We start from the raw sequence: 72,089 nt of genomic DNA, 5'->3' as shown, positions 1-72,089 counted from the left end.
CGAGGCAGCACTAGACCCTTGGAGACAAGTCGGCTGGAGGACGATGTATTGAATCGCGACGCGATTTGTGTGTTCCTTCGTCATTAACAGGCTCTGAACGTTACAATTAACTGTCAGTTTTGCGTCGGATTCGAAAATCTAGACTCACAGGAGAACGACCATAAGGTGCCCGAGGGAGCAATAGACCCTTGGAGACAGGTCGGCCGGAGGACGACGTATTGAATCGCGACGGGATTTGTGTGTTCCATCGTCATTAAGAGGCTCTGAACGTTACAATTAACTGTCAGTTTTGTGTCGGATTCGAAAATCTAGAGTCAGAGGAGATCGACCATAAGGTGCCCGAGGCAGCAAAAGACTCTTGGAGACAGGTCGGCCGGAGGACGATGTATTGAATCGCGACGCAATTTGTGTGTTCCATCGTCATTAACAGGCTCTGAACCTTACAATTAACTGTCAGTTTTGCGTCGGGTTCGAAAATCTAGACTCACAGGAGATCGACCATAAGGTGCCCGAGGCAGCAATAGACCCTTGGAGACAGGTCGGCCGGAGGACGATGTATTGAATCGCGACGGGATTTGTGTGTTCCATCGTCATTAACAGGCTCTGAACGTTACAATTAACTGTCAGTTTTGCGTCGGATTCGAAAATCTAGACTCACAGGAGATCGACCATAAGGTGCCCGAGGCAGCAATAGACCCTTGGAGATAGGTCGGCCGGAGGACGATGTATTGAATTGGCTGTGAACGTTACAATTAACTGTCAGTTTTGCGTCGGATTCGAAAATCTAGACTCACAGGAGAACGACCATAAGGTGTCCGAGGCAGCACTAGACCCTTGGAGACAAGTCGGCTGGAGGACGATGTATTGAATCGCGACGAAATTTGTGTGTTCCATCGTCATTAACAGGCTCTGAACGTTACAATTAACTGTCAGTTTTGCGTCGGATTCGAAAATCTAGACTCACGGGAGAACGACCATAGGGTGCCCGAGGCAGCAATAGACCCTTGGAGACAGGTCGGCCGGAGGACGATGTATTGAATCGCGACGCAATTTGTGTGTTCCATTGTCATTAAGAGGCTCTGAACCTTACGACTAACTGTCAGTTTTGCGTCGCATTCGAAAATCTAGACTCACAGGAGAACGACAATAAGGTGCCCGAGGCAGCACTAGACCCTTGGAGACAAGTCGGCTGGAGGACGATGTATTGAATCGCGACGCGATTTGTGAGTTCCATAGTCATTTACAAGTTCTGAACGTTACAATTAACTGTCAGGTTTGCGTCGGATTCGAAAATCTAGACTCACAGGAGATCGACCATAAGGTGCCCGAGGCAGCAATAGACCCTTGGAGACAGGTCGGCCGGAGGACGATGTATTGAATCGCGACGCAATTTGTGTGTTCCATTGTCATTAAAAGGCTCTGAACGTTACAATTAACTGTCAGTTTTGCGTCGGATTCGAAAATCTAGACTCACAGAGGAACGACCATAAGGTGCCCGAGGCAGCACTAGACCCTTGGAGACAAATCGGCTGGAGGACGATGTATTGAATCGCGACGCGATTTGTGTGTTCCATCGTCATTAACAGGCTCTGAACGTTACAATTAACTGTCAGTTTTGCGTCGGATTCGAAATTCTACTCACAGGAGAACGACCATAAGGTGCCCGAGGCAGCAATAGACACTTGGAGACAGGTCGGCCGGAGGACGATGTATTGAATCGCGACGGGATTTGTGTGTTCCATCGTCATTAACAGGCTCTGAACGTTACAATTAACTGTCAGTTTTGCGTCGGATTCGAAAATCTAGACTCACAGGAGATCGACCATAAGGTGCCCGAGGCAGCAATAGACCCTTGGAGACAGGTCGGCCGGCGGACGATGTATTGAATCGCGACGCGATTTGTGTGTTCCATCGTCATTAACAGGATCTGAACGTTACAATTAACTGTCAGTTATGCGTCGGTATCGAAAATCTAGACTCACAGGAGATCGACCATATGGTGCCGAGGCAGCAATAGACACTTGGAGACAGGTCGGCCGGAGGACGATGTATTGAATCGCGACGCAATTTGTGTGTTCCATCGTCATTAACAGGCTCTGAACCTTAGAATTAACTGTCAGTTTTGCGTCGGATTCGAAAATCTAGACACACAGGAGATCGACCATAAGGTGCCCGAGGCAGCAATATACCCTTGGAGACAGGTCGGCCGGAGGACGATGTATTGAATCGCGACGCAATTTGTGTGTTCCATCGTCATTAACAGGCTCTGAACGTTACAATTAACTATCAGTTTTGCGTCGGATTCGAAAATCTAGACTCACAGGAGAACGACCATAAGGTGCCCGAGGCAGCAATAGACCCTTGGAGACAGGTCGGCCGGAGGACGATGTATTGAATCGCGTCGCAATTTGTGTGTTCCATTGTCATTAAGAGGTTCTGAACCTTACGATTAACTGTCAGTTTTGCGTCGGATTCGAAAATCTAGAGTCACAGGTGATCGACTATAAGGTGCCCGAGGCAGCAATAGACCCTTGGAGACAGGTCGGCCGGAGGACGATGTATTGAATCGCGACGCGATTTGTGTGTTCCATTGTCATTAATTGGCTCTGAACGTTACAATTAACTGTCAGTTTTGCGTCGGATTCGAAAATCTAGACTCACAGGAGAACGACCATAAGGTGTCCGAAGCAGCACTAGACCCTTGGAGACAGGTCGGCTGGAGGACGATGTATTGAATCGCGACGCAATTTGTGTGTTCCATCGTCATTAACAGGAACTGAACGTTACAATTAACTGCGTCGGATTCGAAATTCTAGATTCACAGGAGATCGACCATAAGGTGCCCGAGGCAGCAATAGACCCTTGGAGACAGGTCGGCCGGAGGACGATGTATTGAATCGCGACGCGATTTGTGTGTTCCATTGTCATTAAGAGCCTCTGAACCTTACAATTAACTGTCAGTTTTGCGTCGGATTCGAAAATCTAGACTCACAGGAGAACGACCATACGGTGTCCGAGGCAGCACTAGACCCTTGGAGACAAGTCGGCTGGAGGACGATGTATTGAATCGCGACGCAATTTGTGTGTTCCATCGTCAGGAAGAGGCTCTGAACGTTACAATTAACTGTCAGTTTTGCGTCGGATTCGAAAATCTAGACTCACAGGAGATCGACCATAAGGTGCTCGAGGCAGCAATAGACCCTTGGAGACAGATCGGCCGGAGGACGATGTATTGAATCGCGACGGGATTTGTGTGTTCCATCGTCATTAACAGGCTCTGAACGTTACAATTAACTGTCAGTTTTGCGTCGGATTCGAAAATCTAGACTCACAGGAGATCGACCATAAGGTGCCCGAGGTAGCAATAGACCCTTGGAGACAGGTCGGCCGGAGGACGATGTATTGAATCGCGACGCAATTTGTGTGTTCCATCGTCATTAAGAGGCTCTGAACCTTACGATTAACTGTCAGTTTTAAGTAGCATTCGAAAATCTAGACTCACAGGAGAACGACAATAAGGTGCCCGAGGCAGCACTAGACCCTTGGAGACAAGTCGGCTGGAGGACGATGTATTGAATCGCGACGCGATTTGTGTGTTCCATTGTCATTTACAGGCCCTGAACGTTACAATTAACTGTCAGGTTTGTGTCGGATTCGAAAATCTAGACTCACAGGAGATCGACCATAAGGTGCCCGAGGCAGCAATAGACCCTTGGAGACAGGTCGGCAGGAGGACGATGTATTGAATCGCGACGCGATTTGTGTGTTCCATCGTCATTAACAGGCTCTGAACGTTACAATTAACTGTCAGTTTTGCGTCGGATTCGAAAATCTAGACTCACAGGAGATCGACCATAAGGTGCCCGAGGCAGCAATAGACCCTTGGAGATAGGTCGGCCGGAGGACGATGTATTGAATCGCGACGCGATTTGTGTGTTCCATTGTCATTAATTGGCTGTGAACGTTACAATTAACTGTCAGTTTTGCGTCGGATTCGAAAATCTAGACTCACAGGAGAACGACCATAAGGTGTCCGAGGCAGCACTAGACCCTTGGAGACAAGTCGGCTGGAGGACGATGTATTGAATCGCGACGAAATTTGTGTGTTCCATCGTCATTAACAGGCTCTGAACGTTACAATTAACTGTCAGTTTTGTGTCGGATTCGAAAATCTAGAGTCAGAGGAGATCGACCATAAGGTGCCCGAGGCAGCAAAAGACTCTTGGAGACAGGTCGGCCGGAGGACGATGTATTGAATCGCGACGCAATTTGTGTGTTCCATCGTCATTAACAGGCTCTGAACCTTACAATTAACTGTCAGTTTTGCGTCGGATTCGAAAATGTAGACTCACAAGAGAACGATCATAAGGTGCCCGAGGCAGCACTAGACCCATGGAGACAAGTCGGCTGGAGGACGATGTATTGAATCGCGACGCGATTTGTGTGTTCCATCGTCATTAACAGGCTCTGAACGTTACAATCAACTGTCAGTTTTGCGTCGGATTCGAAAATCTAGACTCACCGGAGAACGACCATAAGGTGCCCGAGGCAGCAATAGACCCTTGGAGACAGGTCGGCCGGAGGACGATGTATTGAATCGCGACGCAATTTGTGTGTTCCATCGTCATTAACAGGCTCTGAACGTTACAATTAACTGTCAGATTTGCGTCGGATTCGAAAATCTAGACTCACAGGAGAACGACCATAATAAGGTGCCCGAGGCAGCAATAGACCCTTGGAGACAGGTCGGCCGGAGGACGATGTATTGAATCGCGACGCAATTTGTGTGTTCCATCGTCATGAACAGGCTCTGAACCTTACAATTAACTGTCAGTTTTGCGTCGGATTCGATAATCTAGAGTCACAGGAGATCGACCATAAGGTGCCCGAGGCAGCAATAGACCCTTGGAGACAGGCCGGCCGGAGGACGATGTATTGAATCGCGACGCGATTTGTGTGTTCCATCGTCATTAACAGGCTCTGAACGTTACAATTAACTGTCAGTTTTGCGTCGGATTCGAAAATCTAGATTCACAGGAGATCGACCATAAGGTGCCCGAGGCAGCAATTGACCCTTGGAGACAGGTCGGCCGGAGGACGATGTATTGAATCGCGACGGGATTTGTGTGTTCCATCGTCATTAACAGGCTCTGAACGTTACAATTAACTGTCAGTTTTGCGTCGGATTCGAAAATCTAGACTCACAGGAGATCGACCATAAGGTGCCCGAGGCAGCAATAGACCCTTGGAGACAGGTCGGCCGGAGGACGATGTATTGAATCGCGACGCAATTTGTGTGTTCCATCGTCATTAACAGGCTCTGAACATTACAATTAACTATCAGTTTTGCGTCGGATTCGAAAATCTAGACCCACACGAGAACGACCATAAGGTGCCCGAGGCAGCATTAGACCCTTGGAGACAGGTCGGCCGGAGGACGATGTATTGAATCGCGACGCAATTTGTGTGTTCCATTGTCATTAAGAGGCTCTGAACCTTACGATTAACTGCCAGTTTTGCGTCGCATTCGAAAATCTAGACTCACAGGAGAACGACAATAAGGTGCCCGAGGCAGCACTAGACCCTTGGAGACAAGTCGGCTGGAGGACGATGTATTGAATCGCGACGCGATTTGTGTGTTCCATTGTCATTTACAGGCTCTGAACGTTACAATTAACTGTCAGGTTTGCGTCGGATTCGAAAATCTAGACTCACAGGAGATCGACCATAAGGTGCCCGAGGCAGCAATAGACCCTTGGAGACAGGTCGGCCGGAGGACGATGTATTGAATCGCGACGCAATTTGTGTGTTCCATCGTCATGAACAGGCTCTGAACGTTACAATTAACTGTCAGTTTTGCGTCGGATTCGAAAATCTAGACTCACAGGAGATCGACCATAAGGTGCCCGAGGCAGCAATAGACCCTTGGAGACAGGTCGGCCGGAGGACGATGTATTGAATCGCGACGCAATTTGTGTGTTCCATCGTCATTAACAGGCTCTGAACATTACAATTAACTATCAGTTTTGCGTCGGATTCGAAAATCTAGACCCACACGAGAACGACCATAAGGTGCCCGAGGCAGCATTAGACCCTTGGAGACAGGTCGGCCGGAGGACGATGTATTGAATCGCGACGCAATTTGTGTGTTCCATTGTCATTAAGAGGCTCTGAACCTTACGATTAACTGCCAGTTTTGCGTCGCATTCGAAAATCTAGACTCACAGGAGAACTACAATAAGGTGCCCGAGGCAGCACTAGACCCTTGGAGACAAGTCGGCTGGAGGACGATGTATTGAATCGCGACGCGATTTGTGTGTTCCATTGTCATTTACAGGCTCTGAACGTTACAATTAACTGTCAGGTTTGCGTCGGATTCGAAAATCTAGACTCACAGGAGATCGACCATAAGGTGCCCGAGGCAGCAATAGACCCTTGGAGACAGGTCGGCCGGAGGACGATGTATTGAATCGCGACGCAATTTGTGTGTTCCATTGTCATTAAGAGGCTCTGAACGTTACAATTAACTGTCAGTTTTGCGTCGGATTCGAAAATCTAGACTCACAGAGGAACGACCATAAGGTGCCCGAGGCAGCACTAGACCCTTGGAGACAAATCGGCTGGAGGACGATGTATTGAATCGCGACGCGATTTGTGTGTTCCATCGTCATTTTCAGGCTCTGAACGTTACAATTAACTGTCAGTTTTGCGTCGGATTCGAAAATCTAGACTCACAGGAGATCGACCATAAGGTGCCCGAGGCAGCAATAGACCCTTGGAGACAGGACGGCCGGAGGACGATGTATTGAATCGCGACGGGATTTGTGTGTTCCATCGTCATTAACAGGCTCTGAACGTTACAATTAACTGTCAGTTTTGCGTCGGATTCGAAAATCTATACTCACAGGAGATCGACCATAAGGTGCCCGAGGCAGCAATAGACTCTTGGAGACAGGTCGACCGGAGGACGATGTATTGAATCGCGACGGGATTTGTGTGTTCCATCGTCATTAACAGGCTCTGAACCTTACAATTAACTGTCAGTTTTGCGTCGGATTCGAAAATCTAGACTCACAAGAGAACGACCATAAGGTGCCCGAGGCAGCACTAGACCCTTGGAGACAAGTCGGCTGGAGGACGATGTATTGAATCGCGACGCGATTTGTGTGTTCCATCGTCATTAACAGGCTCTGAACGTTACAATTAACTGTCAGTTTTGCGTCGGATTCGAAAATCTAGACTCACAGGAGATCGACCATAAGGTGCCCGAGGCAGCAATAGACCCTTGGAGACAGGTCGGCCGGAGGACGATGTATTGAATCGCGACGCAATTTGTGTGTTCCATTGTCATTAAGAGGCTCTGAACCTTACAATTAACTGTCAGTTTTGCGTCGGATTCGAAAATCTAGACTCACAGAGGAACGACCATAAGGTGCCCGAGGCAGCACTAGACCCTTGGAGACAAATCGGCTGGAGGACGATGTATTGAATCGCGACGCGATTTGTGTGTTCCATCGTCATTTTCAGGCTCTGAACGTTACAATTAACTGTCAGTTTTGCGTCGGATTCGAAAATCTAGACTCACAGGAGATCGACCATAAGGTGCCCGAGGCAGCAATAGACCCTTGGAGACAGGTCGGCCGGATGATGATGTATTGAATCGCGACGGGATTTGTGTGTTCCATCGTCATTAACAGGCTCTGAACGTTACAATGAACTGTCAGTTTTGCGTCGGATTCGAAAATCTCGACTCACAGGAGATCGACCATAAGGTGCCCGAGGCAGCAATAGACTCTTGGAGACAGGTCGGCCGGAGGACGATGTATTGAATCGCGACGCAATTTGTGTGTTCCATCGTCATTAACAGGCTCTGAACCTTACAATTAACTGTCAGTTTTGCGTCGGATTCGAAAATCTAGACTCACAAGAGAACGACCATAAGGTGCCCGAGGCAGCACTAGACCCTTGGAGACAAGTCGGCTGGAGGACGATGTATTGAATCGCGACGCGATTTGTGTATTCCTTCGTCATTAACAGGCTCTGAACCTTACAATCAACAGTCAGTCTTGCGTCGGATTCGAAAATCTAGACTCACAGGAGATCGACCATAAGGTGCCCGAGGCAGCAATAGACCTTTGGAGACAGGTCGGCCGGAGGACGATGTATTGAATCGCGACGGGTTTTGTGTGTTCCATCGTCATTAACAGGCTCTGAACGTTACAATTAACTGTCAGTTTTGCGTCGGATTCGAAAATCTAGACTCACAGCAGATCGACCATAAGGTGCCGGAAGCAGCACTAGACCCTTGGAGACAAGTCGGCTGGAGGACGATGTATTGAATCGCGACGCAGTTTGTGTGTTCCATCGTCATTAACAGGCTCTGAACGTTACATTTAAATGCGTCGGATTCGAAATTCTAGACTCACAGGAGATCGACCATAAGGTGCCCGAGGCAGCAATAGACCCTTGGAGACAGGTCGGCCGGAGGACGATGTATTGAATCGCGACGCGATTTGTGTGTTCCATTGTCATTAAGAGGCTCTGAACATTACAATTAACTGTCAGTTTTGCGTCGGATTCGAAAATCTAGACTCACAGGAGAACGACCATAAGATGCCCGAGGCAGGGACAAATCGGCTGGAGGACGATGTATTGAATCGCGACGCGATTTGTGTGTTCCATCGTCATTAACAGGCTCTGAACGTTACAATTAACTGTCAGGTTTGCGTCGGATTCGAAAATCTAGACTCACAGGAGATCGACCATAAGGTGCCCGAGGCAGCAATAGACCTTTGGAGACAGGTCGGCCGGAGGACGATGTATTCAATCGCGACGCAATTTGTGTGTTCCATAGTCATTAAGAGGCTCTGAACCTTACAATTAACTGTCAGTTTTGCGTCGGATTCGAAAATCTAGACTCATAGGAGATCGACCATAAGGTGCCCGAGGCAGCAATAGACCTTTGGAGGCAGGTCGGCCGGAGGACGATGTATTGAATCGCGACGCGATTTGTGTGTTCCATTGTCATTAAGTGGCTCTGAACCTTCCAATTAACTGTCAGTTTTGCGTCGGATTCGAATATCTAGACTCACAGGAGAACGACCATAAGGTGTCCGAGGCAGCACTAGACCCTTGGAGACAAGTCGGCTGGAGGACGATGTATTGAATCGCGATGCAGTTTGTGTGTTCCATCGTCATTAACAGGCTCTGAACGTTACATTTAAATGCGTCGGATTCGAAATTCTATACTCACAGGAGATCGACCATAAGGTGCCCGAGGCAGCAATAGACCCTTGGAGACAGGTCGGCAGGAGGACGATGTATTGAATCGCGACGCGATTTGTGTGTTCCATCGTCATTAACAGGCTCTGAACGTTACAATTAACTGTCAGTTTTGCGTCGGATTCGAAAATCTAGACTCACAGGAGATCGACCATAAGGTGCCCGAGGCAGCAATAGACCCTTGGAGGCAGGTCGGCCGGAGGACGATGTATTGAATCGCGACGCGATTTGTGTGTTCCATTGTCATTAAGAGGCTCTGAACCTTACAATTAACTGTCAGTTTTGCGTCGGATTCGAAAATCTAGACCCACAGGAGATCGACCATAAGGTGCCCGAGGCAGCAATAGACCCTTGGAGACAGGTCGGCCGGAGGACGATGTATTGAATCGCGACGCGATTTGTGTGTTCCATTGTCATTAAGAGGCTCTGAACATTACAATTAACTGTCAGTTTTGCGTCGGATTCGAAAATCTAGACTCACAGGAGAACGACCATAAGATGCCCGAGGCAGAGACAAATCGGCTGGAGGACGATGTATTGAATCGCGACGCGATTTGTGTGTTCCATCGTCATTAACAGGCTCTGAACCTTACAATTAACTGTCAGTTTTGCGTCGGATTCGAAAATCTAGACTCACAGGAGATCGACCATAAGGTGCCCGAGGCAGCAATAGACCGTTGAAGACAGGTCGGCCGGAGGACGATGTATTGAATCGCGACGCGATTTGTGTTCCATCGTCATTTTCAGGCTCTGAACGTTACAATTAACTGTCAGTTTTGCGTCGGATTCGAAAATCTAGACTCACAGGAGATCGACCATAAGGTGCCCGAGGCAGCAATAGACCCTTGGAGACAGGTCGGCCGGAGGACGATGTATTGAATCGCGACGGGATTTGTGTGTTCCATCGTCATTAACAGGCTCTGAACATTACAATTAACTGTCAGTTTTGCGTCGGATTCGAAAATCTAGACTCACAGGAGATCGACCATAAGGTGCCCGAGGCAGCAATAGACTCTTGGAGACAGGTCGGCCGGAGGACGATGTATTGAATCGCGACGCAATTTGTGTGTTCCATCGTCATTAACAGGCTCTGAACCTTACAATTAACTGTCAGTTTTGCGTCGGATCCGAAAATCTAGACTCACAGGAGAACGACCATAAGGTGTCCGAGGCAGCACTAGACCCTTGGAGACAAGTCGGCTGGAGGACAATGTATTGAATCGCGACGCAATTTGTGTGTTCCATCGTCATTAACAGGCTCTGAACGTTACAATTAACTGTCAGGTTTGCGTCTGATTCGAAAATCTAGACTCACAGGAGATCGACCATAAGGTGCCCGAGGCAGCAATAGACCTTTGGAGACAGGTCGGCCGGAGGACGATGTATTCAATCGCGACGCAATTTGTGTGTTCCATAGTCTTTAAGAGGCTCTGAACCTTACAATTAACTGTCAGTTTTGCGTCGGATTCGAAAATCTAGACTCACAGGAGATCGACCATAAGGTGCCCGAGGCAGCAATAGACCTTTGGAGACAGGTCGGCCGGAGGACGATGAATTGAATCGCGACGGGTTTTGTGTGTTCCATCGTCATTAACAGGCTCTGAACGTTACATTTAAATGCGTCGGATTCGAAATTCTAGACTCACAGGAGATCGACCATAAGGTGCCCGAGGCAGCAATAGACCCTTGGAGACAGGTCGGCCGGAGGACGATGTATTGAATCGCGACGCGATTTGTGTGTTCCATTGTCATGAAGAGGCTCTGAACCTTACAATTAACTGTCAGTTTTGCGTCGGATTCGAAAATCTAGACTCACAGGAGAACGACCATACGGTGTCCGAGGCAGCACTAGACCCTTGGAGACAAGTCGGCTGGAGGACGATGTATTGAATCGCGACGCAATTTGTGTGTTCCATCGTCATTAACAGGCTCTGAACGTTACAATTAACTGTCTGTTTTGCGTCCGATTCGAAAATCTAGACTCACAGGAGATCGACCATAAGGTGCCCGAGGCAGCAATAGACCCTTGGAGACAGGTCGGCCGGAGGACGATGTATTGAATCGCGACGCGATTTGTGTGTTCCATTGTCATTAAGAGGCTCTGAACATTACAATTAACTGTCAGTTTTGCGTCGGATTCGAAAATCTAGACTCACAGGAGAACGACCATAAGATGCCCGAGGCAGGGACAAATCGGCTGGAGGACGATGTATTGAATCGCGACGCGATTTGTGTGTTCCATCGTCATTAACATTCTCTGAACCTTACAATTAACTGTCAGTTTTGCGTCGGATTCGAAAATCTAGACTCACAGGAGATCGACCATAAGGTGCCCAGGCAGCAATAGACCGTTGAAGACAGGTCGGCCGGAGGACGATGTATTGAATCGCGACGCGATTTGTGTGTTCCATTGTCATTAAGAGGCTCTGAACATTACAATTAACTGTCAGTTTTGCGTCGGATTCGAAAATCTAGACTCACAGGAGAACGACCATAAGATGCCCGAGGCAGAGACAAATCGGCTGGAGGACGATGTATTGAATCGCGACGCGATTTGTGTGTTCCATCGTCATTAACAGGCTCTGAACCTTACAATTAACTGTCAGTTTTGCGTCGGATTCGAAAATCTAGACTCACAGGAGATCGACCATAAGGTGCCCGAGGCAGCAATAGACCGTTGAAGACAGGTCGGCCGGAGGACGATGTATTGAATCGCGACGCGATTTGTGTTCCATCGTCATTTTCAGGCTCTGAACGTTACAATTAACTGTCAGTTTTGCGTCGGATTCGAAAATCTAGACTCACAGGAGATCGACCATAAGGTGCCCGAGGCAGCAATAGACCCTTGGAGACAGGTCGGCCGGAGGACGATGTATTGAATCGCGACGGGATTTGTGTGTTCCATCGTCATTAACAGGCTCTGAACATTACAATTAACTGTCAGTTTTGCGTCGGATTCGAAAATCTAGACTCACAGGAGATCGACCATAAGGTGCCCGAGGCAGCAATAGACTCTTGGAGACAGGTCGGCCGGAGGACGATGTATTGAATCGCGACGCAATTTGTGTGTTCCATCGTCATTAACAGGCTCTGAACCTTACAATTAACTGTCAGTTTTGCGTCGGATCCGAAAATCTAGACTCACAGGAGAACGACCATAAGGTGTCCGAGGCAGCACTAGACCCTTGGAGACAAGTCGGCTGGAGGACAATGTATTGAATCGCGACGCAATTTGTGTGTTCCATCGTCATTAACAGGCTCTGAACGTTACAATTAACTGTCAGGTTTGCGTCGGATTCGAAAATCTAGACTCACAGGAGATCGACCATAAGGTGCCCGAGGCAGCAATAGACCTTTGGAGACAGGTCGGCCGGAGGACGATGTATTCAATCGCGACGCAATTTGTGTGTTCCATAGTCTTTAAGAGGCTCTGAACCTTACAATTAACTGTCAGTTTTGCGTCGGATTCGAAAATCTAGACTCACAGGAGATCGACCATAAGGTGCCCGAGGCAGCAATAGACCTTTGGAGACAGGTCGGCCGGAGGACGATGTATTGAATCGCGACGGGTTTTGTGTGTTCCATCGTCATTAACAGGCTCTGAACGTTACATTTAAATGCGTCGGATTCGAAATTCTAGACTCACAGGAGATCGACCATAAGGTGCCCGAGGCAGCAATAGACCCTTGGAGACAGGTCGGCCGGAGGACGATGTATTGAATCGCGACGCGATTTGTGTGTTCCATTGTCATGAAGAGGCTCTGAACCTTACAATTAACTGTCAGTTTTGCGTCGGATTCGAAAATCTAGACTCACAGGAGAACGACCATACGGTGTCCGAGGCAGCACTAGACCCTTGGAGACAAATCGGCTGGAGGACGATGTATTGAATCGCGACGCGATTTGTGTGTTCCATCGTCATTAACATTCTCTGAACCTTACAATTAACTGTCAGTTTTGCGTCGGATTCGAAAATCTAGACTCACAGGAGATCGACCATAAGGTGCCCAGGCAGCAATAGACCGTTGAAGACAGGTCGGCCGGAGGACGATGTATTGAATCGCGACGCGATTTGTGTGTTCCATCGTCATTTTCAGGCTCTGAACGTTACAATTAACTGTCAGTTTTGCGTCGGATTCGAAAATCTAGACTCACAGGAGATCGACCATAAGGTGCCCGAGGCAGCAATAGACCCTTGGAGACAGGTCGGCCGGAGGACGATGTATTCAATCGCGACGCAATTTGTGTGTTCCATCGTCATTAACAGGCTCTGAACGTTACAATTAACTGTCAGTTTTGCGTCGGATTCGAAAACCTAGACTCACAGGAGATCGACCATAAGGTGCCCGAGGCAGCAATAGACTCGTGGAGACAAATCGGCCGGAGGACGATGTATTGAATCGCGACGCAATTTGTGTGTTCCATCGTCATTAACAGGCTCTGAACCTTACAATTAACTGTCAGTTTTGCGTCGTATCCGAAAATCTAGACTCACAAGAGAACGACCATAAGGTGCCCGAGGCAGCACTAGACCCTTGGAGACAGGTCGGCTGGAGGGCGATGTATTGAATCGCGAAGCGATTTGTGTGTTCCATCGTCATTAACAGGCTCTGAACGTTACCATGAACTGTCAGTTTTGCGTCGGATACGAAAATCTAGACTCACAGGAGATCGACCATAAGGTGCCCGAGGCAGCAATAGACCCTTGGAGACAGGTCGGCCGGAGGACGATGTATTGAATCGCGACGGGATTTGTGTGTTCCATCGTCATTAAGCGGCTCTGAACGTTACAATTAACTGTCAGTTTTGCGTCGGATTCGAAAATCTAGACTCACAGGAGATCGACCATAAGGTGCCCGAGGCAGCAATAGACTCTTGGAAACAGGTCGGCCGGAGGACGCTGTATTGAATCGCGACGCAATTTGTGTGTTCCATCGTCATTAACAGGCTCTGAACCTTACAATTAACTGTCAGTTTTGCGTCGGATTCGAAAATGTAGACTCACAAGAGAACGATCATAAGGTGCCCAAGGCAGCACTAGACCCTTGGAGACAAGTCGGCTGGAGGACGATGTATTCAATCGCGACGCGATTTGTGTGTTCCATCGTCATTAACAGGCTCTGAACGTTACAATCAACTGTCAGTTTTGCGTCGGATTCGAAAATCTAGACTCACCGGAGAACGACCATAAGGTGCCCGAGGCAGCAATAGACCCTTGGAGACAGGTCGGCCGGAGGACGATGTATTGAATCGCGACGCAATTTGTGTGTTCCATCGTCATTAACAGGCTCTGAACGTTACAATTAACTGTCAGATTTGCGTCGGATTCGAAAATCTAGACTCACAGGAGAACGACCATAAGGTGCCCGAGGCAGCAATAGACCCTTGGAGACGGGTCGGCCGGAGGACGATGTATTGAATCGCGACGCAATTTGTGTGTTCCATTGTCATTAAGAGGCTCTGAACCTTACAATTAACTGTCAGTTTTGCGTCGGATTCGAAAATCTAGACTCACAGGAGAACGACCATACGGTGCCCGAGGCAGCAATAGACCCTTGGAGACAAGTCGGCCGGAGGACGATGTATTGAATCGCGACGCGATTTGTGTGTTCCCTCGTCATTAACAGGCTCTGAACGTTACAATCAACTGTTAGTTTTGCGTCGGATTCGAAACTCTAGACTCACAGGAGAACGACCATAAGGTGCCCGAGGCAGCAATAGACCCTTGGAGTCAGGTCGGCCGGAGGACGATGTATTGAATCGCGACGCAATTTGTGTGTTCCATCCTCATTAACAGGCCCTGAACGTTACAATTAACTGTCAGTTTTGCTTCGGATTCGAAAATCTAGACTCACAAGAGAACGACCATAAGGTGCCCGAGGCAGCACTAGACCCTTGGAGACAAGTCGGCTGGAGGACGATGTATTGAATCGCGACGCGATTTGTGTGTTCCATCGTCATTAACAGGCTCTGAACGTTACAATTAACTGTCAGTTTTGCGTCGGATTCGAAAATCTAGACTCACAGCAGAACGACCATAAGGTGCCCGAGGGAGCAATAGACCCTTGGAGACAGGTCGGCCGGAGGACGATGTATTGAATCGCGACGCAATTTGTGTGTTCCATCGTCATTAACAGGCTCTGAACGTTACAATTAACTGTCAGTTTTGCGTCGGATTCGAAAATCTAGACTCACAGGCGATCGACCATAAGGTGCCCGAGGCAGCACTAGACCCTTGGAGACAAGTCGGCTGGAGGACGATGTATTGAATCGCGACGCGATTTGTGTGTTCCATCGTCATTAACAGGCTCTGAACGTTACAATTAACTGTCAGTTTTGCGTCGGATTCGAAAATCTAGACTCACAGCAGAACGACCATAAGGTGCCCGAGGGAGCAATAGACCCTTGGAGACAGGTCGGCCGGAGGACGATGTATTGAATCGCGACGCAATTTGTGTGTTCCATCGTCATGAACAGGCTCTGAACCGTACAATTAACTGTCAGTTTTGTGTCGGATTCGAAAATCTAGAGTCACAGGAGATCGACCATAAGGTGCCCGAGGCAGCAATAGACCCTTGGAGACAGGCCGGCCGGAGGACGATGTATTGAATCGCGACGCGATTTGTGTGTTCCATCGTCATTAACAGGCTCTGAACGTTACAATTAACTGTCAGTTTTGCGTCGGATTCGAAAATCTAGACTCACAGGCGATCGACCATAAGGTGCCCGAGGCAGCAATAGACCCTTGGAGACAGTTCGGCCGGAGGACGATGTATTGAATCGCGACGGGATTTGTGTGTTCCATCGTCATTAACAGGCTCTGAACGTTACAATTAACTGTCAGTTTTGCGTCGGATTCGAAAATCTAGACTCACAGGAGAACGACCATAAGGTGCCCGAGGCAGCAATAGACCCTTGGAGACAGGTCGGCCGGAGGACGATGTATTGAATCGCGACGCAATTTGTGTGTTCCATCGTCATTAACAGGCTCTGAACATTACAATTAACTATCAGTTTTGCGTCGGATTCGAAAATCTAGACTCACAGGAGAACGACCATAAGGTGCCCGAGGCAGCATTAGACCCTTGGAGACAGGTCGGCCGGAGGACGATGTATTGAATCGCGACGCAATTTGTGTGTTCCATTGTCATTAAGAGGCTCTGAACCTTGCGATTAACTGTTAGTTTTGCGTCGCATTCGAAAATCTAGACTCACAGGAGAACGACAATAAGGTGCCCGAGGCAGCACTAGACCCTTGGAGACAAGTCGGCTGGAGGACGATGTATTGAATCGCGACGCGATTTGTGTGTTCCATTGTCATTTACAGGCTCTGAACGTTACAATTAACTGTCAGGTTTGCGTCGGATTCGAAAATCTAGACTCACAGGAGATCGACCATAAGGTGCCCGAGGCAGCAATAGACCCTTGGAGACAGGTAGGCCGGAGGACGATGTATTGAATCGCGACGCAATTTGTGTGTTCCATTTTCATTAAGAGGCTCTGAACCTTACAATTAACTGTCAGTTTTGCGTCGGATTCGAAAATCTAGACTCACAGGAGATCGACCATAAGGTGCCCGAGACAGCACTAGACCCTTGGAGACAAGTCGGCTGGAGGACGATGTATTGAATCGCGACGCGATTTGTGTGTTCCATCGTCATTAACAGGCTCTGAACGTTACAATCAACTGTCAGTTTTGCGTCGGATTCGAAAATCTAGACTCACAGGAGATCGACCATAAGGTGCCCGAGGCAGCAATAGACCCTTGGAGACAGGTCGGCCGGAGGACGATGTATTGAATCTTGACGGGATTTGTGTGTTCCATCGTCATTAACAGGCTCTGAACGTTACAATTAACTGACAGTTTTGCGTCGGATTCGAAAATCTAGACTCACAGGAGATCGACCATAAGGTGCCCGAGGCAGCAATAGGCTCTTGGAGACAGGTCGGCCGGAGGACGATGTATTGAATCGCGACGCAATTTGTGTGTTCCATCGTCATTAACAGGCTCTGAACCTTACAATTAACTGTCAGTTTTGCGTCGGATACGAAAATCTAGACTCACAAGAGAACGACCATAAGGTGCCCGAGGCAGCACTAGACCCTTGGAGACAAGTCGGCTGGAGGACGATGTATTGAATCGCGACGCGATTTGTGTGTTCTTTCGTCATTAACAGGCTCTGAACGTTACAATTAACTGTCAGTTTTGCGTCGGATTCGAAAATCTAGACTCACAGGAGATCGACCATAAGGTGCCCGAGGCAGCAATAGACCCTTGGAGACAGGTCGGCCGGATGACGATGTATTGAATCGCGACGGGATTTGTGTGTTCCATCGTCATTAACAGGCTCTGAACGTTACAATTAACTGTCAGTTTTGCGTCGGATTCGAAAATCTAGACTCACAGGAGATCGACCATAAGGTGCCCGAGGCAGCAATAGACTCTTGGAGACAGGTCGGCCGGAGGACGATGTATTGAATCGCGACGCAATTTGTGTGTTCCATCGTCATTAACAGGCTCTGAACCTTACAATTAACTGTCAGTTTTGCGTCGGATTCGAAAATCTAGACTCACAAGAGAACGACCATAAGGTGCCCGAGGCAGCACTAGACCCTTGGAGACAAGTTGGCTGGAGGACGATGTATTGAATCGCGACGCGATTTGTGTGTTCCATCGTCATTAACAGGCTCTGAACGTTACAATCAACTGTCAGTTTTGCGTCGAATTCGAAAATCTAGACTCACAGGAGATCGACCATAAGGTGCCCGAGGCAGCAATAGACCCTTGGAGACAGGTCGGCCGGAGGACGATGTATTGAATCGCGACGGGATTTGTGTGTTCCATCGTCATTAACAGGCTCTGAACGTTACAATTAACTGTCAGTTTTGCGTCGGATTCGAAAATCTAGACTCACAGGAGATCGACCATAAGGTGCCCGAGGCAGCAATAGGCTCTTGGAGACAGGTCGGCCGGAGGACGATGTATTGAATCGCGACGCAATTTGTGTGTTCCATCGTCATTAACAGGCTCTGAACCTTACAATTAACTGTCAGTTTTGCGTCGGATTCGAAAATCTAGACTCACAAGAGAATGACCATAAGGTGCCCGAGGCAGCACTAGACCCTTGGAGACAAGTCGGCTGGAGGACGATGTATTGAATCGCGACGCGATTTGTGTGTTCCTTCGTCATTAACAGGCTCTGAACGTTACAATCAACTGTCAGTTTGGCGTCGGATTCGAAACTCTAGGCTCACAGGAGAACGACCATAAGGTGCCCGAGGCAGCAATAGACCCTTGGAGTCAGGTCGGCCGGAGGACGATGTATTGAATCGCGACGCAATTTGTGTGTTCCATCGTCATTAACAGGCTCTGAACGTTACAATTAACTGTCAGTTTTGCGTCGGATTCGAAAATCTAGACTCACAGGAGAACGACCATAAGGTGCCCGAGGGAGCAATAGACCCTTGGAGACAGGTCGGCCGGAGGACGATGTATTGAATCGCGACGCAATTTGTGTGTTCCATCGTCATGAACAGGCTCTGAACCGTACAATTAACTGTCAGTTTTGTGTCGGATTCGAAAATCTAGAGTCAGAGGAAATCGACCATAAGGTGCCCGAGGCAGCAATAGACCCTTGGAGACAGGCCGGCCGGAAGACGATGTATTGAATCGCGACGCGATTTGTGTGTTCCATCGTCATTAACAGGCTCTGAACGTTACAATTAACTGTCAGTTTTGCGTCGGATTCGAAAATCTGGACTCACAGGAGATCGACCATAAGGTGCCCGAGGCAGCAATAGACCCTTGGAGACAGGTCTGCCGGAGGACGATGTATTGAATCGCGACGCGATTTGTGTGTTCCATCGTCATTAACAGGCTCTGAACGTTACAATTAACTGTCAGTTTTGCGTCGGATTCGAAAATCTAGACTCACAGGAGAACGACCATAAGGTGCCCGAGGCAGCAATAGACCCTTGGAGACAGGTCTGCCGGAGGACGATGTATTGAATCGCGACGCAATTTGTGTGTTCCATTGTCATTAACAGGCTCTGAACATTACAATTAACTATCAGTTTTGCGTCGGATTCGAAAATCTAGACTCACAGGAGAACGACCATAAGGTGCCCGAGGCAGCAATAGACCCTTGGAGACAGGTCGGCCGGAGGACGATGTATTGAATCGCGACGCAATTTGTGTGTTCCATTGTCATTAAGAGGCTCTGAACCTTACGATTAACTGCCAGTTTTGCGTCGCATTCGAAAATCTAGAATCACAGGAGAACGACAATAAGGTGCCCGAGGCAGCACTAGACCCTTGGAGACAAATGGGCTGGAGGACGATGTATTGAATCGCGACGCGATTTGTGTGTTCCATCGTCATTAACAGGCTCTGAACGTTACAATCAACTGTCAGTTTTGCGTCGGATTCGAAAATCTAGACTCACAGGAGAACGACCATAAGGTGCCCGAGGCAGCAATAGACCCTTGGAGACAGGTCGGCCGGAGGACGATGTATTGAATCGCGACGCAATTTGTGTGTTCCATCGTCATGAACAGGCTCTGAACGTTACAATTAACTGTCAGTTTTGCGTCGGATTCGAAAATCTAGACTCACCGGAGATCGACAATAAGGTGCCCGAGGCAGCAATAGACCCTTGGAGACAGGTCGGCCGGAGGACGATGTATTGAATCGCGACGCAATTTGTGTGTTCCATCGTCATTAACAGGCTCTGAACGTTACAATTAACTATCAGGTTTGGGTCGGATTCGAAAATCTAGACTCACAGGAGAACGACCATAAGGTGCCCGAGGCAGCAATAGACCCTTGGAGACAGGTCGGCCGGAGGACGATGTATTGAATCGCGACGCAATTTGTGTGTTCCATTGTCATTAAGAGGCTCTGAACCTTACGATTAACTGCCAGTTTTGCGTCGCATTCGAAAATCTAGACTCACAGGAGAACAACAATAAGGTGCCCGAGGCAGCACTAGACCCTTGGAGACAGGTCGGCCGGAGGACGATGTATTGAATCGCGACGCAATTTGTGTGTTCCATTATCATTAAGAGGCTCTGAACCTTACAATTAACTGTCAGTTTTGCGTCGGATTCGAAAATGTAGACTCACAGAGGAACGACCATAAGATGCCCGAGGCAGCACTAGACCCTTGGAGACAAATCGGCTGGCGGACGATGTATTGAATCGCGACGCGATTTGTGTGTTCCATCGTCATTAACAGGCTCTGAACGTTACAATTAACTGTCAGTTTTGCGTCGGATTCGAAAATCTAGACTCACAGGAGAACGACCATAAGGTGCCCGAGGGAGCAATAGACCCTTGGAGACAGGTCGGTCGGAGGACGATGTATTGAATCGCGACGCAATTTGTGTGTTCCATCGTCATGAACAGGCTCTGAACCTTACAATTAACTGTCAGTTTTGCGTCGGATTCGAAAATCTAGAGTCACAGGAGATCGACCATAAGGTGCCCGAGGCAGCAATAGACCCTTGGAGACAGGTCGGCCGGAGGACGATGTATTGAATCGCGACGCGATTTGTGTGTTCCATCGTCATTAACAGGCTCTGAACGTTACAATTAACTGTCAGTTTTGCGTCGGATTCGAAAATCTAGACTCACAGGAGATCGACCATAAGGTGCCCGAGGCAGCAATAGACCCTTGGAGACAGGTCGGCCGGAGGACGATGTATTGAATCGCGACGGGATTTGTGTGTTCCATCGTCATTAACAGGCTCTGAACGTTACAATTAACTGTCAGTTTTGCGTCGGATTCGAAAATCTAGACTCACAGGAGATCGACCATAAGGTGCCCGAGGCAGCAATAGACCCTTGGAGACAGGTCGGCCGGAGGACGATGTATTGAATCGCGACGGGATTTGTGTGTTCCATCGTCATTAACAGGCGCTGAACGTTACAATTAACTGTCAGTTTTGCGTCGGATTCGAAAATCTAGACTCACAGGAGATCGACCATAAGGTGCCCGAGGCAGCAATAGACTCTTGGAGACAGGTCGGCCGGAGGACGATGTATTGAATCGCGACGCAATTTGTGTGTTCCATCGTCATTAACAGGCTCTGAACCTTACAATTAACTGTCAGTTTTGCGTCGGATTCGAAAATCTAGACTCACAAGAGAACGACCATAAGGTGCCCGAGGCAGCACTAGACCCTTGGAGACAAGTCGGCTGGAGGACGATGTATTGAATCGCGACGCGATTTGTGTGTTCCATCGTCATTAACAGGCTCTGAACGTTACAATCAACTGTCAGTTTTGCGTCGGATTCGTAAATCTAGACTCACAGGAGAACGACCATAAGGTGCCCGAGGCAGCAATAGACCCTTGGAGACAGGTCGGCCGGATGACGATGTATTGAATCGCGACGCAATTTGTGTGTTCCATCGTCATTAACAGGCTCTGAACGTTACAATTAACTGTCAGTTTTGCGTCGGATTCGAAAATCTAGACTCACAGGAGAACGACCATAAGGTGCCCGAGGCAGCAATAGACCCTTGGAGATAGGTCGGCCGGAGGACGATGTATTGAATCGCGACGCAATTTGTGTGTTCCATTATCATTAAGAGGCTCTGAACCTTACAATTAACTGTCAGTTTTGCGTCGGATTCGAAAATCTAGACTCACAGGAGAACGACCATAAGGTGCCCGAGGGAGCAATAGACCCTTGGAGACAGGTCGGCCGGAGGACGATGTATTGAATCGCGACGGGATTTGTGTGTTCCATCGTCATTAACAGGCTCTGAACGTTACAATTAACTGTCAGTTTTGCGTCGGATTCGAAAATCTAGACTCACAGGAGATCGACCATAAGGTGCCCGAGGCAGCAATAGACTCTTGGAGACAGGTCGGCCGGAGGACGATGTATTGAATCGCGACGGGATTTGTGTGTTCCATCGTCATTAACAGGCTCTGAACGTTACAATTAACTGCCAGTTTTGCGTCGGATTCGAAAATATAGACTCACAAGAGAACGACCATAAGGTGCCCGAGGCAGCACTAGACCCTTGGAGACAAGTCGGCTGGAGGACGATGTATTGAATCGCGACGCGATTTGTGTGTTCCATCGTCATTAACAGGCTCTGAACGTTACAATCAACTGTCAGTTTTGCGTCGGATTCGAAAATCTAGACTCACAGGAGATCGACCATAAGGTGCCCGAGGCAGCAATAGACCCTTGGAGACAGGTCGGCCGGAGGACGATGTATTGAATCGCGACGCGATTTGTGTGTTCCATCGTCATTAACAGGCTCTGAACGTTACAATTAACTGTCAGTTTTGCGTCGGATTCGAAAATCTAGACTCACAGGAGATCGACCATAAGGTGCCCGAGGCAGCAATAGACCCTTGGAGACAGGTCGGCCGGAGGACGATGTATTGAATCGCGACGGGATTTGTGTGTTCCATCGTCATTAACAGGCTCTGAACGTTACAATTAACTGTCAGTTTTGCGTCGGATTCGAAAATCTAGACTCACAGGAGATCAACCATAAGGTGCCCGAGGCAGCAATAGACCCTTGGAGACAGGTCGGCCGGAGGACGATGTATTGAATCGCGACGGGATTTGTGTGTTCCATCGTCATTAACAGGCTCTGAACGTTACAATTAACTGTCAGTTTTGCGTCGGATTCGAAAATCTAGACTCACAGGAGATCGACCATAAGGTGCCCGAGGCAGCAATAGACTCTTGGAGACAGGTGGGCCGGAGGACGATGTATTGAATCGCGACGCAATTTGTGTGTTCCATCGTCATTAACAGGCTCTGAACCTTACAATTAACTGTCAGTTTTGCGTCGGATTCGAAAATATAGACTCACAAGAGAACGACCATAAGGTGCCCGAGGCAGCACTAGACCCTTGGAGACAAGTCGGCTGGAGGACGATGTATTGAATCGCGACGCGATTTGTGTGTTCCATCGTCATTAACAGGCTCTGAACGTTACAATCAACTGTCAGTTTTGCGTCGGATTCGAAAATCTAGACTCACAGGAGAACGACCATAAGGTGCCCGAGGCAGCAATAGACCCTTGGAGACAGGTCGGCCGGATGACGATGTATTGAATCGCGACGCAATTTGTGTGTTCCATCGTCATTAACAGGCTCTGAACGTTACAATTAACTGTCAGTTTTGCGTCGGATTCGAAAATCTAGACTCACAGGAGAACGACCATAAGGTGCCCGAGGGAGCAATAGACCCTTGGAGACAGGTCGGCCGGAGGACGATGTATTGAATCGCGACGCAATTGTATTGAATCGCGACGCAATTTGTGTGTTACATCGTCATGAACAGGCTCTGAACGTTACAATTAACTGTCAGTTTTGCGTCGGATTCGAAAATCTAGACTCACAGGAGATCGACCATAAGGTGCTCGAGGCAGCAATAGACCCTTGGAGACAGGTCGGCCGGAGTAGAGGTATTGAATCGCGACGGGATTTGTGTGTTCCATCGTCATTAACAGGCTCTGAACGTTACAATTAACTGTCAGTTTTGCGTCGGATTCGAAAATCTAGACTCACAGGAGATCGACCATAAGGTGCCCGAGGCAGCAATAGACCCTTGGAGACAGGTCGGCCGGAGGACGATGTATTGAATCGCGACGCAATTTGTGTGTTCCATCGTCATTAACAGGCTCTGAACGTTACAATTAACTATCAGTTTTGCGTCGGATTCGAAAATCTAGACTCACAGGAGAACGACCATAAGGTGCCCGAGGCAGCACTAGACCCTTGGAGACAGGTCGGCCGGAGGACGATGTATTGAATCGCGACGCAATTTGTGTGTTCCATTGTCATTAAGAGGCTCTGAACCTTACGATTAACTGCCAGTTTTGCGTCGCATTCGAAAATCTAGACTCACAGGAGAACGACAATAAGGTGCCCGAGGCAGCACTAGACCCTTCGAGATAAATCGGCTGGCGGACGATGTATTGAATCGCGACGCAATTTGTGTGTTCCATCGTCATTAACAGGCTCTGAACGTTACAATTAACTGTCAGTTTTGCGTCGGATTCGAAAATCTAGACTCACAGGAGAACGACCATAAGGTGCCCGAGGGAGCAATAGACCCTTGGAGACAGGTCGGCCGGAGGACGATGTATTGAATCGCGACGCAATTTGTGTGTTCCATCGTCATGAACAGGCTCTGAACCTTACAATTAACTGTCAGTTTTGCGTCGGATTCGAAAATCTAGAGTCACAGGAGATCGACCAAAAGGTGCCCGAGGCAGCAATAGACCCTTGGAGACAGGTCGGCCGGAGGACGATGTATTGAATCGCGACGCGATTTGTGTGTTCCATCGTCATTAACAGGCTCTGAACGTTACAATTAACTGTCAGTTTTGCGTCGGATTCGAAAATCTAGACTCACAGGAGATCAACGATAAGGTGCCCGAGGCAGCAATAGACCCTTGGAGACAGGTCGGCCGGAGGACGATGTATTGAATCGCGACGGGATTTGTGTGTTCCATCGTCATTAACAGGCTCTGAACGTTACAATTAACTGTCAGTTTTGCGTCGGATTCGAAAATCTAGACTCACAGGAGATCGACCATAAGGTGCCCGAGGCAGCAATAGACTCTTGGAGACAGGTGGGCCGGAGGACGATGTATTGAATCGCGACGCAATTTGTGTGTTCCATCGTCATTAACAGGCTCTGAACCTTACAATTAACTGTCAGTTTTGCGTCGGATTCGAAAATATAGACTCACAAGAAAATGACCATAAGGTGCCCGAGGCAGCACTAGACCCTTGGAGACAAGTCGGCTGGAGGACGATGTATTGAATCGCGACGCGATTTGTGTGTTCCATCGTCATTAACAGGCTCTGAACGTTACAATCAACTGTCAGTTTTGCGTCGGATTCGAAAATCTAGACTCACAGGAGAACGACCATAAGGTGCCCGAGGCAGCAATAGACCCTTGGAGACAGGTCGGCCGGATGACGATGTATTGAATCGCGACGCAATTTGTGTGTTCCATCGTCATTAACAGGCTCTGAACGTTACAATTAACTGTCAGTTTTGCGTCGGATTCGAAAATCTAGACTCACAGGAGAACGACCATAAGGTGCCCGAGGGAGCAATAGACCCTTGGAGACAGGTCGGCCGGAGGACGATGTATTGAATCGCGACGCAATTGTATTGAATCGCGACGCAATTTGTGTGTTACATCGTCATGAACAGGCTCTGAACGTTACAATTAACTGTCAGTTTTGCGTCGGATTCGAAAATCTAGACTCACAGGAGATCGACCATAAGGTGCTCGAGGCAGCAATAGACCCTTGGAGACAGGTCGGCCGGAGTAGAGGTATTGAATCGCGACGGGATTTGTGTGTTCCATCGTCATTAACAGGCTCTGAACGTTACAATTAACTGTCAGTTTTGCGTCGGATTCGAAAATCTAGACTCACAGGAGATCGACCATAAGGTGCCCGAGGCAGCAATAGACCCTTGGAGACAGGTCGGCCGGAGGACGATGTATTGAATCGCGACGCAATTTGTGTGTTCCATCGTCATTAACAGGCTCTGAACGTTACAATTAACTATCAGTTTTGCGTCGGATTCGAAAATCTAGACTCACAGGAGAACGACCATAAGGTGCCCGAGGCAGCACTAGACCCTTGGAGACAGGTCGGCCGGAGGACGATGTATTGAATCGCGACGCAATTTGTGTGTTCCATTGTCATTAAGAGGCTCTGAACCTTACGATTAACTGCCAGTTTTGCGTCGCATTCGAAAATCTAGACTCACAGGAGAACGACAATAAGGTGCCCGAGGCAGCACTAGACCCTTCGAGATAAATCGGCTGGCGGACGATGTATTGAATCGCGACGCAATTTGTGTGTTCCATCGTCATTAACAGGCTCTGAACGTTACAATTAACTGTCAGTTTTGCGTCGGATTCGAAAATCTAGACTCACAGGAGAACGACCATAAGGTGCCCGAGGGAGCAATAGACCCTTGGAGACAGGTCGGCCGGAGGACGATGTATTGAATCGCGACGCAATTTGTGTGTTCCATCGTCATGAACAGGCTCTGAACCTTACAATTAACTGTCAGTTTTGCGTCGGATTCGAAAATCTAGAGTCACAGGAGATCGACCATAAGGTGCCCGAGGCAGCAATAGACCCTTGGAGACAGGTCGGCCGGAGGACGATGTATTGAATCGCGACGCGATTTGTGTGTTCCATCGTCATTAACAGGCTCTGAACGTTACAATTAACTGTCAGTTTTGCGTCGGATTCGAAAATCTAGACTCACAGGAGATCGACCATAAGGTGCCCGAGGCAGCAATAGATCCTTGGAGACAGGTCGGCCGGAGGACGATGTATTGAATCGCGACGTGATTTGTGTGTTCCATCGTCATTAACAGGCTCTGAACGTTACAATTAACTGTCAGTTTTGCGTCGGATTCGAAAATCTAGACTCACAGGAGATCGACCATAAGGTGCCCGAGGCAGCAATAGACCCTTGGAGACAGGTCGGCCGGAGGACGAAGTATTGATCGCGACGCGATTTGTGTGTTCCATCGTCATTAACAGGCTCTGAACGTTACAATTAACTGTCAGTTTTGCGTCGGATTCGAAAATCTAGACTCACAGGAGATCGACCATAAGGTGCCCGAGGCAGCAATAGACCCTAGGAGACAGGTCGGCCGGAGGACGATGTATTGAATCGCGACGGGATTTGTGTGTTCCATCGTCATTAACAGGCTCTGAACGTTACAATTAACTGTCAGTTTTGCGTCGGATTCGAAAATCTAGACTCACAGGAGATCGACCATAAGGTGCCCGAGGCAGCAATAGACCCTTGGAGACAGGTCGGCCGGAGGACGATGTATTGAATCGCGACGGGATTTGTGTGTTCCATCGTCATTAACAAGCGCTGAACGTTACAATTAACTGTCAGTTTTGCGTCGGATTCGAAAATCTAGACTCACAGGAGATCGACCATAAGGTGCCCGAGGCAGCAATAGACTCTTGGAGACAGGTCGGCCGGAGGACGATGTATTGAATCGCGACGCAATTTGTGTGTTCCATCGTCATTAACAGGCTCTGAACCTTACAATTAACTGTCAGTTTTGCGTCGGATTCGAAAATCTAGACTCACAAGAGAACGACCATAAGGTGCCCGAGGCAGCACTAGACCCTTGGAGACAAGTCGGCTGGAGGACGATGTATTGAATCGCGACGCGATTTGTGTGTTCCATCGTCATTAACAGGCTCTGAACGTTACAATCAACTGTCAGTTTTGCGTCGGATTCGTAAATCTAGACTCACAGGAGAACGACCATAAGGTGCCCGAGGCAGCAATAGACCCTTGGAGACAGGTCGGCCGGATGACGATGTATTGAATCGCGACGCAATTTGTGTGTTCCATCGTCATTAACAGGCTCTGAACGTTACAATTAACTGTCAGTTTTGCGTCGGATTCGAAAATCTAGACTCACAGGAGAACGACCATAAGGTGCCCGAGGCAGCAATAGACCCTTGGAGACAGGTCGGCCGGAGGACGATGTATTGAATCGCGACGCAATTTGTGTGTTCCATTATCATTAAGAGGCTCTGAACCTTACAATTAACTGTCAGTTTTGCGTCGGATTCGAAAATCTAGACTCACAGGAGAACGACCATAAGGTGCCCGAGGGAGCAATAGACCCTTGGAGACAGGTCGGCCGGAGGACGATGTATTGAATCGCGACGGGATTTGTGTGTTCCATCGTCATTAACAGGCTCTGAACGTTACAATTAACTGTCAGTTTTGCGTCGGATTCGAAAATCTAGACTCACAGGAGATCGACCATAAGGTGCCCGAGGCAGCAATAGACTCTTGGAGACAGGTCGGCCGGAGGACGATGTATTGAATCGCGACGGGATTTGTGTGTTCCATCGTCATTAACAGGCTCTGAACGTTACAATTAACTGCCAGTTTTGCGTCGGATTCGAAAATATAGACTCACAAGAGAACGACCATAAGGTGCCCGAGGCAGCACTAGACCCTTGGAGACAAGTCGGCTGGAGGACGATGTATTGAATCGCGACGCGATTTGTGTGTTCCATCGTCATTAACAGGCTCTGAACGTTACAATCAACTGTCAGTTTTGCGTCGGATTCGAAAATCTAGACTCACAGGAGATCGACCATAAGGTGCCCGAGGCAGCAATAGACCCTTGGAGACAGGTCGGCCGGAGGACGATGTATTGAATCGCGACGCGATTTGTGTGTTCCATCGTCATTAACAGGCTCTGAACGTTACAATTAACTGTCAGTTTTGCGTCGGATTCGAAAATCTAGACTCACAGGAGATCGACCATAAGGTGCCCGAGGCAGCAATAGACCCTTGGAGACAGGTCGGCCGGAGGACGATGTATTGAATCGCGACGGGATTTGTGTGTTCGATCGTCATTAACAGGCTCTGAACGTTACAATTAACTGTCAGTTTTGCGTCGGATTCGAAAATCTAGACTCACAGGAGATCAACCATAAGGTGCCCGAGGCAGCAATAGACCCTTGGAGACAGGTCGGCCGGAGGACGATGTATTGAATCGCGACGGGATTTGTGTGTTCCATCGTCATTAACAGGCTCTGAACGTTACAATTAACTGTCAGTTTTGCGTCGGATTCGAAAATCTAGACTCACAGGAGATCGACCATAAGGTGCCCGAGGCAGCAATAGACTCTTGGAGACAGGTGGGCCGGAGGACGATGTATTGAATCGCGACGCAATTTGTGTGTTCCATCGTCATTAACAGGCTCTGAACCTTACAATTAACTGTCAGTTTTGCGTCGGATTCGAAAATATAGACTCACAAGAGAACGACCATAAGGTGCCCGAGGCAGCACTAGACCCTTGGAGACAAGTCGGCTGGAGGACGATGTATTGAATCGCGACGCGATTTGTGTGTTCCATCGTCATTAACAGGCTCTGAACGTTACAATCAACTGTCAGTTTTGCGTCGGATTCGAAAATCTAGACTCACAGGAGAACGACCATAAGGTGCCCGAGGCAGCAATAGACCCTTGGAGACAGGTCGGCCGGATGACGATGTATTGAATCGCGACGCAATTTGTGTGTTCCATCGTCATTAACAGGCTCTGAACGTTACAATTAACTGTCAGTTTTGCGTCGGATTCGAAAATCTAGACTCACAGGAGAACGACCATAAGGTGCCCGAGGGAGCAATAGACCCTTGGAGACAGGTCGGCCGGAGGACGATGTATTGAATCGCGACGCAATTGTATTGAATCGCGACGCAATTTGTGTGTTACATCGTCATGAACAGGCTCTGAACGTTACAATTAACTGTCAGTTTTGCGTCGGATTCGAAAATCTAGACTCACAGGAGATCGACCATAAGGTGCTCGAGGCAGCAATAGACCCTTGGAGACAGGTCGGCCGGAGTAGAGGTATTGAATCGCGACGGGATTTGTGTGTTCCATCGTCATTAACAGGCTCTGAACGTTACAATTAACTGTCAGTTTTGCGTCGGATTCGAAAATCTAGACTCACAGGAGATCGACCATAAGGTGCCCGAGGCAGCAATAGACCCTTGGAGACAGGTCGGCCGGAGGACGATGTATTGAATCGCGACGCAATTTGTGTGTTCCATCGTCATTAACAGGCTCTGAACGTTACAATTAACTATCAGTTTTGCGTCGGATTCGAAAATCTAGACTCACAGGAGAACGACCATAAGGTGCCCGAGGCAGCACTAGACCCTTGGAGACAGGTCGGCCGGAGGACGATGTATTGAATCGCGACGCAATTTGTGTGTTCCATTGTCATTAAGAGGCTCTGAACCTTACGATTAACTGCCAGTTTTGCGTCGCATTCGAAAATCTAGACTCACAGGAGAACGACAATAAGGTGCCCGAGGCAGCACTAGACCCTTCGAGATAAATCGGCTGGCGGACGATGTATTGAATCGCGACGCAATTTGTGTGTTCCATCGTCATTAACAGGCTCTGAACGTTTCAATTAACTGTCAGTTTTGCGTCGGATTCGAAAATCTAGACTCACAGGAGAACGACCATAAGGTGCCCGAGGGAGCAATAGACCCTTGGAGACAGGTCGGCCGGAGGACGATGTATTGAATCGCGACGCAATTTGTGTGTTCCATCGTCATGAACAGGCTCTGAACCTTACAATTAACTGTCAGTTTTGCGTCGGATTCGAAAATCTAGAGTCACAGGAGATCGACCATAAGGTGCCCGAGGCAGCAATAGACCCTTGGAGACAGGTCGGCCGGAGGACGATGTATTGAATCGCGACGCGATTTGTGTGTTCCATCGTCATTAACAGGCTCTGAACGTTACAATTAACTGTCAGTTTTGCGTCGGATTCGAAAATCTAGACTCACAGGAGATCGACCATAAGGTGCCCGAGGCAGCAATAGATCCTTGGAGACAGGTCGGCCGGAGGACGATGTATTGAATCGCGACGTGATTTGTGTGTTCCATCGTCATTAACAGGCTCTGAACGTTACAATTAACTGTCAGTTTTGCGTCGGATTCGAAAATCTAGACTCACAGGAGATCGACCATAAGGTGCCCGAGGCAGCAATAGACCCTTGGAGACAGGTCGGCCGGAGGACGAAGTATTGATCGCGACGCGATTTGTGTGTTCCATCGTCATTAACAGGCTCTGAACGTTACAATTAACTGTCAGTTTTGCGTCGGATTCGAAAATCTAGACTCACAGGAGATCGACCATAAGGTGCCCGAGGCAGCAATAGACCCTAGGAGACAGGTCGGCCGGAGGACGATGTATTGAATCGCGACGGGATTTGTGTGTTCCATCGTCATTAACAGGCTCTGAACGTTACAATTAACTGTCAGTTTTGCGTCGGATTCGAAAATCTAGACTCACAGGAGATCGACCAAAAGGTGCCCGAGCCGTCCTCCGGCCGACCTGTCTCCAAGGGTCTATTGCTGCCTCGGGCACCTTATGGTCGATCTCCTGTGAGTCTAGATTTTCGAATCCGACGCAAAACTGACAGTTAATTGTACGGTTCAGAGCCTGTTCATGACGATGGAACACACAAATTGCGTGGCGATTCAATACATCGTCCTACGGCCGACCTGTCTCCAAGGTTCTATTGCTCCCTCGGGCACCTTATGGTCGTTCTCCTGTGAGTCTAGATTTTCGAATCCGACGCAAAACTGACAGTTAATTGTAACGTTCAGAGCCTGTTAATGACGATGGAACACACAAATTGCGTCGCGATTCAATACAATAGACCCTTGGAGACAGGTCGGCCGGAGGACGATGTATTGAATCGCGACGCAATTTGTGTGTTCCATCGTCATTAACAGGCTCTGAACGTTACAATTAACTATCAGTTTTGCGTCGGATTTGAAAATCTAGACTCACAGGAGAACGACCATAAGGTGCCCGAGGCAGCAATAGACCCTTGGAGACAGGTCGGCCGGAGGACGATGTATTGAATCGCGACGCAATTTGTGTGTTCCATTGTCATTAACAGGCTCTGAACCTTACGATTAACTGCCAGTTTTGCGTCGCATTCGAAAATCTAGACTCACAGGAGAACGACAATAAGGTGCCCGAGGCAGCACTAGACCCTTGGAAACAAGTCGGCTGGAGGACGATGTATTGAATCGCGACGCGATTTGTGTGTTCCATTGTCATTTACAGGCTCTGAACGTTACAATTAACTGTCAGGTTTGCGTCGGATTCGAAAATCTAGACTCACAGGAGATCGACCATAAGCTGCCCGAGGCAGCAATAGACCCTTGGAGACAGGTCGGCCGGAGGACGATGTATTGAATCGCGACGCAATTTGTGTGTTCCATTATCATTAAGAGGCTCTGAACCTTACAATTAACTGTCAGTTTTGCGTCGGATTCGAAAATCTAGACTCACAGAGGAACGACCATAAGATGCCCGAGGCAGCACTAGACCCTTGGAGACAAATCGGCCGGAGGACGATGTATTGAATCGCGACGCAATTTGTGTGTTCCATTGTCATTAAGAGGCTCTGAACCTTACAATTAACTGTCAGCTTTGCGTAGGATTCGAAAATCTAGACTCACAGAGGAACGACCATAAAGTGCCCGAGGCAGCACTAGACCCTTGGAGACAAATCGGCTGGAGGACGATGTATTGAATCGCGACGCGATTTGTGTGTTCCATCGTCATTTTCAGGCTCTGAACGTTACAATTAACTGTCAGTTTTGCGTCGGATTCGAAAATCTAGACTCACAGGAGATCGACCATAAGGTGCCCGAGGCAGCAATAGACCCTTGGAGACAGGTCGGCCGGATGACGATGTATTGAATCGCGACGGGATTTGTGTGTTCCATCGTCATTAACAGGCTCTGAACGTTACAATTAACTGTCAGTTTTGCGTCGGATTCGAAAATCTAGACTCACAGGAGATCGACCATAAGGTGCCCGAGGCAGCAATAGACTCTTGGAGACAGGTCGGCCGGAGGACGATGTATTGAATCGCGACGCAATTTGTGTGTTCCATCGTCATTAACAGGCTCTGAACCTTACAATTAACTGTCAGTTTTGCGTCGGATTCGAAAATCTAGACTCACAAGAGAACGACCATAAGGTGCCCGAGGCAGCACTAGACCCTTGGAGACAAGTCGGCTGGAGGACGATGTATTGAATCGCGACGCGATTTGTGTGTTCCATCGTCATTAACAGGCTCTGAACGTTACAATCAACTGTCAGTTTTGCGTCGGATTCGAAAATCTAGACTCACAGGAGATCGACCATAAGGTGCCCGAGGCAGCAATAGACCCTTGGAGACAGGTCGGCCGGAGGACGATGTATTGAACCTTGACGGGATTTGTGTGTTCCATCGTCATTAACAGGCTCTGAACGTTACAATTAACTGACAGTTTTGCGTCGGATTCGAAAATCTAGACTCACAGGAGATCGACCATAAGGTGCCCGAGGCAGCAATAGGCTCTTGGAGACAGGTCGGCCGGAGGACGATGTATTGAATCGCGACGCAATTTGTGTGTTCCATCGTCATTAACAGGCTCTGAACCTTACAATTAACTGTCAGTTTTGCGTCGGATACGAAAATCTAGACTCACAAGAGAACGACCATAAGGTGCCCGAGGCAGCACTAGACCCTTGGAGACAAGTCGGCTGGAGGACGATGTATTGAATCGCGACGCGATTTGTGTGTTCCTTCGTCATTAACAGGCTCTGAACGTTACAATTAACTGTCAGTTTTGCGTCGGATTCGAAAATCTAGACTCACAGGAGATCGACCATAAGGTGCCCGAGGCAGCAATAGACCCTTGGAGACAGGTCGGCCGGATGACGATGTATTGAATCGCGACGGGATTTGTGTGTTCCATCGTCATTAACAGGCTCTGAACGTTACAATTAACTGTCAGTTTTGCGTCGGATTCGAAAATCTAGACTCACAGGAGATCGACCATAAGGTGCCCGAGCCGTCCTCCGGCCGACCTGTCTCCAAGGGTCTATTGCTGCCTCGGGCACCTTATGGTCGATCTCCTGTGAGTCTAGATTTTCGAATCCGACGCAAAACTGACAGTTAATTGTACGGTTCAGAGCCTGTTCATGACGATGGAACACACAAATTGCGTGGCGATTCAATACATCGTCCTACGGCCGACCTGTCTCCAAGGTTCTATTGCTCCCTCGGGCACCTTATGGTCGTTCTCCTGTGAGTCTAGATTTTCGAATCCGACGCAAAACTGACAGTTAATTGTAACGTTCAGAGCCTGTTAATGACGATGGAACACACAAATTGCGTCGCGATTCAATACAATAGACCCTTGGAGACAGGTCGGCCGGAGGACGATGTATTGAATCGCGACGCAATTTGTGTGTTCCATCGTCATTAACAGGCTCTGAACGTTACAATTAACTATCAGTTTTGCGTCGGATTTGAAAATCTAGACTCACAGGAGAACGACCATAAGGTGCCCGAGGCAGCAATAGACCCTTGGAGACAGGTCGGCCGGAGGACGATGTATTGAATCGCGACGCAATTTGTGTGTTCCATTGTCATTAACAGGCTCTGAACCTTACGATTAACTGCCAGTTTTGCGTCGCATTCGAAAATCTAGACTCACAGGAGAACGACAATAAGGTGCCCGAGGCAGCACTAGACCCTTGGAGACAAGTCGGCTGGAGGACGATGTATTGAATCGCGACGCGATTTGTGTGTTCCATTGTCATTTACAGGCTCTGAACGTTACAATTAACTGTCAGGTTTGCGTCGGATTCGAAAATCTAGACTCACAGGAGATCGACCATAAGCTGCCCGAGGCAGCAATAGACCCTTGGAGACAGGTCGGCCGGAGGACGATGTATTGAATCGCGACGCAATTTGTGTGTTCCATTATCATTAAGAGGCTCTGAACCTTACAATTAACTGTCAGTTTTGCGTCGGATTCGAAAATCTAGACTCACAGAGGAACGACCATAAGATGCCCGAGGCAGCACTAGACCCTTGGAGACAAATCGGCCGGAGGACGATGTATTGAATCGCGACGCAATTTGTGTGTTCCATTGTCATTAAGAGGCTCTGAACCTTACAATTAACTGTCAGCTTTGCGTAGGATTCGAAAATCTAGACTCACAGAGGAACGACCATAAAGTGCCCGAGGCAGCACTAGACCCTTGGAGACAAATCGGCTGGAGGACGATGTATTGAATCGCGACGCGATTTGTGTGTTCCATCGTCATTTTCAGGCTCTGAACGTTACAATTAACTGTCAGTTTTGCGTCGGATTCGAAAATCTAGACTCACAGGAGATCGACCATAAGGTGCCCGAGGCAGCAATAGACCCTTGGAGACAGGTCGGCCGGATGACGATGTATTGAATCGCGACGGGATTTGTGTGTTCCATCGTCATTAACAGGCTCTGAACGTTACAATTAACTGTCAGTTTTGCGTCGGATTCGAAAATCTAGACTCACAGGAGATCGACCATAAGGTGCCCGAGGCAGCAATAGACTCTTGGAGACAGGTCGGCCGGAGGACGATGTATTGAATCGCGACGCAATTTGTGTGTTCCATCGTCATTAACAGGCTCTGAACCTTACAATTAACTGTCAGTTTTGCGTCGGATTCGAAAATCTAGACTCACAAGAGAACGACCATAAGGTGCCCGAGGCAGCACTAGACCCTTGGAGACAAGTCGGCTGGAGGACGATGTATTGAATCGCGACGCGATTTGTGTGTTCCATCGTCATTAACAGGCTCTGAACGTTACAATCAACTGTCAGTTTTGCGTCGGATTCGAAAATCTAGACTCACAGGAGATCGACCATAAGGTGCCCGAGGCAGCAATAGACCCTTGGAGACAGGTCGGCCGGAGGACGATGTATTGAATCTTGACGGGATTTGTGTGTTCCATCGTCATTAACAGGCTCTGAACGTTACAATTAACTGACAGTTTTGCGTCGGATTCGAAAATCTAGACTCACAGGAGATCGACCATAAGGTGCCCGAGGCAGCAATAGGCTCTTGGAGACAGGTCGGCCGGAGGACGATGTATTGAATCGCGACGCAATTTGTGTGTTCCATCGTCATTAACAGGCTCTGAACCTTACAATTAACTGTCAGTTTTGCGTCGGATACGAAAATCTAGACTCACAAGAGAACGACCATAAGGTGCCCGAGGCAGCACTAGACCCTTGGAGACAAGTCGGCTGGAGGACGATGTATTGAATCGCGACGCGATTTGTGTGTTCCTTCGTCATTAACAGGCTCTGAACGTTACAATTAACTGTCAGTTTTGCGTCGGATTCGAAAATCTAGACTCACAGGAGATCGACCATAAGGTGCCCGAGGCAGCAATAGACCCTTGGAGACAGGTCGGCCGGAGGACGATGTATTGAATCGGGACGGGATTTGTGTGTTCCATCGTCCTTAACAGGCTCTGAACGTTACAATTAACTGTCAGTTTTGCGTCGGATTCGAAAATCTAGACTCACAGGAGAACGACCATAAGGTGCCCGAGGGAGCAATAGAACCTTGGAGACAGGTCGGCCGGAGGACGATGTATTGAATCGCGACGCAATTTGTGTGTTCCATCGTCATGAACAGGCTCTGAACCGTACCATTAACTGTCAGTTTTGTGTCGGATTCGAAAATCTAGAGTCAGAGGAAATCGACCATAAGGTGCCCGAGGCAGCAATAGACCCTTGGAGACAGGCCGGCCGGAGGACGATGTATTGAATCGCGACGCGATTTGTGTGTTCCATCGTCATTAACAGGCTCTGAACGTTACAATTAACTGTCAGTTTTGCGTCGGATTCGAAAATCTGGACTCACAGGAGATCGACCATAAGGTGCCCGAGGCAGCAATAGACCCTTGGAGACAGGTCTGCCGGAGGACGATGTATTGAATCGCGACGCGATTTGTGTGTTCCATCGTCATTAACAGGCTCTGAACGTTACAATTAACTGTCAGTTTTGCGTCGGATTCGAAAATCTAGACTCACAGGAGATCGACCATAAGGTGCCCGAGGCAGCAATAGACCCTTGGAGACAGGTCTGCCGGAGGACGATGTATTGAATCGCGACGCAATTTGTGTGTTCCATTGTCATTAACAGGCTCTGAACATTACAATTAACTATCAGTTTTGCGTCGGATTCGAAAATCTAGACTCACAGGAGAACGACCATAAGGTGCCCGAGGCAGCAATAGACCCTTGGAGACAGGTCGGCCGGAGGACGATGTATTGAATCGCGACGCAATTTGTGTGTTCCATTGTCATTAAGAGGCTCTGAACCTTACGATTAACTGCCAGTTTTGCGTCGCATTCGAAAATCTAGAATCACAGGAGAACGACAATAAGGTGCCCGAGGCAGCACTAGACCCTTGGAGACAAATGGGCTGGAGGACGATGTATTGAATCGCGACGCGATTTGTGTGTTCCATCGTCATTAACAGGCTCTGAACGTTACAATCAACTGTCAGTTTTGCGTCGGATTCGAAAATCTAGACTCACAGGAGAACGACCATAAGGTGCCCGAGGCAGCAATAGACCCTTGGAGACAGGTCGGCCGGAGGACGATGTATTGAATCGCGACGCAATTTGTGTGTTCCATCGTCATGAACAGGCTCTGAACGTTACAATTAACTGTCAGTTTTGCGTCGGATTCGAAAATCTAGACTCACAGGAGATCGACAATAAGGTGCCCGAGGCAGCAATAGACCCTTGGAGACAGGTCGGCCGGAGGACGATGTATTGAATCGCGACGCAATTTGTGTGTTCCATCGTCATTAACAGGCTCTGAACGTTACAATTAACTGTCAGTTTTGCGTCGGATTCGAAAATCTAGACTCACAGGAGAACGACCATAAGGTGCCCGAGGGAGCAATAGACCCTTGGAGACAGGTCGGCCGGAGGACGATGTATTGACTCGCGACGCAATTTGTGTGTTCCATCGTCATGAACAGGCTCTGAACCGTACAATTAACTGTCAGTTTTGTGTCGGATTCGAAAATCTAGAGTCAGAGGAAATCGACCATAAGGTGCCCGAGGCAGCAATAGACCCTTGGAGACAGGCCGGCCGGAGGACGATGTATTGAATCGCGACGCGATTTGTGTGTTCCATCGTCATTAACAGGCTCTGAACGTTACAATTAACTGTCAGTTTTGCGTCGGATTCGAAAATCTGGACTCACAGGAGATCGACCATAAGGTGCCCGAGGCAGCAATAGACCCTTGGAGACAGGTCTGCCGGAGGACGATGTATTGAATCGCGACGCGATTTGTGTGTTCCATCGTCATTAACAGGCTCTGAACGTTACAATTAACTGTCAGTTTTGCGTCGGATTCGAAAATCTAGACTCACAGGAGATCGACCATAAGGTGCCCGAGGCAGCAATAGACACTTGGAGACAGGTCTGCCGGAGGACGATGTATTGAATCGCGACGCAATTTGTGTGTTCCATTGTCATTAACAGGCTCTGAACATTACAATTAACTATCAGTTTTGCGTCGGATTCGAAAATCTAGACTCACAGGAGAACGACCATAAGGTGCCCGAGGCAGCAATAGACCCTTGGAGACAGGTCGGCCGGAGGACGATGTATTGAATCGCGACGCAATTTGTGTGTTCCATTGTCATTAAGAGGCTCCGAACCTTACGATTAACTGCCAGTTTTGCGTCGCATTCGAAAATCTAGAATCACAGGAGAACGACAATAAGGTGCCCGAGGCAGCACTAGACCCTTGGAGACAAATGGGCTGGAGGACGATGTATTGAATCGCGACGCGATTTGTGTGTTCCATCGTCATTAACAGGCTCTGAACGTTACAATCAACTGTCAGTTTTGCGTCGGATTCGAAAATCTAGACTCACAGGAGAACGACCATAAGGTGCCCGAGGCAGCAATAGACCCTTGGAGACAGGTCGGCCGGAGGACGATGTATTGAATCGCGACGCAATTTGTGTGTTCCATCGTCATGAACAGGCTCTGAACGTTACAATTAACTGTCAGTTTTGCGTCGGATTCGAAAATCTAGACTCACAGGAGATCGACAATAAGGTGCCCGAGGCAGCAATAGACCCTTGGAGACAGGTCGGCCGGAGGACGATGTATTGAATCGCGACGCAATTTGTGTGTTCCATCGTCATTAACAGGCTCTGAACGTTACAATTAACTATCAGTTTTGGGTCGGATTCGAAAATCTAGACTCACAGGAGAACGACCATAAGGTGCCCGAGGCAGCAATAGACCCTTGGAGACAGGTCGGCCGGAGGACGATGTATTGAATCGCGACGCAATTTGTGTGTTCCATTGTCATTAAGAGGCTCTGAACCTTACGATTAACTGCCAGTTTTGCGTCGCATTCGAAAATCTAGACTCACAGGAGAACAACAATAAGGTGCCCGAGGCAGCACTAGACCCTTGGAGACAGGTCGGCCGGAGGACGATGTATTGAATCGCGACGCAATTTGTGTGTTCCATTATCATTAAGAGGCTCTGAACCTTACAATTAACTGTCAGTTTTGCGTCGGATTCGAAAATCTAGACTCACAGAGGAACGACCATAAGATGCCCGAGGCAGCACTAGACCCTTGGAGACAAATCGGCTGCCGGACGATGTATTGAATCGCGACGCGATTTGTGTATTCCATCGTCATTAACAGGCTCTGAACGTTACAATTAACTGTCAGTTTTGCGTCGGATTCGAAAATCTAGACTCACAGGAGAACGACCATAAGGTGCCCGAGGGAGCAATAGACCCTTGGAGACAGGTCGGTCGGAGGACGATGTATTGAATCGCGACGCAATTTGTGTGTTCCATCGTCATGAACAGGCTCTGAACCTTACAATTAACTGTCAGTTTTGCGTCGGATTCGAAAATCTAGAGTCACAGGAGATCGACCATAAGGTGCCCGAGGCAGCAATAGACCCTTGGAGACAGGTCGGCCGGAGGACGATGTATTGAATCGCGACGCGATTTGTGTGTTCCATCGTCATTAACAGGCTCTGAACGTTACAATTAACTGTCAGTTTTGCGTCGGATTCGAAAATCTAGACTCACAGGAGATCGACCATAAGGTGCCCGAGGCAGCAATAGACCCTTGGAGACAGGTCGGCCGGAGGACGATGTATTGAATCGCGACGGGATTTGTGTGTTCCATCGTCATTAACAGGCTCTGAACGTTACAATTAACTGTCAGTTTTGCGTCGGATTCGAAAATCTAGACTCACAGGAGATCGACCATAAGGTGCCCGAGGCAGCAATAGACCCTTGGAGACAGGTCGGCCGGAGGACGATGTATTGAATCGCGACGGGATTTGTGTGTTCCATCGTCATTAACAGGCGCTGAACGTTACAATTAACTGTCAGTTTTGCGTCGGATTCGAAAATCTAGACTCACAGGAGATCGACCATAAGGTGCCCGAGGCAGCAATAGACTCTTGGAGACAGGTCGGCCGGAGGACGATGTATTGAATCGCGACGCAATTTGTGTGTTCCATCGTCATTAACAGGCTCTGAACCTTACAATTAACTGTCAGTTTTGCGTCGGATTCGAAAATCTAGACTCACAAGAGAACGACCATAAGGTGCCCGAGGCAGCACTAGACCCTTGGAGACAAGTCGGCTGGAGGACGATGTATTGAATCGCGACGCGATTTGTGTGTTCCATCGTCATTAACAGGCTCTGAACGTTACAATCAACTGTCAGTTTTGCGTCGGATTCGTAAATCTAGACTCACAGGAGAACGACCATAAGGTGCCCGAGGCAGCAATAGACCCTTGGAGACAGGTCGGCCGGATGACGATGTATTGAATCGCGACGCAATTTGTGTGTTCCATCGTCATTAACAGGCTCTGAACGTTACAATTAACTGTCAGTTTTGCGTCGGATTCGAAAATCTAGACTCACAGGAGAACGACCATAAGGTGCCCGAGGCAGCAATAGACCCTTGGAGACAGGTCGGCCGGAGGACGATGTATTGAATCGCGACGCAATTTGTGTGTTCCATTATCATTAAGAGGCTCTGAACCTTACAATTAACTGTCAGTTTTGCGTCGGATTCGAAAATCTAGACTCACAGGAGAACGACCATAAGGTGCCCGAGGGAGCAATAGACCCTTGGAGACAGGTCGGCCGGAGGACGATGTATTGAATCGCGACGGGATTTGTGTGTTCCATCGTCATTAACAGGCTCTGAACGTTACAATTAACTGTCAGTTTTGCGTCGGATTCGAAAATCTAGACTCACAGGAGATCGACCATAAGGTGCCCGAGGCAGCAATAGACTCTTGGAGACAGGTCGGCCGGAGGACGATGTATTGAATCGCGACGCAATTTGTGTGTTCCATCGTCATTAACAGGCTCTGAACCTTACAATTAACTGTCAGTTTTGCGTCGGATTCGAAAATATAGACTCACAAGAGAACGACCATAAGGTGCCCGAGGCAGCACTAGACCCTTGGAGACAAGTCGGCTGGAGGACGATGTATTGAATCGCGACGCGATTTGTGTGTTCCATCGTCATTAACAGGCTCTGAACGTTACAATCAACTGTCAGTTTTGCGTCGGATTCGAAAATCTAGACTCACAGGAGAACGACCATAAGGTGCCCGAGGCAGCAATAGACCCTTGGAGACAGGTCGGCCGGATGACGATGTATTGAATCGCGACGCAATTTGTGTGTTCCATCGTCATTAACAGGCTCTGAACGTTACAATTAACTGTCAGTTTTGCGTCGGATTCGAAAATCTAGACTCACAGGAGATCGACCATAAGGTGCCCGAGGCAGCAATAGACCCTTGGAGACAGGTCGGCCGGAGGACGATGTATTGAATCGCGACGCGATTTGTGTGTTCCATCGTCATTAACAGGCTCTGAACGTTACAATTAACTGTCAGTTTTGCGTCGGATTCGAAAATCTAGACTCACAGGAGATCGACCATAAGGTGCCCGAGGCAGCAATAGACCCTTGGAGACAGGTCGGCCGGAGGACGATGTATTGAATCGCGACGGGATTTGTGTGTTCCATCGTCATTAACAGGCTCTGAACGTTACAATTAACTGTCAGTTTTGCGTCGGATTCGAAAATCTAGACTCACAGGAGATCGACCATAAGGTGCCCGAGGCAGCAATAGACCCTTGGAGACAGGTCTGCCGGAGGACGATGTATTGAATCGCGACGGGATTTGTGTGTTCCATCGTCATTAACAGGCTCTGAACGTTACAATTAACTGTCAGTTTTGCGTCGGATTCGAAAATCTAGACTCACAGGAGATCGACCATAAGGTGCCCGAGGCAGCAATAGACTCTTGGAGACAGGTCGGCCGGAGGACGATGTATTGAATCGCGACGCAATTTGTGTGTTCCATCGTCATTAACAGGCTCTGAACCTTACAATTAACTGTCAGTTTTGCGTCGGATTCGAAAATATAGACTCACAAGAGAACGACCATAAGGTGCCCGAGGGAGCACTAGACCCTTGGAGACAAGTCGGCTGGAAGACGATGTATTGAATCGCGACGCGATTTGTGTGTTCCATCGTCATTAACAGGCTCTGAACGTTACAATCAACTGTCAGTTTTGCGTCGGATTCGAAAATCTAGACTCACAGGAGAACGACCATAAGGTGCCCGAGGCAGCAATAGACCCTTGGAGACAGGTCGGCCGGATGACGATGTATTGAATCGCGACGCAATTTGTGTGTTCCATCGTCATTAACAGGCTCTGAACGTTACAATTAACTGTCAGTTTTGCGTCGGATTCGAAAATCTAGACTCACAGGAGAACGACCATAAGGTGCCCGAGGGAGCAATAGACCCTTGGAGACAGGTCGGCCGGAGGACGATGTATTGAATCGCGACGCAATTGTATTGAATCGCGACGCAATTTGTGTGTTCCATCGTCATGAACAGGCTCTGAACGTTACAATTAACTGTCAGTTTTGCGTCGGATTCGAAAATCTAGACTCACAGGAGATCGACCATAAGGTGCTCGAGGCAGCAATAGACCCTTGGAGACAGGTCGGCCGGAGTAGAGGTATTGAATCGCGACGGGATTTGTGTGTTCCATCGTCATTAACAGGCTCTGAACGTTACAATTAACTGTCAGTTTTGCGTCGGATTCGAAAATCTAGACTCACAGGAGATCGACCATAAGGTGCCCGAGGCAGCAATAGACCCTTGGAGACAGGTCGGCCGGAGGACGATGTATTGAATCGCGACGCAATTTGTGTGTTCCATCGTCATTAACAGGCTCTGAACGTTACAATTAACTATCAGTTTTGCGTCGGATTCGAAAATCTAGACTCACAGGAGAACGACCATAAGGTGCCCGAGGCAGCACTAGACCCTTGGAGACAGGTCGGCCGGAGGACGATGTATTGAATCGCGACGCAATTTGTGTGTTCCATCGTCATTAACAGGCTCTGAACGTTACAATTAACTATCAGTTTTGGGTCGGATTCGAAAATCTAGACTCACAGGAGAACGACCATAAGGTGCCCGAGGCAGCAATAGACCCTTGGAGACAGGTCGGCCGGAGGACGATGTATTGAATCGCGACGCAATTTGTGTGTTCCATTGTCATTAAGAGGCTCTGAACCTTACGATTAACTGCCAGTTTTGCGTCGCATTCGAAAATCTAGACTCACAGGAGAACAACAATAAGGTGCCCGAGGCAGCACTAGACCCTTGGAGACAGGTCGCCCGGAGGACGATGTATTGAATCGCGACGCAATTTGTGTGTTCCATTATCATTAAGAGGCTCTGAACCTTACAATTAACTGTCAGTTTTGCGTCGGATTCGAAAATCTAGACTCACAGAGGAACGACCATAAGATGCCCGAGGCAGCACTAGACCCTTGGAGACAAATCGGCTGCCGGACGATGTATTGAATCGCGACGCGATTTGTGTATTCCATCGTCATTAACAGGCTCTGAACGTTACAATTAACTGTCAGTTTTGCGTCGGATTCGAAAATCTAGACTCACAGGAGAACGACCATAAGGTGCCCGAGGGAGCAATAGACCCTTGGAGACAGGTCGGTCGGAGGACGATGTATTGAATCGCGACGCAATTTGTGTGTTCCATCGTCATGAACAGGCTCTGAACCTTACAATTAACTGTCAGTTTTGCGTCGGATTCGAAAATCTAGAGTCACAGGAGATCGACCATAAGGTGCCCGAGGCAGCAATAGACCCTTGGAGACAGGTCGGCCGGAGGACGATGTATTGAATCGCGACGCGATTTGTGTGTTCCATCGTCATTAACAGGCTCTGAACGTTACAATTAACTGTCAGTTTTGCGTCGGATTCGAAAATCTAGACTCACAGGAGATCGACCATAAGGTGCCCGAGGCAGCAATAGACCCTTGGAGACAGGTCGGCCGGAGGACGATGTATTGAATCGCGACGGGATTTGTGTGTTCCATCGTCATTAACAGGCGCTGAACGTTACAATTAACTGTCAGTTTTGCGTCGGATTCGAAAATCTAGACTCACAGGAGATCGACCATAAGGTGCCCGAGGCAGCAATAGACTCTTGGAGACAGGTCGGCCGGAGGACGATGTATTGAATCGCGACGCAATTTGTGTGTTCCATCGTCATTAACAGGCTCTGAACCTTACAATTAACTGTCAGTTTTGCGTCGGATTCGAAAATCTAGACTCACAAGAGAACGACCATAAGGTGCCCGAGGCAGCACTAGACCCTTGGAGACAAGTCGGCTGGAGGACGATGTATTGAATCGCGACGCAAATTTGTGTGTTCCATCGTCATTAACAGGCTCTGAACGTTACAATCAACTGTCAGTTTTGCGTCGGATTCGTAAATCTAGACTCACAGGAGAACGACCATAAGGTGCCCGAGGCAGCAATAGACCCTTGGAGACAGGTCGGCCGGATGACGATGTATTGAATCGCGACGCAATTTGTGTGTTCCATCGTCATTAACAGGCTCTGAACGTTACAATTAACTGTCAGTTTTGCGTCGGATTCGAAAATCTAGACTCACAGGAGAACGACCATAAGGTGCCCGAGGCAGCAATAGACCCTTGGAGACAGGTCGGCCGGAGGACGATGTATTGAATCGCGACGCAATTTGTGTGTTCCATTATCATTAAGAGGCTCTGAACCTTACAATTAACTGTCAGTTTTGCGTCGGATTCGAAAATCTAGACTCACAGGAGAACGACCATAAGGTGCCCGAGGGAGCAATAGACCCTTGGAGACAGGTCGGCAGGAGGACGATGTATTGAATCGCGACGCGATTTGTGTGTTCCATCGTCATTAACAGGCTCTGAACGTTACAATTAACTGTCAGTTTTGCGTCGGATTCGAAAATCTAGACTCACAGGAGATCGACCATAAGGTGCCCGAGGCAGCAATAGACTCTTGGAGACAGGTCGGCCGGAGGACGATGTATTGAATCGTGACGCAATTTGTGTGTTCCATCGTCATTAACAGGCTCTGAACCTTACAATTAACTGTCAGTTTTGCGTCGGATTCGAAAATATAGACTCACAAGAGAACGACCATAAGGTGCCCGAGGCAGCACTAGACCCTTGGAGACAAGTCGGCTGGAGGACGATGTATTGAATCGCGACGCGATTTGTGTGTTCCATCGTCATTAACAGGCTCTGAACGTTACAATCAACTGTCAGTTTTGCGTCGGATTCGAAAATCTAGACTCACAGGAGAACGACCATAAGGTGCCCGAGGCAGCAATAGACCCTTGGAGACAGGTCGGCCGGATGACGATGTATTGAATCGCGACGCAATTTGTGTGTTCCATCGTCATTAACAGGCTCTGAACGTTACAATTAACTGTCAGTTTTGCGTCGGATTCGAAAATCTAGACTCACAGGAGATCGACCATAAGGTGCCCGAGGCAGCAATAGACCCTTGGAGACAGGTCGGCCGGAGGACGATGTATTGAATCGCGACGCGATTTGTGTGTTCCATCGTCATTAACAGGCTCTGAACGTTACAATTAACTGTCAGTTTTGCGTCGGATTCGAAAATCTAGACTCACAGGAGATCGACCATAAGGTGCCCGAGGCAGCAATAGACCCTTGGAGACAGGTCGGCCGGAGGACGATGTATTGAATCGCGACGGGATTTGTGTGTTCCATCGTCATTAACAGGCTCTGAACGTTACAATTAACTGTCAGTTTTGCGTCGGATTCGAAAATCTAGACTCACAGGAGATCGACCATAAGGTGCCCGAGGCAGCAATAGACCCTTGGAGACAGGTCTGCCGGAGGACGATGTATTGAATCGCGACGGGATTTGTGTGTTCCATCGTCATTAACAGGCTCTGAACGTTACAATTAACTGTCAGTTTTGCGTCGGATTCGAAAATCTAGACTCACAGGAGATCGACCATAAGGTGCCCGAGGCAGATATAGACTCTTGGAGACAGGTCGGCCGGAGGACGATGTATTGAATCGCGACGCAATTTGTGTGTTCCATCGTCATTAACAGGCTCTGAACCTTACAATTAACTGTCAGTTTTGCGTCGGATTCGAAAATCTAGACTCACAAGAGAACGACCATAAGGTGCCCGAGGGAGCACTAGACCCTTGGAGACAAGTCGGCTGGAGGACGATGTATTGAATCGCGACGCGATTTGTGTGTTCCATCGTCATTAACAGGCTCTGAACGTTACAATCAACTGTCAGTTTTGCGTCGGATTCGAAAATCTAGACTCACAGGAGAACGACCATAAGGTGCCCGAGGCAGCAATAGACCCTTGGAGACAGGTCGGCCGGATGACGATGTATTGAATCGCGACGCAATTTGTGTGTTCCATCGTCATTAACAGGCTCTGAACGTTACAATTAACTGTCAGTTTTGCGTCGGATTCGAAAATCTAGACTCACAGGAGAACGACCATAAGGTGCCCGAGGGAGCAATAGACCCTTGGAGACAGGTCGGCCGGAGGACGATGTATTGAATCGCGACGCAATTGTATTGAATCGCGACGCAATTTGTGTGTTACATCGTCATGAACAGGCTCTGAACGTTACAATTAACTGTCACTTTTGCGTCGGATTCGAAAATCTAGACTCACAGGAGATCGACCATAAGGTGCTCGAGGCAGCAATAGACCCTTGGAGACAGGTCGGCCGGAGTAGAGGTATTGAATCGCGACGGGATTTGTGTGTTCCATCGTCATTAACAGGCTCTGAACGTTACAATTAACTGTCAGTTTTGCGTCGGATTCGAAAATCTAGACTCACAGGAGATCGACCATAAGGTGCCCGAGGCAGCAATAGACCCTTGGAGACAGGTCGGCCGGAGGACGATGTATTGAATCGCGACGCAATTTGTGTGTTCCATCGTCATTAACAGGCTCTGAACGTTACAATTAACTATCAGTTTTGCGTCGGATTCGAAAATCTAGACTCACAGGAGAACGACCATAAGGTGCCCGAGGCAGCACTAGACCCTTGGAGACAGGTCGGCCGGAGGACGATGTATTGAATCGCGACGCAATTTGTGTGTTCCATTGTCATTAAGAGGCTCTGAACCTTACGATTAACTGCCAGTTTTGCGTCGCATTCGAAAATCTAGACTCACAGGAGAACGACAATAAGGTGCCCGAGGCAGCACTAGACCCTTGGAGATAAATCGGCTGGCGGACGATGTATTGAATCGCGACGCAATTTGTGTGTTCCATCGTCATTAACAGGCTCTCAACGTTACAATTAACTGTCAGTTTTGCGTCGGATTCGAAAATCTAGACTCACAGGAGAACGACCATAAGGTGCCCGAGGGAGCAATAGACCCTTGGAGACAGGTCGGCCGGAGGACGAAGTATTGAATCGCGACGCAATTTGTGTGTTCCATCGTCATGAACAGGCTCTGAACCTTACAATTAACTGTCAGTTTTGCGTCGGATTCGAAAATCTAGAGTCACAGGAGATCGACCATAAGGTGCCCGAGGCAGCAATAGACCCTAGGAGACAGGTCGGCCGGAGGACGATGTATTGAATCGCGACGGGATTTGTGTGTTCCATCGTCATTAACAGGCTCTGAACGTTACAATTAACTGTCAGTTTTGCGTCGGATTCGAAAATCTAGACTCACAGGAGATCGACCATAAGGTGCCCGAGGCAGCAATAGACCCTTGGAGACAGGTCGGCCGGAGGACGATGTATTGAATCGCGACGCAATTTGTGTGTTCCATCGTCATTAACAGGCTCTGAACGTTACAATTAACTATCAGTTTTGCGTCGGATTCGAAAATCTAGACTCACAGGAGAACGACCATAAGGTGCCCGAGGGAGCAATAGACCCTTGGAGACAGGTCGGCCGGAGGACGATGTATTGAATCGCGACGCAATTTGTGTGTTCCATTGTCATTTACAGGCTCTGAACGTTACAATTAACTGTCAGGTTTGCGTCGGATTCGAAAATCTAGACTCACAGGAGATCGACCATAAGCTGCCCGAGGCAGCAATAGACCCTTGGAGACAGGTCGGCCGGAGGACGATGTATTGAATCGCGACGCGATTTGTGTGTTCCATTGTCATTTACAGGCTCTGAACGTTACAATTAACTGTCAGGTTTGCGTCGGATTCGAAAATCTAGACTCACAGGAGATCGACCATAAGCTGCCCGAGGCAGCAATAGACCCTTGGAGACAGGTCGGCCGGAGGACGATGTATTGAATCGCGACGCAATTTGTGTGTTCCATTATCATTAAGAGGCTCTGAACCTTACAATTAACTGTCAGTTTTGCGTCGGATTCGAAAATCTAGACTCACAGAGGAACGACCATAAGATGCCCGAGGCAGCACTAGACCCTTGGAGACAAATCGGCTGGCGGACGATGTATTGAATCGCGACGCGATTTGTGTGTTCCATCGTCATTAACAGGCTCTGAACGTTACAATTAACTGTCAGTTTTGCGTCGGATTCGAAAATCTAGACTCACAGGAGAACGACCATAAGGTGCCCGAGGGAGCAATAGACCCTTGGAGACAGGTCGGCAGGAGGACGATGTATTGAATCGCGACGCAATTTGTGTGTTCCATCGGCATGAACAGGCTCTGAACCTTACAATTAACTGTCAGTTTTGCGTCGGATTCGAAAATCTAGAGTCACAGGAGATCGACCATAAGGTGCCCGAGGCAGCAATAGACCCTTGGAGACAGGTCGGCCGGAGGACGATGTATTGATCGCGACGCGATTTGTGTGTTCCATCGTCATTAACAGGCTCTGAACGTTACAATTAACTGTCAGTTTTGCGTCGGATTCGAAAATCTAGACTCACAGGAGATCGACAATAAGGTGCCCGAGGCAGCAATAGACCCTTGGAGACAGGTCGGCCGGAGGACGATGTATTGAATCGCGACGGGATTTGTGTGTTCCATCGTCATTAACAGGCTCTGAACGTTACAATTAACTGTCAGTTTTGCGTCGGATTCGAAAATCTAGACTCACAGGAGATCGACCATAAGGTGCCCGAGGCAGCAATGGACCCTTGGAGACAGGTCGGCCGGAGGACGATGTATTGAATCGCGACGCAATTTGTGTGTTCCATCGTCATTAACAGGCTCTGAACGTTACAATTAACTATCAGTTTTGCGTCGGATTCGAAAATCTAGACTCACAGGAGATCGACCATAAGGTCCCCGAGGCAGCAATAGACCCTTGGAGACAGGTCGGCCGGAGGACGATGTATTGAATCGCGACGCAATTTGTGTGTACCATTGTCATTAAGAGGCTCTGAACCTTACAATTAACTGTAAGTTTTGCGTCGGATTCGAAACTCTAGACTCACAGAAGAACGACCTTAAGGTGCCCGAGGCAGCACTAGACCCTTGGAGACAAGTCGGCTGGAGGACGATGTATTGAATCGCGACGCAATTTGTGTGTTCCATCGTCATTAACAGGCTCTGAACGTTACAATTAACTGTCAGTTTTGCGTCGGATTCGAAAATCTAGACTCACAGGAGATCGACCATAAGGTGCTCGAGGCAGCAATAGACCCTTGGAGACAGGTCGGCCGGAGTAGAGGTATTGAATCGCGACGGGATTTGTGTGTTCCATCGTCATTAACAGGCTCTGAACGTTACAATTAACTGTCAGTTTTGCGTCGGATTCGAAAATCTAGACTCACAGGAGATCGACCATAAGGTGCCCGAGGCAGCAATAGACCCTTGGAGACAGGTCGGCCGGAGGACGATGTATTGAATCGCGACGCAATTTGTGTGTTCCATCGTCATTAACAGGCTCTGAACGTTACAATTAACTATCAGTTTTGCGTCGGATTCGAAAATCTAGACTCACAGGAGAACGACCATAAGGTGCCCGAGGCAGCACTAGACCCTTGGAGACAGGTCGGCCGGAGGACGATGTATTGAATCGCGACGCAATTTGTGTGTTCCATTGTCATTAAGAGGCTCTGAACCTTACGATTAACTGCCAGTTTTGCGTCGCATTCGAAAATCTAGACTCACAGGAGAACGACAATAAGGTGCCCGAGGCAGCACTAGACCCTTGGAGATAAATCGGCTGGCGGACGATGTATTGAATCGCGACGCAATTTGTGTGTTCCATCGTCATTAACAGGCTCTCAACGTTACAATTAACTGTCAGTTTTGCGTCGGATTCGAAAATCTAGACTCACAGGAGAACGACCATAAGGTGCCCGAGGGAGCAATAGACCCTTGGAGACAGGTCGGTCGGAGGACGATGTATTGAATCGCGACGCAATTTGTGTGTTCCATCGTCATGAACAGGCTCTGAACCTTACAATTAACTGTCAGTTTTGCGTCGGATTCGAAAATCTAGAGTCACAGGAGATCGACCATAAGGTGCCCGAGGCAGCAATAGACCCTTGGAGACAGGTCGGCCGGAGGACGATGTATTGAATCGCGACGCGATTTGTGTGTTCCATCGTCATTAACAGGCTCTGAACGTTACAATTAACTGTCAGTTTTGCGTCGGATTCGAAAATCTAGACTCACAGGAGATCGACCATAAGGTGCCCGAGGCAGCAATAGACCCTTGGAGACAGGTCGGCCGGAGGACGATGTATTGAATCGCGACGGGATTTGTGTGTTCCATCGTCATTAACAGGCGCTGAACGTTACAATTAACTGTCAGTTTTGCGTCGGATTCGAAAATCTAGACTCACAGGAGATCGACCATAAGGTGCCCGAGGCAGCAATAGACTCTTGGAGACAGGTCGGCCGGAGGACGATGTATTGAATCGCGACGCAATTTGTGTGTTCCGTCGTCATTAACAGGCTCTGAACCTTACAATTAACTGTCAGTTTTGCGTCGGATTCGAAAATCTAGACTCACAAGAGAACGACCATAAGGTGCCCGAGGCAGCACTAGACCCTTGGAGACAAGTCGGCTGGAGGACGATGTATTGAATCGCGACGCGATTTGTGTGTTCCATCGTCATTAACAGGCTCTGAACGTTACAATCAACTGTCAGTTTTGCGTCGGATTCGTAAATCTAGACTCACAGGAGAACGACCATAAGGTGCCCGAGGCAGCAATAGACCCTTGGAGACAGGTCGGCCGGATGACGATGTATTGAATCGCGACGCAATTTGTGTGTTCCATCGTCATTAACAGGCTCTGAACGTTACAATTAACTGTCAGTTTTGCGTCGGATTCGAAAATCTAGACTCACAGGAGAACGACCATAAGGTGCCCGAGGCAGCAATAGACCCTTGGAGACAGGTCGGCCGGAGGACGATGTATTGAATCGCGACGCAATTTGTGTGTTCCATTATCATTAAGAGGCTCTGAACCTTACAATTAACTGTCAGTTTTGCGTCGGATTCGAAAATCTAGACTCACAGGAGAACGACCATAAGGTGCCCGAGGGAGCAATAGACCCTTGGAGACAGGTCGGCAGGAGGACGATGTATTGAATCGCGACGCGATTTGTGTGTTCCATCGTCATTAACAGGCTCTGAACGTTACAATTAACTGTCAGTTTTGCGTCGGATTCGAAAATCTAGACTCACAGGAGATCGACCATAAGGTGCCCGAGGCAGCAATAGACTCTTGGAGACAGGTCGGCCGGAGGACGATGTATTGAATCGCGACGCAATTTGTGTGTTCCATCGTCATTAACAGGCTCTGAACCTTACAATTAACTGTCAGTTTTGCGTCGGATTCGAAAATATAGACTCACAAGAGAACGACCATAAGGTGCCCGAGGCAGCACTAGACCCTTGGAGACAAGTCGGCTGGAGGACGATGTATTGAATCGCGACGCGATTTGTGTGTTCCATCGTCATTAACAGGCTCTGAACGTTACAATCAACTGTCAGTTTTGCGTCGGATTCGAAAATCTAGACTCACAGGAGAACGACCATAAGGTGCCCGAGGCAGCAATAGACCCTTGGAGACAGGTCGGCCGGATGACGATGTATTGAATCGCGACGCAATTTGTGTGTTCCATCGTCATTAACAGGCTCTGAACGTTACAATTAACTGTCAGTTTTGCGTCGGATTCGAAAATCTAGACTCACAGGAGATCGACCATAAGGTGCCCGAGGCAGCAATAGACCCTTGGAGACAGGTCGGCCGGAGGACGATGTATTGAATCGCGACGCGATTTGTGTGTTCCATCGTCATTAACAGGCTCTGAACGTTACAATTAACTGTCAGTTTTGCGTCGGATTCGAAAATCTAGACTCACAGGAGATCGACCATAAGGTGCCCGAGGCAGCAATAGACCCTTGGAGACAGGTCGGCCGGAGGACGATGTATTGAATCGCGACGGGATTTGTGTGTTCCATCGTCATTAACAGGCTCTGAACGTTACAATTAACTGTCAGTTTTGCGTCGGATTCGAAAATCTAGACTCACAGGAGATCGACCATAAGGTGCCCGAGGCAGCAATAGACCCTTGGAGACAGGTCTGCCGGAGGACGATGTATTGAATCGCGACGGGATTTGTGTGTTCCATCGTCATTAACAGGCTCTGAACGTTACAATTAACTGTCAGTTTTGCGTCGGATTCGAAAATCTAGACTCACAGGAGATCGACCATAAGGTGCCCGAGGCAGCAATAGACTCTTGGAGACAGGTCGGCCGGAGGACGATGTATTGAATCGCGACGCAATTTGTGTGTTCCATCGTCATTAACAGGCTCTGAACCTTACAATTAACTGTCAGTTTTGCGTCGGATTCGAAAATCTAGACTCACAAGAGAACGACCATAAGGTGCCCGAGGGAGCACTAGACCCTTGGAGACAAGTCGGCTGGAGGACGATGTATTGAATCGCGACGCGATTTGTGTGTTCCATCGTCATTAACAGGCTCTGAACGTTACAATCAACTGTCAGTTTTGCGTCGGATTCGAAAATCTAGACTCACAGGAGAACGACCATAAGGTGCCCGAGGCAGCAATAGACCCTTGGAGACAGGTCGGCCGGATGACGATGTATTGAATCGCGACGCAATTTGTGTGTTCCATCGTCATTAACAGGCTCTGAACGTTACAATTAACTGTCAGTTTTGCGTCGGATTCGAAAATCTAGACTCACAGGAGAACGACCATAAGGTGCCCGAGGGAGCAATAGACCCTTGGAGACAGGTCGGCCGGAGGACGATGTATTGAATCGCGACGCAATTGTATTGAATCGCGACGCAATTTGTGTGTTACATCGTCATGAACAGGCTCTGAACGTTACAATTAACTGTCAGTTTTGCGTCGGATTCGAAAATCTAGACTCACAGGAGATCGACCATAAGGTGCCCGAGGCAGCAATAGACCCTTGGAGACAGGTCGGCCGGAGGACGATGTATTGAATCGCGACGCAATTTGTGTGTTCCATCGTCATTAACAGGCTCTGAACGTTACAATTAACTATCAGTTTTGCGTCGGATTCGAAAATCTAGACTCACAGGAGAACGACCATAAGGTGCCCGAGGGAGCAATAGACCCTTGGAGACAGGTCGGCCGGAGGACGATGTATTGAATCGCGACGCAATTTGTGTGTTCCATTGTCATTTACAGGCTCTGAACGTTACAATTAACTGTCAGGTTTGCGTCGGATTCGAAAATCTAGACTCACAGGAGATCGACCATAAGCTGCCCGAGGCAGCAATAGACCCTTGGAGACAGGTCGGCCGGAGGACGATGTATTGAATCGCGACGCGATTTGTGTGTTCCATTGTCATTTACAGGCTCTGAACGTTACAATTAACTGTCAGGTTTGCGTCGGATTCGAAAATCTAGACTCACAGGAGATCGACCATAAGCTGCCCGAGGCAGCAATAGACCCTTGGAGACAGGTCGGCCGGAGGACGATGTATTGAATCGCGACGCAATTTGTGTGTTCCATTATCATTAAGAGGCTCTGAACCTTACAATTAACTGTCAGTTTTGCGTCGGATTCGAAAATCTAGACTCACAGAGGAACGACCATAAGATGCCCGAGGCAGCACTAGACCCTTGGAGACAAATCGGCTGGCGGACGATGTATTGAATCGCGACGCGATTTGTGTGTTCCATCGTCATTAACAGGCTCTGAACGTTACAATTAACTGTCAGTTTTGCGTCGGATTCGAAAATCTAGACTCACAGGAGAACGACCATAAGGTGCCCGAGGGAGCAATAGACCCTTGGAGACAGGTCGGCAGGAGGACGATGTATTGAATCGCGACGCAATTTGTGTGTTCCATCGGCATGAACAGGCTCTGAACCTTACAATTAACTGTCAGTTTTGCGTCGGATTCGAAAATCTAGAGTCACAGGAGATCGACCATAAGGTGCCCGAGGCAGCAATAGACCCTTGGAGACAGGTCGGCCGGAGGACGATGTATTGATCGCGACGCGATTTGTGTGTTCCATCGTCATTAACAGGCTCTGAACGTTACAATTAACTGTCAGTTTTGCGTCGGATTCGAAAATCTAGACTCACAGGAGATCGACAATAAGGTGCCCGAGGCAGCAATAGACCCTTGGAGACAGGTCGGCCGGAGGACGATGTATTGAATCGCGACGGGATTTGTGTGTTCCATCGTCATTAACAGGCTCTGAACGTTACAATTAACTGTCAGTTTTGCGTCGGATTCGAAAATCTAGACTCACAGGAGATCGACCATAAGGTGCCCGAGGCAGCAATGGACCCTTGGAGACAGGTCGGCCGGAGGACGATGTATTGAATCGCGACGCAATTTGTGTGTTCCATCGTCATTAACAGGCTCTGAACGTTACAATTAACTATCAGTTTTGCGTCGGATTCGAAAATCTAGACTCACAGGAGATCGACCATAAGGTCCCCGAGGCAGCAATAGACCCTTGGAGACAGGTCGGCCGGAGGACGATGTATTGAATCGCGACGCAATTTGTGTGTACCATTGTCATTAAGAGGCTCTGAACCTTACAATTAACTGTAAGTTTTGCGTCGGATTCGAAACTCTAGACTCACAGAAGAACGACCTTAAGGTGCCCGAGGCAGCACTAGACCCTTGGAGACAAGTCGGCTGGAGGACGATGTATTGAATCGCGACGCAATTTGTGTGTTCCATCGTCATTAACAGGCTCTGAACGTTACAATTAACTGTCAGTTTTGCGTCGGATTCGAAAATCTAGACTCACAGGAGATCGACCATAAGGTGCTCGAGGCAGCAATAGACCCTTGGAGACAGGTCGGCCGGAGTAGAGGTATTGAATCGCGACGGGATTTGTGTGTTCCATCGTCATTAACAGGCTCTGAACGTTACAATTAACTGTCAGTTTTGCGTCGGATTCGAAAATCTAGACTCACAGGAGATCGACCATAAGGTGCCCGAGGCAGCAATAGACCCTTGGAGACAGGTCGGCCGGAGGACGATGTATTGAATCGCGACGCAATTTGTGTGTTCCATCGTCATTAACAGGCTCTGAACGTTACAATTAACTATCAGTTTTGCGTCGGATTCGAAATTCTAGACTCACAGGAGAACGACCATAAGGTGCCCGAGGCAGCACTAGACCCTTGGAGACAGGTCGGCCGGAGGACGATGTATTGAATCGCGACGCAATTTGTGTGTTCCATTGTCATTAAGAGGCTCTGAACCTTACGATTAACTGCCAGTTTTGCGTCGCATTCGAAAATCTAGACTCACAGGAGAACGACAATAAGGTGCCCGAGGCAGCACTAGACCCTTGGAGATAAATCGGCTGGCGGACGATGTATTGAATCGCGACGCAATTTGTGTGTTCCATCGTCATTAACAGGCTCTCAACGTTACAATTAACTGTCAGTTTTGCGTCGGATTCGAAAATCTAGACTCACAGGAGAACGACCATAAGGTGCCCGAGGGAGCAATAGACCCTTGGAGACAGGTCGGCCGGAGGACGAAGTATTGAATCGCGACGCAATTTGTGTGTTCCATCGTCATGAACAGGCTCTGAACCTTACAATTAACTGTCAGTTTTGCGTCGGATTCGAAAATCTAGAGTCACAGGAGATCGACCATAAGGTGCCCGAGGCAGCAATAGACCCTAGGAGACAGGTCGGCCGGAGGACGATGTATTGAATCGCGACGGGATTTGTGTGTTCCATCGTCATTAACAGGCTCTGAACGTTACAATTAACTGTCAGTTTTGCGTCGGATTCGAAAATCTAGACTCACAGGAGATCGACCATAAGGTGCCCGAGGCAGCAATAGACCCTTGGAGACAGGTCGGCCGGAGGACGATGTATTGAATCGCGACGCAATTTGTGTGTTCCATCGTCATTAACAGGCTCTGAACGTTACAATTAACTATCAGTTTTGCGTCGGATTCGAAAATCTAGACTCACAGGAGAACGACCATAAGGTGCCCGAGGGAGCAATAGACCCTTGGAGACAGGTCGGCCGGAGGACGATGTATTGAATCGCGACGCAATTTGTGTGTTCCATTGTCATTTACAGGCTCTGAACGTTACAATTAACTGTCAGGTTTGCGTCGGATTCGAAAATCTAGACTCACAGGAGATCGACCATAAGCTGCCCGAGGCAGCAATAGACCCTTGGAGACAGGTCGGCCGGAGGACGATGTATTGAATCGCGACGCGATTTGTGTGTTCCATTGTCATTTACAGGCTCTGAACGTTACAATTAACTGTCAGGTTTGCGTCGGATTCGAAAATCTAGACTCACAGGAGATCGACCATAAGCTGCCCGAGGCAGCAATAGACCCTTGGAGACAGGTCGGCCGGAGGACGATGTATTGAATCGCGACGCAATTTGTGTGTTCCATTATCATTAAGAGGCTCTGAACCTTACAATTAACTGTCAGTTTTGCGTCGGATTCGAAAATCTAGACTCACAGAGGAACGACCATAAGATGCCCGAGGCAGCACTAGACCCTTGGAGACAAATCGGCTGGCGGACGATGTATTGAATCGCGACGCGATTTGTGTGTTCCATCGTCATTAACAGGCTCTGAACGTTACAATTAACTGTCAGTTTTGCGTCGGATTCGAAAATCTAGACTCACAGGAGAACGACCATAAGGTGCCCGAGGGAGCAATAGACCCTTGGAGACAGGTCGGCCGGAGGACGATGTATTGAATCGCGACGCAATTTGTGTGTTCCATCGGCATGAACAGGCTCTGAACCTTACAATTAACTGTCAGTTTTGCGTCGGATTCGAAAATCTAGAGTCACAGGAGATCGACCATAAGGTGCCCGAGGCAGCAATAGACCCTTGGAGACAGGTCGGCCGGAGGACGATGTATTGATCGCGACGCGATTTGTGTGTTCCATCGTCATTAACAGGCTCTGAACGTTACAATTAACTGTCAGTTTTGCGTCGGATTCGAAAATCTAGACTCACAGGAGATCGACAATAAGGTGCCCGAGGCAGCAATAGACCCTTGGAGACAGGTCGGCCGGAGGACGATGTATTGAATCGCGACGGGATTTGTGTGTTCCATCGTCATTAACAGGCTCTGAACGTTACAATTAACTGTCAGTTTTGCGTCGGATTCGAAAATCTAGACTCACAGGAGATCGACCATAAGGTGCCCGAGGCAGCAATGGACCCTTGGAGACAGGTCGGCCGGAGGACGATGTATTGAATCGCGACGCAATTTGTGTGTTCCATCGTCATTAACAGGCTCTGAACGTTACAATTAACTATCAGTTTTGCGTCGGATTCGAAAATCTAGACTCACAGGAGATCGACCATAAGGTGCCCGAGGCAGCAATAGACCCTTGGAGACAGGTCGGCCGGAGGACGATGTATTGAATCGCGACGCAATTTGTGTGTGCTCTGAACCTTACGATTAACTGCGAGTTTTATGTCGCATTCAAAAATCTAGACTCACAGGAGAACGACAATAAGGTGCCCGAGGCAGCACTAGACCCTTGGAGACAAGTCGGCTGGAGGACGATGTATTGAATCGCGACGCGATTTGTGTGTTCCATTGTCATTTACAGGCTCTGAACGTTACAATTAACTGTCAGGTTTGCGTCGGATTCGAAAATCTAGACTCACAGGAGATCGACCATAAGGTGCCCGAGGCAGCAATAGACCCTTGGAGACAGGTCGGCCGGAGGACGATGTATTGAATCGCGACGCAATTTGTGTGTTCCATTATCATTAAGAGGCTCTGAACCTTACAATTAACAGTCAGTTTTGCGTCGGATTCGAAAATCTAGACTCACAGAGGAACGACCATAAGATGCCCGAGGCAGCACTAGACCCTTGGAGACAAATCGGCTGGCGGACGATGTATTGAATCGCGACGCGATTTGTGTGTTCCATCGTCATTAACAGGCTCTGAACGTTACAATTAACTGTCAGCTTTGCGTCGGATTCGAAAATCTAGACTCACAGGAGATCGACCATAAGGTGCCCGAGGCAGCAATAGACCCTTGGAGACAGGTCGGCCGGAGGACGATGTATTGAATCGCGACGGGATTTGTGTGTTCCATCGTCATTAACAGGCTCTGAACGTTACAATTAACTGTCAGTTTTGCGTCGGATTCGAAAATCTAGACTCACAGGAGATCGACCATAAGGTGCCCGAGGCAGCAATAGACCCTTGGAGACAGGTCGGCCGGAGGACGATGTATTGAATCGCGACGCAATTTGTGTGTTCCATCGTCATTAACAGGCTCTGAACGTTACAATTAACTATCAGTTTTGCGTCGGATTCGAAAATCTAGACTCACAGGAGAACGACCATAAGGTGCCCGAGGCAGCAATAGACCCTTGGAGACAGGATGGCCGGAGGACGATGTATTGAATCGCGACGCAATTTGTGTGTTCCATTGTCATTAAGCGGCTCTGAACCTTACGATTAACTGCCAGTTTTGCGTCGCATTCGAAAATCTAGACTCACAGGAGAACGACAATAAGGTGCCCGAGGAAGCACTAGACCCTTGGAGACAAGTCGGCTGGAGGACGACGTATTGAATCGCGACGCGTTTTGTGTGTTCCATCGTCATTAACAGGCTCTGAACGTTACAATTAACTGTCAGTTTTGCGTCGGATTCGAAAATCTAGACTCACAGGAGAACGACCATAAGGTGCCCGAGGGAGCAATAGACCGTTGGAGACAGGTCGGCCGGAGGACGATGTATTGAATCGCGACGCAATTTGTGTGTTCCATCGTCATGAACAGGCTCTGAACCTTACAATTAACTGTCAGTTTTGCGTCGGATTCGAAAATCTAGAGTCACAGGAGATCGACCATATTGCTGCCCGAGGCAGCAATAGACCCTTGGAGACAGCCCGGCCGGAGGACGATGTATTGAATCGCGACGCGATTTGTGTGTTCCATCGTCATTAACAGGCTCTGAACGTTACAATTAACTGTCAGTTTTGCGTCGCATTCGAAAATCTAGACTCACAGGAGAACGACCATAAGGTGCCCGAGGCAGCAATAGACCCTTGGAGACAGGTCGGCCGGATGACGATGTATTGAATCGCGACGCAATTTGTGTGTTCCATCGTCATTAACAGGCTCTGAACGTTACAATTAACTGTCAGTTTTGCGTCGGATTCGAAAATCTAGACTCACAGGAAATCGACCATAAGGTGCCCGAGGCAGCAATAGACCCTTGGAGACAGGTCGGCCGGAGGACGATGTATTGAATCGCGACGCGATTTGTGTGTTCCATCGTCATTAACAGGCTCTGAACGTTACAATTAACTGTGAGTTTTGCGTCGGATTCGAAAATCTAGACTCACAAGAGATCGACCATAAGGTGCCCGAGGCAGCAATAGACCCTTGGAGACAGGTCGGCCGGAGGACGATGTATTGAATCGCGACGGGATTTGTGTGTTCCATCGTCATTAACAGGCTCTGAACGTTACAATTAACTGTCAGTTTTGCGTCGGATTCGAAAATCTAGACTCACAGGAGATCGACCATAAGGTGCCCGAGGCAGCAATAGACCCTTGGAGACAGGTCGGCCGGAGGACGATGTATTGAATCGCGACGGGATTTGTGTGTTCCATCGTCATTAACAGGCTCTGAACGTTACAATTAACTGTCAGTTTTGCGTCGGATTCGAAAATCTAGACTCACAGGAGATCGACCATAAGGTGCCCGAGGCAGCAATAGACTCTTGGAGACAGGTCGGCCGGAGGACGATGTATTGAATCGCGACGCAATTTGTGTGTTCCATCGTCATTAACAGGCTCTGAACCTTACAATTAACTGTCAGTTTTGCGTCGGATTCGAAAATATAGACTCACAAGAGAACGACCATAAGGTGCCCGAGGCAGCACTAGACCCTTGGAGACAAGTCGGCTGGAGGACGATGTATTGAATCGCGACGCGATTTGTGTGTTCCATCGTCATTAACAGGCTCTGAACGTTACAATCAACTGTCAGTTTTGCGTCGGATTCGAAAATCTAGACTCACAGGAGAACGACCATAAGGTGCCCGAGGCAGCAATAGACCCTTGGAGACAGGTCGGCCGGATGACGATGTATTGAATCGCGACGCAATTTGTGTGTTCCATCGTCATTAACAGGCTCTGAACGTTACAATTAACTGTCAGTTTTGCGTCGGATTCGAAAATCTAGACTCACAGGAGAACGACCATAAGGTGCCCGAGGGAGCAATAGACCCTTGGAGACAGGTCGGCCGGAGGACGATGTATTGAATCGCGACGCAATTGTATTGAATCGCGACGCAATTTGTGTGTTACATCGTCATGAACAGGCTCTGAACGTTACAATTAACTGTCAGTTTTGCGTCGGATTCGAAAATCTAGACTCACAGGAGATCGACCATAAGGTGCTCGAGGCAGCAATAGACCCTTGGAGACAGGTCGGCCGGAGGACGAGGTATTGAATCGCGACGGGATTTGTGTGTTCCATCGTCATTAACAGGCTCTGAACGTTACAATTAACTGTCAGTTTTGCGTCGGATTCGAAAATCTAGACTCACTGGAGATCGACCATAAGGTGCCCGAGGCAGCAATAGACCCTTGGAGACAGGTCGGCCGGAGGACGATGTATTGAATCGCGACGCAATTTGTGTGTTCCATCGTCATTAACAGGCTCTGAACGTTACAATTAACTATCAGTTTTGCGTCGGATTCGAAAATCTAGACTCACAGGAGAACGACCATAAGGTGCCCGAGGCAGCACTAGACACTTGGAGACAGGTCGGCCGGAGGACGATGTATTGAATCGCGACGCAATTTGTGTGTTCCATTGTCATTAAGAGGCTCTGAACCTTACGATTAACTGCCAGTTTTGCGTCGCATTCGAAAATCTAGACTCACAGGAGAACGACAATAAGGTGCCCGAGGCAGCACTAGACCCTTGGAGACAAATCGGCTGGCGGACGATGTATTGAATCGCGACGCAATTTGTGTGTTCCATCGTCATTAACAGGGTCTGAACGTTACAATTAACTGTCAGTTTTGCGTCGGATTCGAAAATCTAGACTCACAGGAGAACGACCATAAGGTGCCCGAGGGAACAATAGACCCTTGGAGACAGGTCGGCCGGAGGACGATGTATTGAATCGCGACGCAATTTGTGTGTTCCATCGTCATGAACAGGCTCTGAACCTTACAATTAACTGTCAGTTTTGCGTCGGATTCGAAAATCTAGAGTCACAGGAGATCGACCATAAGGTGCCCGAGGCAGCAATAGACCCTTGGAGACAGGTCGGCCGGAGGACGATGTATTGAATCGCGACGCGATTTGTGTGTTCCATCGTCATTAACAGGCTCTGAACGTTACAATTAACTGTCAGTTTTGCGTCGGATTCGAAAATCTAGACTCACAGGAGATCGACCATAAGGTGCCCGAGGCAGCAATAGATCCTTGGAGACAGGTCGGCCGGAGGACGATGTATTGAATCGCGACGGGATTTGTGTGTTCCATCGTCATTAACAGGCTCTGAACGTTACAATTAACTGTCAGTTTTGCGTCGGATTCGAAAATCTAGACTCACAGGAGATCGACCATAAGGTGCCCGAGGCAGCAATAGACCCTTGGAGACAGGTCGGCCGGAGGACGAAGTATTGATCGCGACGCGATTTGTGTGTTCCATCGTCATTAACAGGCTCTGAACGTTACAATTAACTGTCAGTTTTGCGTCGGATTCGAAAATCTAGACTCACAGGAGATCGACCATAAGGTGCCCGAGGCAGCAATAGACCCTAGGAGACAGGTCGGCCGGAGGACGATGTATTGAATCGCGACGGGATTTGTGTGTTCCATCGTCATTAACAGGCTCTGAACGTTACAATTAACTGTCAGTTTTGCGTCGGATTCGAAAATCTAGACTCACAGGAGATCGACCATAAGGTGCCCGAGGCAGCAATAGACCCTTGGAGACAGGTCGGCCGGAGGACGATGTATTGATTCGCGACGCAATTTGTGTGTTCCATCGTCATTAACAGGCTCTGAACGTTACAATTAACTATCAGTTTTGCGTCGGATTCGAAAATCTAGACTCACAGGAGAACGACCATAAGGTGCCCGAGGCAGCAATAGACCCTTGGAGACAGGTCGGCCGGAGGACGATGTATTGAATCGCGACGCAATTTGTGTGTTCCATTGTCATTAAGAGGCTCTGAACCTTACGATTAACTGCCAGTTTTGCGTCGCATTCGAAAATCTAGACTCACAGGAGAACGACAATAAGGTGCCCGAGGCAGCACTAGACCCTTGGAGACAAGTCGGCTGGAGGACGATGTATTGAATCGCGACGCGATTTGTGTGTTCCATTGTCATTTACAGGCTCTGAACGTTACAATTAACTGTCAGGTTTGCGTCGGATTCGAAAATCTAGACTCACAGGAGATCGACCATAAGCTGCCCGAGGCAGCAAAAGACCCTTGGAGACAGGTCGGCCGGAGGACGATGTATTGAATCGCGACGCAATTTGTGTGTTCCATTATCATTAAGAGGCTCTGAACCTTACAATTAACTGTCAGTTTTGCGTCGGATTCGAAAATCTAGACTCACAGAGGAACGACCATAAGATGCCCGAGGCAGCACTAGACCCTTGGAGACAAATCGGCTGGCGGACGATGTATTGAATCGCGACGCGATTTGTGTGTTCCATCGTCATTAACAGGCTCTGAACGTTACAATTAACTGTCAGTTTTGCGTCGGATTCGAAAATCTAGACTCACAGGAGAACGACCATAAGGTGCCCGAGGGAGCAATAGACCCTTGGAGACAGGTCGGCCGGAGGACGATGTATTGAATCGCGACGCAATTTGTGTGTTCCATCGTCATGAACAGGCTCTGAACCTTACAATTAACTGTCAGTTTTGCGTCGGATTCGAAAATCTAGAGTCACAGGAGATCGACCATAAGGTGCCCGAGGCAGCAATAGACCCTTGGAGACAGGTCGGCCGGAGGACGATGTATTGATCGCGACGCGATTTGTGTGTTCCATCGTCATTAACAGGCTCTGAACGTTACAATTAACTGTCAGTTTTGCGTCGGATTCGAAAATCTAGACTCACAGGAGATCGACCATAAGGTGCCCGAGGCAGCAAGAGACCCTTGGAGACAGGTCGGCCGGAGGACGATGTATTGAATCGCGACGGGATTTGTGTGTTCCATCGTCATTAACAGGCTCTGAACGTTACAATTAACTGTCAGTTTTGCGTCGGATTCGAAAATCTAGACTCACAGGAGAACGACCATAAGGTGCCCGAGGGAGCAATAGACCCTTGGAGACAGGTCGGCCGGAGGACGATGTATTGAATCGCGACGCAATTTGTGTGTTCCATCGTCATGAACAGGCTCTGAACCTTACAATTAACTGTCAGTTTTGCGTCGGATTCGAAAATCTAGAGTCACAGGAGATCGACCATAAGGTGCCCGAGGCAGCAATAGACCCTTGGAGACAGGTCGGCCGGAGGACGATGTATTGATCGCGACGCAATTTGTGTGTTCCATTGTCATTAAGAGGCTCTGAACCTTACGATTAACTGCCAGTTTTATGTCGCATTCAAAAATGTAGACTCACAGGAGAACGACAATAAGGTGCCCGAGGCAGCACTAGACCCTTGGAGACAAGTCGGCTGGAGGACGATGTATTGAATCGCGACGCGATTTGTGTGTTCCATTGTCATTTACAGGCTCTGAACGTTACAATTAACTGTCAGGTTTGCGTCGGATTCGAAAATCTAGACTCACAGGAGATCGACCATAAGGTGCCCGAGGTAGCAATAGACCCTTGGAGACAGGTCGGCCGGAGGACGATGTATTGAATCGCGACGCAATTTGTGTTCCATCGTCATTAACAGGCTCTGAACGTTACAATTAACTATCAGTTTTGCGTCGGATTCGAAAATCTAGACTCACAGGAGAACGACCATAAGGTGCCCGATGCAGCAATAGACCCTTGGAGACAGGTCGGCCGGAGGACGATGTATTGAATCGCGACGCAATTTGTGTGTTCCATTGTCATTAAGAGGCTCTGAACCTTACGATTAACTGCCAGTTTTGCGTCGCATTCGAAAATCTAGACTCACAGGAGAACGACAATAAGGTGCCCGAGGCAGCACTAGACCCTTGGGGACAAGTCGGCTGGAGGACGATGTATTGAATCGCGACGCGATTTGTGTGTTCCATTGTCATTTACAGGCTCTGAACGTTACAATTAACTGTCAGGATTGCGTCGGATTCGAAAATCTAGACTCACAGGAGATCGACCATAAGCTGCCCGAGGCAGCAATAGACCCTTGGAGACAGGTCGGCCGGAGGACGATGTATTGAATCGCGACGCAATTTGTGTGTTCCATTATCATTAAGAGGCTCTGAACCTTACAATTAACTGTCAGTTTTGCGTCGGATTCGAAAATCTAGACTCACAGAGGAACGACCATAAGATGCCCGAGGCAGCACTAGACCCTTGGAGACAAATCGGCTGGCGGACGATGTATTGAATCGCGACGCGATTTGTGTGTTCCATCGTCATTAACAGGCTCTGAACGTTACAATTAACTGTCAGTTTTGCGTCGGATTCGAAAATCTAGACTCACAGGAGAACGACCATAAGGTGCCCGAGGGAGCAATAGACCCTTGGAGACAGGTCGGCCGGAGGACGATGTATTGAATCGCGACGCAATTTGTGTGTTCCATCGTCATGAACAGGCTCTGAACCTTACAATTAACTGTCAGTTTTGCGTCGGATTCGAAAATCTAGAGTCACAGGAGATCGACCATAAGGTGCCCGAGGCAGCAATAGACCCTTGGAGACAGGTCGGCCGGAGGACGATGTATTGATCGCGACGCGATTTGTGTGTTCCATCGTCATTAACAGGCTCTGATCGTTACAATTAACTGTCAGTTTTGCCTCGGATTCGAAAATCTAGACTCACAGGAGATCGACCATAAGGTGCCCGAGGCAGCAATAGACCCTTGGAGACAGGTCGGCCGGAGGACGATGTATTGAATCGCGACGCAATTTGTGTTCCATCGTCATTAACAGGCTCTGAACGTTACAATTAACTATCAGTTTTGCGTCGGATTCGAAAATCTAGACTCACAGGAGAACGACCATAAGGTGCCCGAGGCAGCAATAGACCCTTGGAGACAGGTCGGCCGGAGGACGATGTATTGAATCGCGACGCAATTTGTGTGTTCCATTGTCATTAAGAGGCTCTGAACCTTACGATTAACTGCCAGTTTTGCGTCGCATTCGAAAATCTAGACTCACAGGAGAACGACAATAAGGTGCCCGAGGCAGCACTAGACCCTTGGGGACAAGTCGGCTGGAGGACGATGTATTGAATCGCGACGCGATTTGTGTGTTCCATTGTCATTTACAGGCTCTGAACGTTACAATTAACTGTCAGGATTGCGTCGGATTCGAAAATCTAGACTCACAGGAGATCGACCATAAGCCGCCCGAGGCAGCAATAGACCCTTGGAGACAGGTCGGCCGGAGGACGATGTATTGAATCGCGACGCAATTTGTGTGTTCCATTAACATTAAGAGGCTCTGAACCTTACAATTAACTGTCAGTTTTGCGTCGGATTCGAAAATCTAGACTCACAGAGGAACGACCATAAGATGCCCGAGGCAGCACTAGACCCTTGGAGACAAATCGGCTGGCGGACGATGTATTGAATCGCGACGCGATTTGTGTGTTCCATCGTCATTAACAGGCTCTGAACGTTACAATTAACTGTCAGTTTTGCGTCGGATTCGAAAATCTAGACTCACAGGAGAACGACCATAAGGTGCCCGAGGGAGCAATAGACCCTTGGAGACAGGTCGGCCGGAGGACGATGTATTGAATCGCGACGCAATTTGTGTGTTCCATCGTCATGAACAGGCTCTGAACCTTACAATTAACTGTCAGTTTTGCGTCGGATTCGAAAATCTAGAGTCACAGGAGATCGACCATAAGGTGCCCGAGGCAGCAATAGACCCTTGGAGACAGGTCGGCCGGAGGACGATGTATTGATCGCGACGCGATTTGTGTGTTCCATCGTCATTAACAGGCTCTGATCGTTACAATTAACTGTCAGTTTTGCCTCGGATTCGAAAATCTAGACTCACAGGAGATCGACCATAAGGTGCCCGAGGCAGCAATAGACCCTTGGAGACAGGTCGGCCGGAGGACGATGTATTGAATCGCGACGCGATTTGTGTGTTCTATCGTCATTAACAGGCTCTGAACGTTACAATTAACTGTCAGTTTTGCGTCGGATTCGAAAATCTAGACTCACAGGAGATCGACCAAGAGGTGCCCGAGGCAGCAGTAGACCCTTGGAGACAGGTCGGCCGGAGGACGATGTATTGAATCGCGACGCAATTTGTGTGTTCCATCGTCATTAACAGGCTCTGAACGTTACAATTAACTATCAGTTTTGCGTCGGATTCGAAAATCTAGACTCACAGGAGAACGACCATAAGGTGCACGAGGCAGCAATGGACCCTTGGAGACAGGTCGGCCGGAGGACGATGTATTGAATCGCGACGCAATTTGTGTGTTCCATTGTCATTAAGAGGCTCTGAACCTTACGATTAACTGCCAGTTTTGCGTCGCATTCGAAAATCTAGACTCACAGGAGAACGACAATAAGGTGCCCGAGGCAGCACTAGACCCTTGGGGACAAGTCGGCTGGAGGACGATGTATTGAATCGCGACGCGATTTGTGTGTTCCATTGTCATTTACAGGCTCTGAACGTTACAATTAAGTGTCAGGTTTGCGTCGGATTCGAAAATCTAGACTCACAGGAGATCGACCATAAGCTGCCCGAGGCAGCAATAGACCCTTGGAGACAGGTCGGCCGGAGGACGATGTATTGAATCGCGACGCAATTTGTGTGTTCCATTATCAGTAAGAGGCTATGAACCTTACAATTAACTGTCAGTTTTGCGTCGGATTCGAAAATCTAGACTCACAGAGGAACGACCATAAGATGCCCGAGGCAGCACTAGACCCTTGGAGACAAATCGGCTGGCGGACGATGTATTGAATCGCGACGCGATTTGTGTGTTCCATCGTCATTAACAGGCTCTGAACGTTACAATTAACTGTCAGTTTTGCGTCGGATTCGAAAATCTAGACTCACAGGAGAACGACCATAAGGTGCCCGAGGGAGCAATAGACCCTTGGAGACAGGTCGGCCGGAGGACGATGTATTGAATCGCGACGCAATTTGTGTGTTCCATCGTCATGAACAGGCTCTGAACCTTACAATTAACTGTCAGTTTTGCGTCGGATTCGAAAATCTAGAGTCACAGGAGATCGACCATAAGGTGCCCGAGGCAGCAATAGACCCTTGGAGACAGGTCGGCCGGAGGACGATGTATTGATCGCGACGCGATTTGTGTGTTCCATCGTCATTAACAGGCTCTGAACGTTACAATTAACTGTCAGTTTTGCGTCGGATTCGAAAATCTAGACTCACAGGAGATCGACCATAAGGTGCCCGAGGCAGCAATAGACCCTTGGAGACAGGTCGGCCGGAGGACGATGTATTGAATCGCGACGCGATTTGTGTGTTCCATCGTCATTAACAGGCTCTGAACGTTACAATTAACTGTCAGTTTTGCGTCGGATTCGAAAATCTAGACTCACAGGAGATCGACCATAAGGTGCCCGAGGCAGCAATAGACCCTTGGAGACAGGTCGGCCGGAGGACGATGTATTGAATCGCGACGCAATTTGTGTGTTCCATCGTCATTAACAGGCTCTGAACGTTACAATTAACTATCAGTTTTGCGTCGGATTCGAAAATCTAGACTCACAGGAGAAAGACCATAAGGTGCTCGAGGCAGCAATAGACCCTTGGAGACAGGTCGGCCGGAGGACGATGTATTGAATCGCGACGCAATTTGTGTGTTCCATTGTCATTAAGAGGCTCTGAACCTTACGATTAACTGCCAGTTTTGCGTCGCATTCCAAAATCTAGACTCACAGGAGAACGACAATAAGGTGCCCGAGGCAGCACTTGACCCTTGGAGACAAGTCGGCTGGAGGACGATGTATTGAATCGCGACGCGATTTGTGTGTTCCATTGTCATTTACAGGCTCTGAACGTTACAATTAACTGTCAGGTTTGCGTCGGATTCGAAAATCTAGACTCACAGGAGATCGACCATAAGGTGCCCGAGGCAGCAATAGACCCTTGGAGACAGGTCGGCCGGAGGACGATGTATTGAATCGCGACGCAATTTGTGTGTTCCATTGTCATTAAGAGGCTCTGAACCTTACGATTAACTGCCAGTTTTGCGTCGCATTCGAAAATCTAGACTCACAGGAGAACGACAATAAGGTGCCCGAGGCAGCACTAGACCCTTGGGGACAAGTCGGCTGGAGGACGATGTATTGAATCGCGACGCGATTTGTGTGTTCCATTGTCATTTACAGGCTCTGAACGTTACAATTAACTGTCAGGTTTGCGTCGGATTCGAAAATCTAGACTCACAGGAGATCGACCATAAGCTGCCCGAGGCAGCAATAGACCCTTGGAGACAGGTCGGCCGGAGGACGATGTATTGAATCGCGACGCAATTTGTGTGTTCCATTATCATTAAGAGGCTCTGAACCTTACATTTAACTGTCAGTTTTGCGTCGGATTCGAAAATCTAGACTCACAGAGGAACGACCATAAGATGCCCGAGGCAGCACTAGACCCTTGGAGACAAATCGGCTGGCGGACGATGTATTGAATCGCGACGCGATTTGTGTGTTCCATCGTCATTAACAGGCTCTGAACGTTACAATTAACTGTCAGTTTTGCGTCGGATTCGAAAATCTAGACTCACAGGAGAACGACCATAAGGTGCCCGAGGGAGCAATAGACCCTTGGAGACAGGTCGGCCGGAGGACGATGTATTGAATCGCGACGCAATTTGTGTGTTCCATCGTCATGAACAGGCTCTGAACCTTACAATTAACTGTCAGTTTTGCGTCGGATTCGAAAATCTAGAGTCACAGGAGATCGACCATAAGGTGCCCGAGGCAGCAATAGACCCTTGGAGACAGGTCGGCCGGAGGACGATGTATTGATCGCGACGCGATTTGTGTGTTCCATCGTCATTAACAGGCTCTGAACGTTACAATTAACTGTCAGTTTTGCGTAGGATTCGAAAATCTAGACTCACAGGAGATCGACCATAAGGTGCCCGAGGCAGCAATAGACCCTTGGAGACAGGTCTGCCGGAGGACGATGTATTGAATCGCGACGCGATTTGTGTGTTCCATCGTCATTAACAGGCTCTGAACGTTACAATTAACTGTCAGTTTTGCGTCGGATTCGAAAATCTAGACTCACAGGAGATCGACCATAAGGTGCCCGAGGCAGCAATAGACCCTTGGAGACAGGTCGGCCGGAGGACGATGTATTGAATCGCGACGCAATTTGTGTGTTCCATCGTCATTAACAGGCTCTGAACGTTACAATTAACTATCAGTTTTGCGTCGGATTCGAAAATCTAGACTCACAGGAGAACGACCATAAGGTGCCCGAGGCAGTAATAGACCCTTGGAGACAGGTCGGCCGGAGGACGATGTATTGAATCGCGACGCAATTTGTGTGTTCCATTGTCATTAAGAGGCTCTGAACCTTACGATTAACTGCCAGTTTTGCGTCGCATTCGAAAATCTAGACTCACAGGAGAACGACAATAAGGTGCCCGAGGCAGCACTAGACCCTTGGAGACAAGTCGGCTGGAGGACGATGTATTGAATCGCGACGCGATTTGTGTGTTCCATTGTCATTTACAGGCTCTGAACGTTACAATTAACTGTCAGGTTTGCGTCGGATTCGAAAATCTAGACTCACAGGAGATCGACCATAAGGTGCCCGAGGCAGCAATAGACCCTTGGAGACAGGTCGGCCGGAGGACGATGTATTGAATCGCGACGCAATTTGTGTGTTCCATTGTCATTAAGAGGCTCTGAACCTTACGATTAACTGCCAGTTTTGCGTCGCATTCGAAAATCTAGACTCACAGGAGAACGACAATAAGGTGCCCGAGGCAGCACTAGACCCTTGGGGACAAGTCGGCTGGAGGACGATGTATTGAATCGCGACGCGATTTGTGTGTTCCATTGTCATTTACAGGCTCTGAACGTTACAATTAACTGTCAGGTTTGCGTCGGATTCGAAAATCTAGACTCACAGGAAATCGACCATAAGCTGCCCGAGGCAGCAATAGACCCTTGGAGACAGGTCGGCCGGAGGACGATGTATTGAATCACGACGCAATTTGTGTGTTCCATTATCATTAAGAGGCTCTGAACCTTACAATTAACTGTCAGTTTTGCGTCGGATTCGAAAATCTAGACTCACAGAGGAACGACCATAAGATGCCCGAGGCAGCACTAGACCCTTGGAGACAAATCGGCTGGCGGACGATGTATTGAATCACGACGCGATTTGTGTGTTCCATCGTCATTAACAGGCTCTGAACGTTACAATTAACTGTCAGTTTTGCGTCGGATTCGAAAATCTAGACTCACAGGAGAACGACCATAAGGTGCCCGAGGCAGCAATAGACCCTTGGAGACAGGTCGGCCGGAGGACGATGTATTGAATCGCGACGCAATTTGTGTGTTCCATCGTCATTAACAGGCTCTGAACGTTACAATTAACTATCAGTTTTGCGTCGGATTCGAAAATCTAGACTCACAGGAGAACGACCATAAGGTGCCCGAGGCAGCAATAGACCCTTGGAGACAGGTCGGCCGGAGGACGATGTATTGAATCGCGACGCAATTTGTGTGTTCCATTGTCATTAAGAGGCTCTGAACCTTACGATTAACTGCCAGTTTTGCGTCGCATTCGAAAATCTAGACTCACAGGAGAACGACAATAAGGTGCCCGAGGCAGCACTAGACCCTTGGAGAGAAGTCGGCTGGAGGACGATGTATTGAATCGCGACGCGATTTGTGTGTTCCATTGTCATTTAAAGGTTCTGAACGTTACAATTAACTGTCAGGTTTGCGTCGGATTCGAAAATCTAGACTCACAGGAGATCGACCATAAGGTGCCCGAGGCAGCAATAGACCCTTGGAGACAGGTCGGCCGGAGGACGATGTATTGAATCGCGACGCAATTTGTGTGTTCCATTGTCATTTAGAGGCTCTGAACCTTACAATTAACTGTCAGTTTTGCGTCGGATTCGAAAATCTAGACTCACAGAGGAACGACCATAAGATGCCCGAGGCAGCACTAGACCCTTGGAGACAAATCGGCTGGCGGACGATGTATTGAATCGCGACGCGATTTGTGTGTTCCATCGTCATTAACAGGCTCTGAACGTTACAATTAACTGTCAGTTTTGCGTCGGATTCGAAAATCTAGACTCACACGAGATCGACCATAAGGTGCCCGAGGCAGCAATAGACCCTTGGAGACAGGTCGGCCGGAGGACGATGTATTGAA

This window comes from Schistocerca nitens, chromosome 2 (genome assembly GCF_023898315.1).
Source record: "Schistocerca nitens isolate TAMUIC-IGC-003100 chromosome 2, iqSchNite1.1, whole genome shotgun sequence".
Lineage (NCBI taxonomy): Eukaryota > Metazoa > Arthropoda > Insecta > Orthoptera > Acrididae > Schistocerca > Schistocerca nitens.
Note: the sequence above shows the minus strand (reverse complement) of the source record.